Source organism: Vigna umbellata, chromosome 4 (genome assembly GCF_029865625.1).
Source record: "Vigna umbellata cultivar VRB3 chromosome 4, Vumbellata_1.0, whole genome shotgun sequence".
Taxonomy (NCBI): domain Eukaryota; kingdom Viridiplantae; phylum Streptophyta; class Magnoliopsida; order Fabales; family Fabaceae; genus Vigna; species Vigna umbellata.
This window is the reverse complement of record NC_142168.1, coordinates 4,500,549-4,572,637: the sequence shown is the minus strand read 5'-3', so window position 1 is coordinate 4,572,637 and position 72,089 is coordinate 4,500,549. Positions and strand designations below refer to the sequence as shown.

At 31.5% G+C, this 72,089-nt stretch overlaps 6 protein-coding genes across 7 annotated transcripts; 1 reads left to right on the top strand and 5 right to left on the bottom strand.

The window, feature by feature from the left end:
* Positions 1 to 6,985: 6,985 nt before the first annotated feature.
* LOC148199068 (uncharacterized) lies at positions 6,986 to 8,657 on the bottom strand. The gene is made up of 2 exons (XM_088114499.1): positions 7,566 to 8,657; positions 6,986 to 7,464 (listed from the first exon to the last, which is right to left on the bottom strand). The coding sequence occupies exons 1-2, from the start codon at positions 7,854 to 7,856 to the stop codon at positions 7,279 to 7,281; spliced, it is 477 nt and encodes a 158-aa protein (XP_087970625.1). The 5' UTR covers positions 7,857 to 8,657; the 3' UTR covers positions 6,986 to 7,278.
* Positions 8,658 to 8,806: 149 nt separating this feature from the next.
* Positions 8,807 to 10,715, bottom strand: LOC124832182 (polyphenol oxidase I, chloroplastic-like). Its single transcript, XM_047306320.2, has one exon. The coding sequence runs from the start codon at positions 10,636 to 10,638 to the stop codon at positions 8,932 to 8,934; it is 1,707 nt and encodes a 568-aa protein (XP_047162276.1). The 5' UTR covers positions 10,639 to 10,715; the 3' UTR covers positions 8,807 to 8,931.
* Positions 10,716 to 29,851: 19,136 nt separating this feature from the next.
* Positions 29,852 to 30,783, bottom strand: LOC124832176 (uncharacterized). The gene is made up of 2 exons (XM_047306313.2): positions 30,442 to 30,783; positions 29,852 to 30,086 (listed from the first exon to the last, which is right to left on the bottom strand). Exons 1-2 carry the CDS (start codon positions 30,673 to 30,675, stop codon positions 29,958 to 29,960), a joined length of 363 nt encoding a protein of 120 aa, XP_047162269.1. The 5' UTR covers positions 30,676 to 30,783; the 3' UTR covers positions 29,852 to 29,957.
* A 737-nt stretch (positions 30,784 to 31,520) lies between these two features.
* On the bottom strand, positions 31,521 to 34,605 carry LOC148199067 (uncharacterized). Its single transcript, XM_088112569.1, has 4 exons — positions 34,488 to 34,605; positions 34,345 to 34,425; positions 33,870 to 34,238; positions 31,521 to 31,582 (listed from the first exon to the last, which is right to left on the bottom strand). The coding sequence occupies exons 1-4, from the start codon at positions 34,603 to 34,605 to the stop codon at positions 31,521 to 31,523; spliced, it is 630 nt and encodes a 209-aa protein (XP_087968695.1).
* Positions 34,606 to 46,326: 11,721 nt separating this feature from the next.
* LOC124838225 (elicitor-responsive protein 3-like) lies at positions 46,327 to 48,399 on the top strand. The gene is made up of 5 exons (XM_047313770.2): positions 46,327 to 46,411; positions 46,607 to 46,672; positions 46,874 to 47,000; positions 48,168 to 48,282; positions 48,388 to 48,399. Exons 1-5 carry the CDS (start codon positions 46,345 to 46,347, stop codon positions 48,397 to 48,399), a joined length of 387 nt encoding a protein of 128 aa, XP_047169726.1. The 5' UTR covers positions 46,327 to 46,344.
* Positions 48,400 to 65,506: 17,107 nt separating this feature from the next.
* On the bottom strand, positions 65,507 to 68,722 carry LOC124836634 (F-box/LRR-repeat protein At3g48880-like). Of its 2 annotated transcripts, none has more exons than XM_088114726.1 (4): positions 68,626 to 68,722; positions 68,445 to 68,536; positions 66,509 to 66,886; positions 65,507 to 66,332 (listed from the first exon to the last, which is right to left on the bottom strand). In XM_088114726.1, exons 3-4 carry the CDS (start codon positions 66,871 to 66,873, stop codon positions 65,687 to 65,689), a joined length of 1,011 nt encoding a protein of 336 aa, XP_087970852.1. In that variant the 5' UTR covers positions 66,874 to 66,886; positions 68,445 to 68,536; positions 68,626 to 68,722; the 3' UTR covers positions 65,507 to 65,686. The 2 variants fall into 2 exon arrangements, with proteins under 2 accessions (XP_087970852.1, XP_047167763.2); XM_047311807.2 differs by having other exon boundaries at positions 68,630 to 68,722.
* Between the last annotated feature and the right edge of the window lie 3,367 nt (positions 68,723 to 72,089).

Sequence of the window (72,089 nt, the reverse complement as noted above, 5' to 3'; positions counted from 1 at the left end):
TTTCTGTACACTTTGATGTCTAATTGAGTTATAAAAGGAAGAATTGTCATGTGTTGCACAAGTCCCTTGGGAGAACGATACTTTTACTTATTCACTGTATTACTTGGAACGATTTGGTATACTTGCCAAAAAGTTAACAAGTTTTTGGCGCCGTTGCCGGGGACTTGTGTTCCAACACAAGGCAATTTGGGCATTTATGACTCTTTTAGACTTTGTTGTGAATTTTCCTTTTTAATGTTGTTGGGTATGCAGTTGGCTTTAGTATTTTAAGACTTTCCATTGATTTAGTTTGAACTTAATGCCTGTCTCGGGGTACGCTTTAGAGCTTGATGTTGTTATTGAAAGTTCTTAGGAATGAGATTTCAGTAGCGGAACTAACTAAATCAAACCAGATGTGCAAATCACCAGGGATGGGGTTGTGTGTTTGGATTCACTGTTTTGAAACTTAAGGCAAGTTTGATGGACTTCTTACACCAAGTGATTGGGTGAGGGTTTGTCATACTTAGGTAGGCACAACAAGAGGGATCTGAGTGTTCTAACTTCAGAAAACAGGGAAAGTGGAATTCTTTGCCAATTGTATGTCTCTTTTTGTTTGAATTTCTTTATGCAGTTTGCCTACAGATGTTTCTAGTTGTTGGAAGATCCTAGGGATGGGATTCCAACAGCTGAAAGGGGAGTACTAAGTGATCTTGCAACAAGAGGGATCTGAGTGAGGTTATTTAGGAAATCCATTTCAATCATTTTGCATATTGGAATTGTTGTTTGGTTGGTGTGCTCATGTTCTGTAATTTTTTTTTTCTTCTTTTCCTTATTTCTTTGTTTGTGTTTTTATTTTATTTTTCTATTTCACTTCTCTCTATGTTACTTTTGCAAGTGCAGGTGCAGATGAAGTTATCTTCAATGTTTAGTTATGTTATTTATGTTTTGTAATATGTTTTGAACTATGTGTTAGTTGTAAAGACATGTGACTTTGTGATTTAATGGTTATGCATTGTCTTGACTAAGTTGATGTGATTCTTGAAAATGATAACACATATGACTGTGGTTGCAATGTGCTTCATATATTTTTATTTGTGTGTGAGTATGTATGATCAGATCTGTGAGTGTTGAGAGCATATATTGATTGAGAGATATTGAGTTGTCTAGATATGGAATTGGTTTTTGCATGATTTTGATTCTACGTAGATACACACTTTTTGGTTAAGGATGAAAAAGGCCCTGTTTATTATTGATTATATAGCTACTTGGCCAGATAGCCAACCTTTAGACACTGTGATACATTTGTGAACTTTTTGAGCCTTGAAAATTTTTTTTCCTTCCACCTTGAGCCTATTAGATGATATCCTACCTTACACCCTAGAAGAGAACATGTATTATGTTTTAAAAGAGGTTAAGGTGGAATTCAAGTTTGTGGAAAGAAAAGATCAATAAAAAAAAATATGAAAAAAAAAGCTCAAAATGAAAGAAAAGGTTGAGCTGTGAAAGAAAATGGTATGTGATGAATGCTATATTTTGGGATTTGAGTACTGGATTGGGAATTGAAGTTGTTCTCTTCTTAATAGGTGTCTTTGAATCCAAGAAAAACCATTATTCTTTTTCTAGCCAAGCCAAGCTTTAACCTGAAAAGACCTTTGGACTTAACCAATAGTGTGTGGATTGTGTGAATCAAATGAAATGCAAAAGCTAATGAAGTTCTATGTCAATTCTACTGTCATGAGAGGACAAACACTTGAGTGCGAGTAATGATAAATGCTGATCTGGTTGTTCATATTCTATGCACAGATGATTTTATGAGTGATGCATCATGTCATACTTGTTTGAAATCTTTGGGAATGCATATGATTATTCTGATGTGCAGAGTCATTTTATCAAAATGTCAAATGTCTGTTGTGATGATGTTCATTTTCTTATGTGATTTCATGAGGGCATGAAATAGTTCAAGTTTGGGGGAGTTGATAAGTGTGAAAAAGAGTTGTTTTTATACTTATAAATGAACTCAATCTTGTAATTATTCATGTTGTTCCTCATTGAAAAGTTGTAATAGGTAGTAGATTGTTATGTAAAATATTGTACAGGGAATGGTGTATTATTTAGATTCTGTCAGCCAATTTTCGCAAAGCGAAAGCCAAAATTCGCACTGCCAGGAAATGAAAATTCGCATAGCGCACCATTACTTGTGCGCTGTGCGAATAACATCAGTTGAGAGGCAGCGGTTACACAAAATTCGCATAGCGCACCAATACATGTGCGCTAAGCGAATTAATGAATTTAAGTGGCTCTAAAAGACGTGACAGAGCGACAGAAACATTCTCTTCAAAAAGAAGTTCCAAACAAAAGGAAGAAACGAAAACATCTCAGGAACTTCCGGAGACTACTTCAAGGCATCAAGACACCATTTTTTGCAAGGGATTGCTTCAAATGTGTACGTTTAGATGACTAGGAGTAGTTTTTCTTTCGTTGGAATTGGATGTAATGAACTTACTCTGATGTAATTTTCCTGTTCAATATATTGTTCTTCGTTCATATGCTCTTTCTTGAATTTACTATCATTGTATGGAAATATAATGTTATTTGAATGTTTCTGATTACTGGAAAGTAACTTTGAACATGGACGTAGATAGAGCACTTAAGTGATTTGGGATCTAGGAATAGACTCAATAACTTGATCATTCCTAACATTGGACTTAATGCAAATTGTATATTAAATTGACTAAGGGATTAGCATTTTAATATATTAATTTAGAACTAGTTGCTAAGGGATTAGGACTAGTATGCCTTGATGTGAATGTTTGAATGAAGTAATGAAATATTGAACAGAGTTTTATATTCATATGATTCATGAAACCCAATTCCAACGAAGTTTCTTTTAAATATAATTCCTTGCACACTAACTGTTTGATAAAAATACCAAAAAGAGTTTCTTGTGTTTTTCTGTACACTTTGATGTCTAATTGAGTTATAAAAGGAAGAATTGTCATGTGTTGCACAAGTCCCTTGGGAGAACGATACTTTTACTTATTCACTGTATTACTTGGAACGATTTGGTATACTTGCCAAAAAGTTAACATCAATTTATTAAGATTTGTACGTGTAAGGGATAAAAGATTAGATTACTTGAAATCATCCATTTACCAATTGATAACGATGTACAATTTGAACTAAATTATTGTTTGAATTTGATATGTTACAGGAAAATAGGACAAAAACATAAGGGATAAGTACTCAAAATAAAAACCCATACTTATTATCCCATGATGGGTATAGAAAACTTGAAGATAAGATCATGAAGGAAAAGGTAGAAGCTAGGCCGCCACCTTCTGAAGGTGATTGTCCATAACCCCCTTCACCATCATTCTGTCATGAAAAGTGGAAGTTAGCCTATCTACGATCTTAAAACTCCTACACTTCTAACACTGTATGACAAATTACTAGTGCAAAAACAACGTATAACGTCAAGCGTTCAACGTCCAACCACTGAATAGCCAACGTTAAAAATGACTGGTGACATTTTTGTAAATAAATGCAATTGTAGAACGTCGAAGCCCCATTCAATTCGACGTTCTATGATGGTAATTATTTAAACTAGCGTGTCATTTCTTTCTACTCTCATAAAGAATTGTAAGATATACTTTTTCTTTAAATAATAATATGATTTTATACAAATTAGAATGTTAAATTAGAATGCACACACAATGTTGAGTACAAAGAAAGGGTAATATAACAAATCGCTAAGAAGGTCAAAGCGCAACTCTATGATGAAGTCACCAAGCAAATGACTAAAAGGGTTATGCGTTAATTCTAGGAATAGTTTGATAGTTTTGACATCCGTCCACAAGTATCTCGTGCACCAGAACCTTTTTTGTACAAAGTGATTAATTAAATAATTATTCTTTAATAAAATAACATTAACATTGACTTTGATAGGTAGAAGCAGAAAAATGAATTATTCACCTCCACACGTACCATGGGATGACATGGACAACATACGTCCATGTCAACTATATGTTTTACGATACAAGATTACACCAATGGCTCTTGGAAGAGTATTTGAGGTAGCCACAATTCTTCATGGTATCGAGTTATCAGACAATGAAGTTAAGGTCATAGTTCATGTGCCAATATATGAGGTATATACTGACATAGGCATTTCAATCTTTCCTTGTCTAGCCTAGAGATTTAGTTGGTTTTATTTCTTACCTCCTAGTATAGACTCCCAAAAACACTACTCAATTTTTAAGTTTATATGTTATTTATGTTCAGACTTAAATAGTTTTCCACGTGACTACAATCACATTGAGAGAAAAATCCTAAACCCAAGAAGATTCCTCTATGTGTGGATGATCCTCTTGGTACATTACACCAGTTTGCTAACATAGTAAACAATGAGATGATGTGGGTTCTATGAGATTCTGGTGTATTTGGGAGTGACACGGAAATCCCACTATACTTGTATAAGAAAGATGTCTTAGAGCTTGCGCCGGTGAAAGACAAACTGAATATTACCCTTATTCAATTATGGATTATGATTGTCTTTGAACTATTATTTATATTTAATTGATTTATCTAGTTACTTATATCAAATAATTGTTTTTGTGTTTAAGTATATGTTTGGTCTCAGTAACAACATAGGTTAAATGATGTAAATGGGTTCATAGATCCTAACTCACTCATGAAGGCAATAAATTTGATAATATTCAAGCATAAGTCACTAACTGCTTTGAATAGGGGAAACAAATGTATTTTGTCCCTTTTATTGCTACATAAGTGTAGTTTGTTGACTTGTAATTATAATCACTCATTTTAGGGTATAATAATTAAGTTATTTTCAATTCAGACATCAGTGGTAACTACTTATGATTTTCCTGAACGACAACATTGTTGTGTGGTTTTACTCCTTGCACAAGTCTCTCCCTAACCATCTCAAACAAGTAATACATTGGTAAGAACCTCAATATTATGAACTTTATTTGGTATATAAGTGTATCCTAAAACATTCTTTTTTTATAGTTCAACTGCAGGATATAATAGGTTGTTACGAAAATCAACTATTAAGGAAAAAAAAGCTCACATGGTAATCTTTCCATGTTTGATATTTTGGTTCATATATTTATAATTGTTTGATTCCTTGTGTTCATCGATTATTTATAATTATGTTGATATATTGTAGTGTAATAAATAAATCGGCTCATGTGAGTGCAATTACTATGTAATGCAATGGATTACAACAATTATTCATGCTCGTATTACAACTAGTTCGGAAATGGTAATAATTGTATTGAATAAAAACTTTATAACTGTCTTTTTATATACTAATTGAAATTATTGTTTTTTTGTGTAGAAGTTCAAGAGTCTAACACTAATTTCTAATAATTCTATTAAGTATTTAATGATATATTGTGCAAAATACATGATACAAATGTACAATGGTATTTAACACATTTACCTCTTGTAAGGATAACATATTCTTAAGAATTTAGTACAAATGTAACATTTAACACATTTACTTTTATGTGGATTCTAGCTTAATATGGATGTGATAAATAAATTGTGTTGTTTATGTGGATTCTAGCTTAATATGGATGTGATAAATATATTGTGTTGTTTATGTGTTGATAATGTAGTATTTTGTGCAAGTTTAATATGTAACAAAAAACAAAAAATAAAATAAAAAATGTTTGCAATAGACTTTGGTTATAACCAAAACCAAAACATATAGAGATTAGTTGGTCATAATCTAAACGTAACACTTTTTAAGAAAAAAAATATTTAAAAGAAAACATCTACATTTCTTCAATTATAATCATAATTAAAGCATAAAAGGAGTATTGAGCTTAGTTATGATAAGCAAAACCTAATACTCTATCTAATTTAGAAATATTATTTAATTTTAAGATATTTGGTTTCGGTTCTAGTAACAACCAAAATATAATACTTTTACTAATTTAAAATTATTTAATTTTATAAAAACTAAAGTATATTTCATTTTTTTATTTAAAAATATGATTAATTTTAAGAATATATGCTTCAATTCTAATTCTTACCTAGATATATTTTGGTTTCAGAATCAAAACTCAATGTGTCAAAACTTTTTTTTAAATAATTATTCTTATATATATATATATATATATATATATATATATATATATATATATATATATATATTTATTGAGACCAAAATTAAGAGACGAAAGCTCCCTCACATGGCTTAAGATCCGCCACAGCTACGGGCAGCGTGTGATCTTGAATCATTACTCAACTGTGAGGAAATTTTTATTTTGATCCTATTTATTATGCTTGAGGATTTTATATTAAGTAAAAATAAAACAAATTTACAGTTGATATAGACTTTACTTTATATTGGCATTTTAAATTTAAGGTAAATTTAAAATTTTCATAAAAATTATTATTTATTAGAGATTTTAATTGTGTTACTTGTTATTTAACAGTTATTATTATTATTAATTCTAGTTTTATACTTAAAATATATATATTTCAGTTTAAATACATATGTTAAAGATAAAAAATAAAAATATTTATGATTAAATAATAACCTTATCCACAAAATTATTAACAAACCTTTCAATAGGTTGAACATTTTTTCAGAAGGTGATGGGTATAGCTGTGGGTGTGACATGGAGGTTTAATGTCTCAATTGGTCTTTATTTTCGTCCAGAATTTCAAATAGGTCCCTTTATTTTTTATGTCTCAATTGGGTCCTTATTTTTGTTAATTTGATCCAAATAAATCCTTTCCGTCAATTTCATCAAACAACATTAATGAGTGTGTGATGTGGCTTGGTGACAGTGTATTTTTAATACACGTGTCAATAAAAACGTGTGTGAATGCGATTTTTTAAAATTTAGAATTAAAGAATTAAGTAAATATATTATAATTTTTGCTGAAATTAATTAAAGAGAGTGCAAAGATGGAAAATGGTATTGTTCTTTTTTACTGAAACATCCATTGTCACTGCAAGTGGGAAATCAAAATCAAATTGGGGGAATTTTGTATTTTAGGGCTCTTGTACCATAATTTTACGATAGAATCAGAACTATGCTTTCCCGAATCATGAACTAAAACAATTTGTTGGGTATTGATATTTGAATCTTCAACTAATGTCCCTTGCAACTAATGTCTTTTCAAGTGTGAGACTACCTGAATACGAAGTTTTTTTGTTTCCCAGGGACTGCACATCTTGAACATTTCCAAGCACACCATTGTGGAATTTAACCTTGTCAAACTTGTAATTTTCAGCTTCTCTAGAATCACCAAGCAACTTCACGCCGCAAAAGGGAGATTGAGGTCTTCGAGAGGGAGATATACCAGTAGCAGCTGCTGTTGAGCGACGGAAGGGAGAGAGTCTACTTGGAAGTAATTCACCAGAATAGATTTCTTTTTACCCTCTTGCTTGTCAGGTGACGGTGCCCTGGAGCTTGATTTGTTCCTGTGAATTGCATCCCAAGCCTGCAGAAAATATTCATGATTGTAAGTAAATATGTCAAAAAAAACCACTTGAGCTTGCTGATTCAGGGTTGAAGGGTGAAAAATTGGTCCATTTTTCTCACCTTCTTTACAGCTGGAATTGGGCTAAAAGATCTAATATGAGAAGTTTTGTTAGGTTTCACAACCTCACTGGCTGAAGGCAAGGAAGCCTGGTTTTTCATTTTCATCGCAGCCACAGGATTCATTAAGCACAATGAATTCCTCATATGTAATATAGGTAACAACCCACAGCCTTTAGTTGCAATATTAGAAGAGTTGTCATATTCGTTACCATCACCTTCGTCTTCACTTTCTTCCTCTTGATTTCCCAATTGCAGAGAAAATGGATGTTTCAACATAAAGAATAATATCATTTTCCATCTTTGCCCTTTCTTTAATTAATTTCAGCAAAAATTATAATATATTTACTTAATTCTTTAATTCTAAATTTTAAAAAATCGCATTCACACACGTTTTTATTGATACATGTATTAAAAATGCAGTGTCACCAGACCACGTCACACATTCATTAACGTCGTTTGATGAAATTGACGGAAAGGATTTATTTGTATCAAATTAACAAAAATAAGGATCCAATTGAAACGTCAAAAAATAAAGGGACCTATCTGAAATTCTGGACGAAAATAGGGACCTATTGAGATATTAAACCGTGATATGGACAAGTCACGCAGGATGCCGGTTCATTTTAAAAGCTTCCAAATATAATTTGAATGATACTAAATTTTATTATAACTATCCAAAAACATGTTAGAATTTATGATTGAAAGATTAAAGATTAACGATTAACGATTAACTAGTAATAGATTCTTTAATCAAAGCAGTTTCAATACCTTAGAATAATAAAGCGGAAGCATACATGATTAGATATGGGGAACAATGAATAAGTAATCTAAGTTGGTCTCTGATCTTTGCTCTGTAGAGCATCTTTAGTTCTTTTTCCTCTTCAGGGATGAAGAGAAAAAAACAAGAATGATACTGTATGCTCACAGATGGAACCATGACCCTTTAAATAATCTTTGACGGTTAATATTCTTTAGTTTCAATAATTATAATTTGGCCCTTAACAAATTAAAAGTATTGTTGACCTCTACACAATATATTTTTCATGATAAATATAACCTTCACCAAAAATATAAAGTTGGCTAATAAAATATAATGACCCTAACACATTTAATAATAGTTATATATATATATATATATATATATATATATATATATATATATATATATATATATATATATATATATATATAAACAACAACAAGTAAACAAAACAACAAGAAAAAATATTAAGGTCACCCAATTAATAAAAAAATTAAATAATAAAAACTTAATTAACAAGTATAAGAATTTTAAATTTTTAATAAATAAATTTTTTAACACAAATTCACTTAAAAATACCTAAACTTACGAAGATTTGAAATTTAATTAATCCTTTGGCTCTCTTGGAATAAATTCAATTTTGATGTTTCCTAGGGTTACTTCTCCTTTTCCCACCCGAGGTACCAAAGTAACAAGCACATCATCGTCTTCTTCAGCTTCTAAATTCTCCAGAACTTTCGATAACCCTACTTTAAAGCCGGTGCTGATGTTATGGCCATGTCCATGGTACAGATGCACAAAACTTCCCACAAATTCTGTCTCATCTGGACCACTCAACCGCTCTTCATCATCATCAACATGAACATCAAACTTAACGTATTTATCACTTCCAAACTCAATCCCTTCTATCACTAAAACCTCTTCCTCTTCTTCCTTCTCTTCCCTGCTCCTTAATTTCTTCGGCCTCTTAACAATTACACTTGTTATGGAATCCAAAACCAAAGGAAGTTTTCTGGGCTTCCAACTCAAAACTTGAGCCTTCTTTTTTTGTCTCAGTAGCTTACTTTTTCGTGATGTGGGTGGCGTACGCAACCATGCAAGATCGACATCTTGGTACACGTACCCCAAGTTTTTAGTATCAATGCAATCTCTTACCTTAACACGAACAAAATCAGCATTCTCATCGTAGAAGAAAAACTCAGAATCTAACCAATCTTGATCACTATACTCCCTTCTTCCTTCTCCCAGTGTTTTCCATATCGCCCACATTCGATCCAAGTTCGAGTGATGACCATAGAAAATGGGGTCTCTAGCAGCTGTGTAGAACGTTCCCATGTCCTCATGGTGTGGAGTATCAGCTCCACCAACCCATGTATGAACAGTGTTATGTGGAGCAGCCTCCACAGAACCAATACCAGGACGAGGGTTATCCCCTAGTCGAAAAGGGCTTCCCATGAACAATTCTGTGGTGCTTGCCAGCACCATTTGCTTGTACATGGTGGCTAAATTATACAAAACCTGTTGATGAGAAGGGACGTCGACATTGCCAACTGCATAGTTCAGGTCAACCACGTGGGGTGGCAAGTGTTTCTGGTTTCGGAGTTCGTGAAAAAGTGAGGAGTTCGGGTTTGTGAAACAAGACGGCATGTGCATTGCCTCTATAGAATCCCAATTCCAAAATGGTAAAGCAAATTCAGGGTCACCAATTAAGTTCCCTAAAATTCGTTCGAAGAAGTATATGTACCAACGATGGAAGGGAAAGAAAAACCAAGATCTGTGAATGTCGAGTTTGGTGTCTTGAAAAGGGTGATAAAGGTGATAAGCTCCGTTGCAATAAGCGCAATGAACCTTAGCTTGTTGAATAAAGCTACGTGGGTCATCATCAGGGAGGGCTTTCATGAGTGCAATGCCCTTTTCAAATTTGGCTATGTATTCTTCATCCAGCAAGTGAAATGGTCTTCTGACTCGCAGTGTGGCATTGGGAGAAGCAAAATCTTTGAAATCTATCAACTTGGAGAAAGACGGTTTAGAAGGACAACAATCGGTACCTGTTATTGCATTAGAAGGTAATCCAGCAGGAAAGCACTCGCTTATATTAGGGGATATTGCTCTAGAAATGGAAGACGAGTGATCTATATTTCTGTCTCTTTGGTTGGAAGTTGTAGCGAGGCCATGAGAGGTTTTATAGGTTCTTCTGCAAATGATTTTAATGGCGGTGAAGAGAGAGAAGTGAGTGTTGAGAAGGGATATTGAGAGAATGAGGAAGAGAATAAGGGCAAAGAATAAAGGTAGAAGCTTAGAAGGAGTGTTCATTGCTGGTTTTTGTTAACATTTTCATGCTCTCAAAATTGCTCTCTATTAATAACCATGCGTTAACAAAGAAAACTGTTTAAGATTTTGAATGGTAGCCGTCACTCACACGAAACCAAACTCATGGCCATTGATTAAGATAAGCTTTCAGTGGTAGTCATCAATATTAATACATATTATTATTATGGCCTGCATACGTGTACATCAGGGTGCAACGTAGATCCCTTAAAATTATTACTATTATAAGAAAAAAAATAATTAAAAATATATAGTGAGGTTATTAAAACAATTGAATGATGTAATTAAGCTATGAATAATGCATTAGCAATTTTAAATAAAATATTTAAATTATGAAATAATAGATACCGGAGGAATGCATTGTTTTGAGAAGTATGCAATTGGCAATTGATATGCTAGAAAACACGTTGGAGTGGTCCAATTTTACACTTATAATTAGGACCGCGATATTCCAACAACGCATATTTAACATTGTTTTGACAACGTCACGTGTCTTTGTTTGATTGGTTTGTTTTAAAAATAAAATTTTTTTAAAACCTACGAAACGGAAGTCCGTAACCCTTATTTTTACTGAAATTCCGAAAATAGCCCTTTCTCTGTTCCATTGGAAACGAAGGTGCGTTCTCTTGGAAGGTCGAAGGTCGCGTTTCGTGGCGTTTCACTTTGTTCTGTGTGCGTTCGTCTTCGAAGCTTCCATCTTCGCTGTCGTTGTCTCGCTCTCTCGCTCTATCATTTTTACTTTGTGTTAATCTCACTTATAATGACAAAAGCATTATAATAAGAATTTGAAAAGTACGAGACCATTTTCAGTAAAATTAATGGTAATTAATGGGAAGGAGTTGATCAAATTCTGAGTGGGGAGATGGGTGTTGGTCATTGATGTAAACGCAAGAAGTGTGGAGTGACCCATGAGTAGGGGACGAAGTAGTGCAAGGGATGAGTTAGAGTGTTGAAAAAATGGTCTGGTAATCGTTTACAGAATCCTGGTAAACGATTGAGAAAATTGGATTTTGTACATAAAGTCCAACACAGGTAGTCAGCCAGGTGAACAGGGGTCACCATTGGAAAAAAAGCTCAGTTTTAGGCAGTTCTGCACCTGTCTGAGGCTGGTCCAGGTGTTTCAGTGGTGGGAGAGGGTGGTTGGTGATGTGATGTGTGTCCAAGGAGTGTGGGGTGACCCCTCATCAGTTGTCATTATAAGTGAGATTAACACAAAGTAAAAATGATAGAACGAGAGAGCGAGACAACGACAGCGAAGATGGAAGCTTCGAAGACAAACGACAGAGCGAGAGAGCGAGACACAATATGGAAGGGTTGAACGAACTTCTTTCCCACCCGAAACCGCCCAAACCCAATTCTTTAAATTTTAACGAGAGAGCGAGAGAGCGAGAGAGCGACAAGGGTTGAACGAACGTCTTTCCCACCCTAAACCGCGAAACCCAATTCTTCAAATTTTAACCTCGAAATCCCAAAATACCCCTCGTCCCGTAACCCTTTCTCTGTTTTATTTTCAATTTATTTGGCCAATCAAGAGCTGACACGTAGCGTTGTTAAATCTGTGTCAAAATTTTGTTGTCCAAATAAGATTTTCCTTTCTTCTATTTAAAGAACAAGTTGTAATCCATAAATGCCACACTTTTCCTTTTGAGCACTGAATATATCCTCTACCACAAGAACGAGTATCACGAATTAATTCATGTATTGGCCCCACAAATCAAATCTATTAAAATGAATGTATAAATTTTATCCATAAAAGGTAAACAATAAACATCTCTGACCATTCCTACAGGACAAAGACACACCCAATTTAGATGGTAGAAAACTGTGGCACATCCTAAATAAAAAAAAACAAAAAAAAAAACTTGGAAATGGAAGATGATATGATGTCGTCATTGAAAGTTAATCATTCAAATTCTGAGGCCACATTACATTAATAGTTTTCTTTTTAAATAGTTCCATTTTCATTATTTAGTTTGTTGATTAGTAGTTCAACAACTCTAATTTATTGAACGTACGACGAGGTAGTCCCAATACCATAAAAATGGATCCTACTTAAAAGTTTTTTGTATGACGTTCACAGCCTCCTTGTCACATATTCTGGTAAATGAATAATTATCTTCCTCCATCAATTAAATACTACTAACTCTATGTCTGCATGGATGCAACATCTTCTTCTATCATTTTTAGATCGTTTAAATAAATCAGAATTTTAAAAGTAATAAATATTTTAGTTATGTTTTTCTTATAATAAATACCAATTTTAATTATATGAAACTTACGTCTATTTTTGTTTTTTTTTTCTTTTAAAATTCTTTTTCACTTTTTCATTCATCTTATTAGGAATTGAATTTTTTTAGTAGTGTTTAAATTGAGATTAAATATTTTATATTCTAGAAATATTAAGTTTGACGAAAATATGTGCTTGCTTAAATTGAGAAATTTTCTCAATAATTAAAAAAATTTGTAATATTAATATTTATTGAAGTGTAAAATAAACAAATTATATGTGCACAAATAGAGATATAAAGGAGTTACGGGGGGGTCGATTTGTTAAGTTATCATGAGTTAATTTTTTCAACTAATTAACTGATTTTGATCAATTTTGCTTAACTTGTCAAATTAACATATCAAAATCAAAACGAGCTAATATGCTACTTTATTTTTTAAAAAATAAATTAAAAAGAAAAATAAAAAAATTTAAAAAAATCAATTTTTTTATATTATTTATAAATTTAAATATATACTAATATTATAATTTAAATTTTAATGTTTACAAATTAAGTTATTTTTAATTTTTACAAATTAAGTTATAATAAATAATTTAACATAATATTTATTTTAATTAATTTGATAATATTAACTAATCAATTAAATATTATAAAAAATATTAATATTGTAACATCATAGTGTTTAATTACTATAGAATATATTACAATTTTAATAAAAAAAACAATTGGATTGAAGAAAAACATATAAGTTATTATTACAATTATCCCAAAAGTAACATATAATAGCAAAATATACTTATATATATATATATATATATATATATATATATATATATATATTAATTAGCAATGTGTAACGGGTTTTAGTAAATAAAAATATTCTCTTATATTATGGATTCTAAGTTTTAAGGTCAATGGTATTTGAATAATTTTCATTCTCAATACTAAAAAAATTTAGAAACCTCGAAACCCTTACTCACCTCCCTCGTTTCTCTCAACATTTTCTCTTTCATCTCTCTCAATCCAACATTTTCTCTTTCATCTCTCTCAATCCAACATTTTCTCTATCATCCCTACTTAGCCCCAACGGAAAAAATCAGAAACACTCGTCTAGAGGGTTGTGTTATATCTTTTCCCTTCTGATTATTATTATTAAATTTCATTTTTAAATTTTAGAATTAGTAGTTTATCTCGAGGGAGATTTCATATTTTGACTATTAAGTTGTTTGGAAATATTTTCCAAAAGAGAAAAACCGTTGTGTGAAAAGGGGATTTCGGAAGGAGTAAGTCATTGTCCAGAAAATGGAATATACTTTTCACCTTCCTACATATAACCAACGTCAAAACACAGCAAAAAAAAAATGAAGCTCCTACACATTGTACTGAATGATTTAACCGGAACAAATTATTGAAGAGAATTATGAACAGAGAAAATTGTTGTTGACTCTGTCCCCTTATTCAAAAAAGAGATTAGTGCTAGTTTCCTCATGAATGTTTTGTATTGATAAGCATATTTTCATTTCATTTTTGTAAAAGGAATAAAAATATTCTAACAAATTACACATCTTCTAGATTTGAGCAGATTGCAGAATATTGAATAGTTTTCAAGAAGAAATGCATTGATATACCAACTAATTAAAAATCAACCAGAAATTAGTAAACTAGTCATAATGAACTTGTTAGCTCTCAATTGGACCAAAAAACTACATTCCAAAGTAAATCACATCATGTAAGTTTATTTTAAACAATTCACATATCCAACTTGTTTGGTCAATATAAACATGATGTTGTCATTCTGATTTATCATTTGCCGTAGAAGTGAAATTAAGAAAAACAAAACGCACTGAATTTTAAATTGCAATTTAAACTTAATAAATTGTTACCATCACGCCCATAGTTTAACTTCTACTCCTTTCATTTCTATGATTTTATCAAAATAGGTATTAAGAAACTAAATGCTTTGCAACTATTATTGTTGATGCTAACATTTTTTCGTGCGGAGTTCTTGTTTTTTTTTTAGTTTTGAAATTGTTGTAGATTTTAGGTTTTTACAAATTTAATTACAATCAGAAAGGAAAAGATATGACACAACCCTCCAATCAAAAGTCAACATCAACATCAACATCATCAATTAGTTTGTTATTAAATTGAAAAAAAAATGAACAAACAGAGTAAGAGCAACAAATTGCGGTATCGCGGGTTGTTGTGTGTGGATGTGAGAGAGGATGGAGATGAGAGAGAAACAAATTGAATAAGTGAGGAAGGTGAATTAGGGTTAGGTGAGTGTTTCTGATTTTTTTTTCCGTTGGGACTACAGTAGGGATGATAGAGGATAGGTTGAAGTGAGAAAGATGAAAGAGAAAGGGTTGAGAGGAATGAGGAAGGTGAGTAAAGGTTTGAGGGTTTCTTGTTTTTTTTTTTAGTTTTAAGAATGAAAATTATTCAAATACCCTTGACCTTAAAACTTAGAATCCATACTATATGAGGATATTTTTGTCTACTAAAATCCTGTACACAATGTTAAAATGTACCAACTATATATATATATATATATTGTACTACATTACAAGAAAATATATTAGACCGAACCAAAAATGTAATATAGACTTTACAAAACAAAAAGAGAACAACAAAACGTCCTACTCTAAATTTTAACTCCGCCACCAACTAACTCCTGGTCACCAAAGACATCCACTAAGCTCACACCATTAAGGTGATCATTGCAAAAAGAGAAAACAAACACACACACGAATAGGCAAAGACAAAAGGGTAAGTGAAAATACCAAAAGATCATTCATACGTTTTAAAACAATAATATCACATTCATAATATAAATCAAGGAATACAAGAATAATCATATCATTTCTAGACTCGACCATCTGGATACATGTATTGATGTCTGGCTCATGGAGGACTTGTCCCGTGTGTGGTGAAACAACTTGAATTTGGTTGCACCTAAGACCCATCTAAATTACCAAAAGGGTATCCTTGACATTAAAAATGATTTAAGAACATATTTATATCCAAAATTTATTACCATTTTTCTTATTTGGCTATAATTAAGATGCATTATTTCAAATTAACAACTCAAATGCTCACAACTCAAAATATATATGTTACAAACTAGATTTTTGTAATCTAAGCTGTTAAACAACTACAAATAACTCAAAAACAATCCCCAAACATCAGGTTTCTCCTCAATTCAATTCCTCTAGAAATTTACTTGTCAAAACCCCCAATTTAAATATAAAAATCAACCCATTCTAAACCAATTTCTCACCATCATTCTAACCTATTGCCAAAACACAAAAAAAACAACCCAAAAATAGATTTTCTGTCATGTTTAGCTCATCCAAACTAGTTTCAATTCAACAAGCTATCTACATCCAAGATTCATGACATCAAACCATCAATTTGTCATGTCATACAATACACTATCACAAAATTCACATAAATTCAATAATGGTTCCATAAAATTTCACATACGAATTCAGATTATCAAGTGACTAGAAATTTAAAAACAAGTTATTTAGCTCCCCTTAGCTGATAGGAGCTTAAACATCTCGAAAGGAGCTAAAACTGCTTCCTTAGTTCAAAGAGTTCTATCTGCATCTACCAACCTTGAAATCATGATCAAAATATACGGTTAAAACCACTAATCAACAAAGAATATACTAGAAAACTCATAAGACACATGTGACAGACCAAAACTCACATGCATGGAAGATACTTATAACTCAAAAAAGAGTATAAACTAACTTACTCCTTTAAGAAAACTGATGAACTATATTAAAAACATTGCTGCACTAATCACTTTGACACCCTTTGATCCTCAAACAAATAACCTAACAAGTAGAATATCTAGAAAAAAAGGATGAGCTCTAAAAGAACTGTTTTTAAATAAATATGTGACTTGAAATAATGAAACTCCCCTTATAAAATTTCTATTTATACTTTGAACTTTTAACCTTACAATATTTTTAAATCTCATTACTTAAGTTACAGAAATAAAGATTTTATGAAAGAAAATAAGAAGCCATGAAATCTTTCATCTCATATTCTCTTTTACTATAACAATATATTTAAAATATTTAATTATACACTTCAATATTTAATTATAAACGCCATTACAATTGTATTTTCACTATTCACTTTTAAATATTTTACAGTAAAATACCTAAAATTTTATTTTGCACCGTGAGAGAAAACTAAATTAAACTGCCTGTAAAATTGTAAGTTATGGGAATGAAAAGGTGAACCGTTTGGAAAAAAAAGAAGGAAAAACAACAGAAAAACGAAAAAGGAAATTGTGTATTACTAAATCAAAATCAATATCGATCACAGTTGAAACATCCCTTGAATATTTATTTCTTTTCAAGATTTTGATTCATTCAAACAGGTAAGTGGTCTAATCCTATGCACCAAGGCATAATTAATCTATGTAGAAATAATTAATTCATTTTTATTATATACTTTACTGAATATTTTTATATTTCACGAATCTTTTTATAAAATTTGTAAGATTTTTTTTTTCGAAAATTTTAACTTTAAAATAATTTACCTGTGGATACTTAATTCTTTTATAAAATTCGTAAATATTTTCCATAAAATTTATTGTAGAAAACAGGAAAATTTACAGGAAATTTTCATGAGAAAAAATTTCTTAGAAAATTCTCTCGTGTAATAAGGCACTTGAAAATAATAAGTATTTTTAATTGTAGATTTAAATTTTGAAATATTTTTTTTTTCTAATTTGAAATTCACAACTAATTTACTGAAAAAAAATCTCAATTTTTTCTTGCGAAAATGAATTTATAAATATTGCCGGTTATCATTTTACAAAAAGTTGACATTAATTTTCATAAAATAATTTTAAAATATATACAATTTTTATTTTTATATTATTTTAAGATTTGACAAAATAATTTATAAATCATTTAGTTCATGCATAAATATTAATCCTTAAAAAATAAATTATGAAATGAATGCTTAATAAATAAATAAATAAAAGGTAATATCTTGATAAACTGTTTTACTTATTTATTATAATTAATAATTTAAGCAAATAATTGATCAAATATAAAATAATTTAAAAATAATTTTCATAAATTAAGATCACTGCATTTATTTCACTGAAGTAATATTGCATAATTTAAATATTTACATTTACGGATTAACATTAATATTAACAAGTAAATTATATAATAAAGATTAATTGCGTCATTCACTTCACATCAGAAATATAATTATTATTAAATCTTAAATATTATCAGTAAAAGCTTCTTTCATGAATAATACTACTCACGTTATTTTTAAAATAAATTTTACATAATTTAAGTACCTAAAAAATAGAGTAAGATTAGTAATGTTTTAATAATGATATTTAATTATTTTATTCATAACAAGTTTAATTATACATAGATTTTTTATTAATTGAGTTTCATTTTATAACAATTATTATTTCTTTAAATTTTTTCTTAAGTTAACCTTTTTATTTTCTTTGTATCTTTGACTTAATTTTTTATCTGTTTGAAAATTGAAAACTCTTGACATTAAGGTCTATAATTTTATTTAATTATAATTTTGAATAAAGTAATTTCATCTTTCGTCTTTTTTGGGTTTTTCAAGAAAATTGTATACATGGAGTGTTTTGGATTTGCAAGTGAAAATTATGACAATTTTGTAATAAAGAAAAAGACTTTATATGTAGATTATATTTAGAATTGACATAAAAGTGTAAACTAGAGTGATAACAATTTTATAACAAAAAAAAAGTAAGACTTTCTATATCGATTATATTTAGAATTTACATATAATAGAAAAGATGAGTGTATATTATTTTTAATTTAAAGATACTATAAGATAAATTTGTGATTCTGATTATGTATACAAGACTTGATCATTTTGAATACTAAAATAGTGATAAAAGCACAGTACCATGTTGTTGGGAGCATTACTCGTTGGGATGTCATGAGAGAAAACAATATTGAAGGCCAAGTCTCCAATGATCCCAATGAAGCTGATAAACTCCAAGGCACCATCCACCACTTTAATAGCCAAAGAGCATGCCAAACACAATTTCAAACACCTCAACAACCCTTTACCTTCTTGCTTTGTTTCCCTTTCTGCAACGTTCTTTCAAACAACCCTAAGTCACAATAATTTGAGATTCAAACACAAGAATATTCCAATGGATAATGTACTATACCCGGTGATTGATCGGCTAAGGAGAATCCGAAACCAAAACAAGCAACCGACCGACTGTCAGACAAACATTAATCAGAAAAGGTAAATATCATTAATGACCAATTAATACGTTTAATGGTCATATTAAATGCGAATATACGCTATTTATGACTGATTGACAGGTCATATTGCACAAGAATATGATATTAATGGACAGTTAGCAGGTATATTAGCAAGTATTATTGGATTTATTGTCATATCAAATATGCTTAATTGTTGTAAGTCCTATGAATATAGGGTTAATGTACAGGTAAAGACCCTGGCTCTGTAATAATAAAATATAGACCTCTTTATGAAACATATCTAACTTGAGCGTCGGAGTGTCTTTTGCAGGTCAACCACCCACCAGAATGAACCGCGTTCTTTGAGAGGATGGAAGATCAAAGGTGGAGCACACAAGTTGAAGGTTAGTGTCTCGGTCTCACAAATTCAACCGAAATATTTTGGCGCCCACCGTGGGGCCGAGCGACATCCCCATGAAACCACGAGGAACCAAACGTGTAGACGTGCGCTCGGCCTCGACATTTCTATTACCAGGTTTTGCAACAAGAGTACGAAATTCCATAATAATTTCTAAAGGCATTTCTTTTATTTTGAGAACTTTCAGGAAGGTTCAGTCCTACGTTCAACCTTGACAGGTTCCATTTTTTATTATAATTTATAAATTGTAAAACACATAATTCATGTATTGGCCCCACAAATCAAACTCTATTAAAATGAATGTATGACTTTTATCCATCAAGGAAAACAATAAACATCTTTGATCATTCCTAAGGACAAAGACACACGAGAGGGTAGACCCAATTTACATGGTACAAAACTGTGCCACGTCCTAAATAAATAAAAACTTGGAAATAGAAGATGATATAATGTCGTCATTATTGAAAGTTGGTCATTCAAATTCTAGGGCCACATTATATTAATTGTTGTTTAGAAAAACTTAAACTCTTTGGTAGGTTAGAAGGAACCACTAGTTTAGTAAGGAGAAACGACAGTTGTTGTTTTCGTCCTTTGGCAGCAATTCTTGAACCGAGACATATACAGACGAGGCAAAAAGTCTAGACTTTTATGCCTCGGTTATGAACCGAGACAAAAAGATGGACGATTTCGCTTCGGTTCATTTTGAACCGAGGCAATATGTCAACCTCTACTGCCTTGCTTGGAACCTGAACCGAGGCAGTAGGGTCTTCTTTTTTTCTTTCGTCAGCCTTTATTGACAAGGTTAAACAGGTCTCGAACAGGGAAGAGGTCTTCAATAGAGAGGGAAGAGGTCTCTAAAAGGGAAGAAATAATTTAGAGTTAATCAACCTCAAGAAAACAGTTGCACTGATAGCTGAGTTGCTTGTCAGTATGCTTAGTTTGCTCCTATGCTAGAAAATGTACTCAAATTCTTGAAATGATTGCACAAGAAAATCCACTCAAATTCTCTTTCACAGAAATATCCAATAGCAAGAAATACCTTCATTGTTCTTGTCATCTTCATTTGTGATGAATGTTTTTGAATCACCAATAGATGAAAACTTTGTTTGATTAAAATGGTTAGGCAATGTTGAAAATTCCATTCATTTATGTTACCATTCAAATAGGTCAATGCAACAATGCATAGAAGGTTGAAAAGAAGAATAAACCCCATTCAAATTCCTAACCCCCAAATTGAATGACCAACAACCCCAAACCTGCATCAACACTCGCGAAGTCCCCAAACCTGCACCAACAGCGACTAAGTCATTGAAGAATGAAACTCCCTTGCGCCGCGGAGACGCTTTGTCGTGACCACGGTGCCTCCAAATCGCTTCCCCTCCATGCGTGAACGAACCAGGAACAAGGAAGGAAAGGACGCCTCCTTGCTCGACGACGAGCCTCCACCCGAAATGTCGTTGTCGCCTCCTCGTGCCACCAGCATTCGTGGATTCAAACCAGGATGAAGGAGAAGAAGAAGAAAACCCATAAGCGAGAAAGGCCTCATCCTCACAATAGCCTGCAAAAAAGGCAAGAAGCGAGAAAAGGAAGTCAGATAAAAAAGAGTAATAGGTGAAAGCAACCTTGACGCTGGAATCGGAGGATGCGGGGAGGGAATTGTCGGTTAGGGCATCGGCAGCCACGGCGAGCTTTCGCTTGAGAGGGTTGGAAGCGGGGGGTCTCGGAGGCAAGGGACTCTTGAACTTAGCAGGGGAAGGAACGACGAGATTGGGATCGGAGCGAGGGTCATTCTCTTTGGAGTGTTTGTGCTTGCGAGAGGGGCGGGTTTTGGCAGAGTTAGGAGAGGCGGCTGTTGTGGTCGAAGTAGCGAGTGGAAGAAGCGTGAAGTGCTTCATTTTGGGGCAGAGAGGAGAACAAAATGGGGAAAGAAGCGTGTGGAAGAAGAGTTCATTTTGGGGCAGAGAACGAAATGGAGGAAGTGCACAACCCTTAGCTCGAGAGAAGTGGAGGCACCATCGACTCCTTGGAGAAATCACCGGAGGCAGCGACGGCGATATCAGGGAGCACTAGCGGAGATGAAGAAAGTGCGAGAGAGAAAAGAAGAAACGAGGGCAAGGAAGATAAATAGTGAAATTTGAATTTGAACCTACAAAAGAGCTACCGCTTCGGTTATACGGAAAAACAGGTGCCTATACCGTACGACATCATGTGGGCGCCAAACCGAGGCAATATAGTTGGATTTTGGCAGAGGGTATATGCCTCAGGTCTGTGGAAAACCGAAGCAAGAAAGTATATGCCTCGGATAAGGTGAACCGAAGCAGAAAAAGCATTCTATAAAGTTGTCAGAAGGAAGTTTGATTGTTGATGGATGTGACAGTAGACTTTATAGACATCGATTGCTCCATTTAACTGAAGCAATATAGCTAATATGCATCGGTTGGTATTTAACCGAGGCGTATAAGGTTTCTATATTTACAGTAATGCCACCGTGTACTTATACGCTTTGGTTTCGCAGTAATAGAAGCATATATGGCGCGTCAGTAAACGCTTTTTTTACTAATGAACGACTCCATCAAGAAAATATTAACCATTTAACATTTATTTATAAAAAAATTGTTATTATTATGGTCATAGCGATTAAGATAAACAATAATAATATTAATACATATTATTATTATTATGGTCGTATATTATAAGGGTTCAATCCCTTACAATTATTACTAAATATCTGAAAAACAATTATTATAATAGACATATGTGTAATTAAAAATGTATAAATACACGACTTAATCTGTATTATTGAAATGTTTTCCTTTAGAAAATTCCAACCTCATTTTCCATAACGTAAATCATGGGTGAAGTCCAATTTTACACTTATAATTAACTTCTATTTAAAGAACAAGTTGTAATCCATAAATACCACACTTTTCCTTTTGAGCTCTGAATATATTTTCCACCACAAAAGCTGAGTATCACGAATTAATTGTACAACACATAATTCATGTATTGGCCACACAAATCAAACTCTATTAGGTGATCAGTCCAAAATAAATGGGCCATTCCTAGGACAAAGACACAAGGGTTGGTACCCAATTTACAAGGTAGAAAATTGTGCCACATCCTTAAAAAAAACTTGGAAATGGAAGAAGATGATAATGTGTCATTGAAAGTTGATCATTCAAATTCTGGGGCCACATTACACTAATTGCTGTTTAGGAAAACTTAAACTCTTTGGTTAGAAGGAACGAGTTCATCAAAAATTCAAAATATTTTGTTATATGAAAACTTAGTCAAACACAACTTGTTATTAACATTGAATATCAGTTTATAAAAATAATATTAAACTAAATTCTTCATACATATTCTTCTTAGAAAAGATTCCATTGGATAGGGTTGTTCATAGTTTCATTAGAAAAAAAAACTAAACCAAATTAATCTTAACCGTGTTAAGAAGTGAATTAAGTCTAACTCTACTTACAAAACGGTTTTAAATTTGTAAGATAAGGTTTACATTCATTTATATATTATAAATTAATTTTATTTTTAATTGATGTAAGACTTCCAACAAACTGTAAAAATAGTTTCATATCATTTATACTAGATAATTTTAACTTCAGCTAAATTAGTTTGAAATAATCATTGACACACTTTCTTAATATTTTTAAGAAACAAATTTTACAACTTGTACTTTATTTTACACATAAAAAAATCATCTATAAGAATAGATGAGATGGTTTCAAGAATGCTCACAGTAGTGCACTAAATTATTCTATATTAATAGTTTAGTTTTATTGTTTTTAAATTGAGTTAAATAATATTTTCTCTAAACTAGTAATTTGATTCGATTCATTACGGAATTGATCATTTAATTCTAATGAGGCTTATTTATTAATAAATTCAAAAACTTTGAATTCGATTTGATCTATCATGATGGGTTAAATGAGTTTTTTTTATTCAATTCCAAAACAATTACAAACTTTTTTAATTAACATTTAAATAAAGTTTAATCTAAATACAATTTAAAATTATGTTAAATTCCAAATACAGTTTAAAATTACAAAAATGCATTACAATCCAAATACATTTAAAGATAAAAAAATATTTAAGATTTTTGTTATTTTAATATAATTTAATATTTAGAATTTATGAATGTGTTTATGAGTCAATCCAACCCACTAATAGATCAATCTTAAATTTTAGTAGACTAGGTTCTTTTTCGACTGTTCTAAAATTTGTAATTTTTTTACCTATCAAAGTTTGAACTTGTGATGAATTGAGTTGACTCGCGAATTTTAATCTATTTTGACAATTCCATTAAAAATAAATTTTTGTTTAGTTTTTCTTTTAAATAGTTCCATTTTCATTATTTAGTTCAATATAGTTAATTGTTTGTTGATTAATTAGTAGTTCAACAACTCTAATTTATTGAACGTACGACGAGGTAGTCCCAATACCATAAAAATGGATCCTACTTAAAAGTTTTTTGTATGACGTTCACAGCCTCCTTGTCACATATTCTGGTAAATGAATAATTATCTTCCTCCATCAATTAAATACTACTAACTCTATGTCTGCATGGATGCAACATCTTCTTCTATCATTTTTAGATCGTTTAAATAAATCAGAATTTTAAAAGTAATAAATATTTTAGTTATGTTTTTCTTATAATAAATACCAATTTTAATTATATGAAACTTACGTCTATTTTTGTTTTTTTTTCTTTTAAAATTCTTTTTCACTTTTTCATTCATCTTATTAGGAATTGAATTTTTTTAGTAGTGTTTAAATTGAGATTAAATATTTTATATTCTAGAAATATTAAGTTTGACGAAAATATGTGCTTGCTTAAATTGAGAAATTTTCTCAATAATTAAAAAAATTTGTAATATTAATATTTATTGAAGTGTAAAATAAACAAATTATATGTGCACAAATAGAGATATAAAGGAGTTACGGGGGGGTCGATTTGTTAAGTTATCATGAGTTAATTTTTTCAACTAATTAACTGATTTTGATCAATTTTGCTTAACTTGTCAAATTAATATATCAAAATCAAAACGAGCTAATATGCTACTTTATTTTTTAAAAAATAAATTAAAAAGAAAAATAAAAAAATTTAAAAAAATCAATTTTTTTATATTATTTATAAATTTAAATATATACTAATATTATAATTTAAATTTTAATGTTTACAAATTAAGTTATTTTTAATTTTTACAAATTAAGTTATAATAAATAATTTAACATAATATTTATTTTAATTAATTTGATAATATTAACTAATCAATTAAATATTATAAAAATATTAATATTGTAACATCATAGTGTTTAATTACTATAGAATATATTACAATTTTAATAAAAAAAAAATTGGATTGAAGAAAAACATATAAGTTATTATTACAATTATCCAAAAAGTAACATATAATAGCAAAATATACTTTTATATATATATATATATATATATATATATATATATATATATATATATATATATATATATATTGTCCTATACTACAAGAAATATACTAAGCCAAAGCAAAAGCGTAATACAATCTTTACAAAATAGAAAGAAAACAACAAAATCTCTTACTCTAAACTTCAGTTTCGACACCAACTAGTTCATGCTCATCAAAGACACCCCTAAATTCACACCATTAAGTTGATCATTGCAAAAGAAAAAACAAAAACCTCACAAACAGACAAAGACAAAACGGTAAGCTAAAGTACCAAAAGATCATTCAGACGTCTTAAAACAATAATATTACATTTGATAATATAAATCAAGCAATACATGAATAATCATATCATTTCTAAACTCGACCATCCGGATACATGTATTGATGTCGGACTCATGGAAGACCTGTCCCGTGTGTGGTGAAACAACTCTTCCATATCATAATACTACCACTTCATCAAACTACCAAACACCAAAGTTAGTCCATCAAACATTTATGGTCAATACATGACCATCCTACTAAGGACCTCTTACTACTCTCCACGACATAATCACTCAGCTCTACTTGAGATTGGGTGTTATTGAGAGTGTCAGAATCATCCCTCAATTCCAGAACCCCTATTTCAATATATAACACAACGTAACAACCATAAGAATTTCCTCATGGAATCCTTTTCACATCATACTTAATCTATACACACATCCATGTTTACCATTCATAAAGCATTCATACGTATTAAAACCATACATATCATCATAACCACCATATCATATGTGAACAACTACCATACATGTTAATATTCAAATTGCATTTCACGAAGCATCATGCATACCATCAAATTCACCCACCATAAACATATACATAAATATGTTCACAAATCATAAACATCAATTTTCTTATGAGATAATCGATTATTAGGCCTGATAATCGATTATTCCATAGAGTTTTAAGGAAATACCACCATACCTACTGAAATAATCAATTATCAGACATGATAATCTATTATCTCAAAAAACCTACTACAATAATCGATTATCAGATCTGATAATCAATTATTCTAAAGAGTTCTTCAACAAAGACATAATTCTGACTAAAATAATTGATTATCATGTTTGATAATCGATTATTCCTATCAATTTTTTTACAGCAACATGATTTTTGAATTTGGTTGCACCTAAGACCCATCCAAATAAACAAAAATGTTAATATTTATTTTAATTAATTTGATTATATTAATCAATTAAAAATTATAAAAAATATTAATATTATACTATCTTAATTTTCATAGTGTTCAATTACTATAGAATATATTACATTTTTAATAAAACAAAGCAATTGGCTTGAGAAAGAATATATAAGTTATTATTACAATTATCAAAAAATAACATATAATATATATATATATATATATATATATATATATATATATATATTTTGTACTACATTACAAGAAAATATATTAGATCGAACCAAAAACGTAATATAAACTTTACAAAATAAAAAGAGAACAACAAAACGTCATACTCTAAACTTTAACTCTGCCACCAACTAGCTCCCGGTCACCAAAGGCACCCACTAAGCTCACACCATTAAGGTGATCATTGCAAAAAGAGAAAACAAATACACATACGAACAGACAAAGACAAACGGGTAAGCTAAAATACCAAAAGATCATTCATATATTTTAAAACAATAGTATCACATTCATAATATAAATCAAGCAACAAAGGAATAATCATATCATTTCTAAACTCGACCATCTAGATACATGTATTGACGTCAGACTCATGGGGGACCTACCCCTTGTGTGGTGAAACAACTTGAATTTGGTTGCACCTAAGACCCATCTAAATTACTAAAATGATATTCTTGACATTAGAAATGATTTCAAAACATCTTTATATCCAAAATTTATTACCATTTTGCTTATTTGGCTATAATTAAGATGCATTATTTCAAACTAAGAACTCAAAAGTTCACAACTCAAAATATATATGTTACAAACTAGATTTTTGTAATCTAAGCGGTTAAACAAGTCACAAATAACTCAAAAACAATCCTCAAACATCAAGTTTCTCCTTAATTCAACTACTCTAGAAATTCACTTGTCAAAACCCCTAATTTAAATCCAAAAATCAGCCCATTCTAAACCAATTTCTCACCATCATAACCTATTGCCAAAACACAAAAAAACCAACCCAAAAATAGATTTTCTATCATGCTTAGGTCTTCCAAACTAGTTTCAATTCAACAAGCTATCTACATCCAAGATTCATCACATCAAACCATCAATTTGTCATGTTATACAGTACACTATCACAAAACTCACATAAATTCAATAATGGTTCCATACAATTTCACATATCAATTCAGATTATAAGTGACTACAAATTTAAAAACAAGTTATTTAGCTCCCCTTAGCTGATAGGAGCTTAAATACCTCGAAAGGACCTAAAATCGCTTCCATAGTTCAAAGAGCTCTATCTACATCTATCAACCTTGAAATCATGATCAGAGTACATAGTTAGAACCACTGATTAACAAAGAACATACTAGAAAACTAAGAAGGCACATGCAACAAACCAAACATCACATGCATGAAAGATACTTATAACTAAAAAAAAGAGTAAAAACTAACTTACTCCTTTAAGAAAACTGATCGACTATATTAAAAGACATTGCCGTAGTGATCACTTTAGCACCCTCCGATCTTCAAACAAATGACCTAGCAAGTAGAATATCTAGAATGAAGGAAGAGCTCTAAGTGACCTGTTTTTAAATAAATGATGTGACTTGAAATAATGAAACTCATGTTATAAAATTTTTAGGTTTAATAGCCTTTTTTTTGTCCCTAGTTTTGCTGAATAATGTCAATTCAGTCCCTCATTTTAAAAGTGTGTGAAATTGGTTCTCACCTAGTAAATTTTGCGTCAACGTTGTCCCTTCCGTTAAATACGCACAAACGGCGTTAACTTTTTTTCTCCCTCCTCTACTCTTTTGCAACGCAGCAAACCTTTTTCTTCTTTTTGTCAGTGTTATGCTTTCAAATTCAAATTTTTGATGGGATAATTGTGCTTAAATGGTTGATTTTAAGTGAATTTGTGATGATTGGAATTGTTGGGTTTGGGAAATAAAGAGACGTAAAAAGTGAGTTTTAGCGCATAAATTATTCTTAGATGTTCTAATGTTTATTTGTGCAGCTGAGAATAAAAGTTTTATTGGTCCAAATGGCAATTTAAGGCCCAAAATTCGATTTTATTTGGAAAATAATATACAAATGGTCCAAACAAACAGGCTACCCTTGCACCTGCTAAAATCCCTACATACACTCCTATTTCTGAAACAGGCCAACAACCAAGCCCAAACCTAAGCCTTTTCTACAACACCTCCTAAATTTCTCTACCCATACCCCTCCTAGGCCAAATCGCGCCACCGCTTCTCGCGATCCCTTTTATCGCGCCTCTGCGAGTTCGCGTCTCGACCACCATCGCACGACCATCTTCATCTTCTCATCCACGTTTCTCGCGCACCATTGACGCAACCATCAACACCAACACAACGCTTCCATCGTCCGCGAGCACCTTCTCCAAGCCAACATCCAAAACGGCCACCACCTGCACTCAGGAAAACCAAAAACAGTAGCATCATCCTTCCCATCGCTGGAGCACCGCAAGCAGCCTCTCCATCGCATCCAATCTTGTCGTTATTAACGCACCTGCAAAACTCCACCACCAGAGCTTCTTCTCCACAGCGGCGGAAGTGGGAACGTAGGGGGAGGCCTTTCCTAGCAAACCCTAATTGGGAAGGAAGAGGGCAGCCATGTGGCGAGCTCCCATTGGGCACGACCTCTCTGGTCAAAGCTGGTCAACAAGGGTTTCTGGTGCAATTTTGAAGAATTCTGAAGGGGCTAAAGTGCAGATAGAGGAAATTTCAGTGCATTTGTGTAATTTTGGAAAGTCAGAAAAGATAAAAGATAAAATTCAGTTGTTGAATTAATTTAATTTGGGAATATCAACAGAAAATATCTTCCAAATAATGTTATAATTATCTAAATCTTTTAGTTATTTGGAAGATATAAGATAAAAGATTCTTTCAACTGAATATTCAGAGTCCAAGCCCAATCAAACCCTATATAAAGAGACCCAGGGGGACGTCAATTCATTCATTCTCTCATACTCCTCTCACTTTTCTTTCATCTTTTATTCAACTCCATTCATGGAGAGCTAAACATCTAGGGTTATTCTGCTGTAATTCCATGATGGATTCTGAGGTTACGTTCAATTAATGCAATTGTTTACTTTGATTATTGATTTAAGTTGTTCTCTCTATGTCTTTAATCTCTCTATCTTGTTAAAAGTAAAGATTTTTGCATCATAATGTGTTTGAATCTACATGCATATTGATTATGAGTTCTAGGGTTTCTAGGTTTAATTGAGAATTTACTTTGATTTAATTTAGGAACTTTCATATGATTAAATGATTTTTACTATCAATTGAGAATGTACTTTGGTTGATAGTAATAATTTCAACTATAATCAATTGAGAATTTACTTTGATTGATTAACTTTTAACTTGGTTAGGAGATTTAAGAATAGACATGATTAAACACAATAGAATTTGATTGAGAATGTACTTTGGTTGAATTTATTGTAAATAATCTAGAAAGCTTTTGCATTTGATTGAGAATTTACTTTGGTTAAATGCATAATCGCCTTCAAATTAATTAAGAATGTACTTTAATTAATTTGAAACTTAAACAATAATCAATTGAACAATTATCCGTGAATAACCAATGATAAATCTATCTTGGAAAAACAGTGAAATTAGCCTATTTAATCATAACTGTTTTTAAGCTTCTTATTTATTCTTTAAACATTCTTCAACCATTACTTTTATTCATAAGCATTGCATAACATTCATAAGAGTTAAATATTCGAAAGTAGTATGCGTATCAATAAGACACATTCATTTCCCCAAGAAAAAGTTCCTTGTCCTCAGCAATAACAGTTCTAGCACAAGCAGGAGACAGCGACTCAACAAAAGATGCAACAGATCCTCCATGCAGTGTTCCATAAAAATTCTGCAAGTTCAATATAGAAAATGAAAATATCTACCTATATTCATATAACATTATTTAATCCCTCTCCTTAACATAAATTTGTTACATATCTTGCAAATGATCAGTAATTTCGACAGACCGATTTCACAAAACATGAAAAAACCTAATCTCGAGACCTTCTGTTCCAATTTTCTCAGCTGTCAACACAAAACCAATGCTACAATTCAACAATATAAAGCATTTTGTGCAGAACCTAATTCTACAATTGAATAATTAACAGTTTACAAGCACGAGCCTTTTTCTTCCCAATTTGTTTGGTAGCAGCAAACAGAGCATAACAAGAAAGAACGAACGAAGAAGGGAAAAAAGGGTTTACTGCGATTGGTGACTTGATAGCAATAGTGCAAGAGATTCGTCCCCTTTTGATGTCGTCGACTTTGGGGAAGCTTCGAAATAAGTTGGAGTAGATGCCTCTGGTGTCGAAAATCTGTGGAACATGTCTGTCCATGCCCAATGCTTTAAGAAAAGCTAGAGTTAGAGAAACACGTTGGTCGGATGTTGAAGACAGTGTTTGGGTTTGCGAAGCCGAGGAAGAAGCTTTCGACGCCATTAGCGTCTCTTACACAAACACCAATTTACTCTTTTTCCAAGCGGTTTAGTTTTCAGTTCTCACGCTGTTCAAAGATTCTTCACTCTTCATCCCCAAAAGAATTTTACATTCACAAATTATTCTTTTAAATCATGTTATTCAATCGTATTATAATATATTTCTAAATTTTTCATAAAATTATTTATTTAAAAAGAAAACTGAATAATCCTTCCTTATTACTTACATATTTTTAAGTTTTAAAATAAATCTTTATTTTTATATAAAATGATAATCGCATTTTTTACCATTTATAAATAAATATTTTACTTTTATATGTTTTTAATAAATAACACTATTTTTCATACTTTTACAAAACGATATTTATATTCTTTATTCTATTTAAAATTTAATAGATATATTGCTTTATATATATATATATATATATATATATATATATATATATATATTTATATTTGTATACCATACCGTTTATATTAAATTGTAACTATTTTTCAATATGAGAAAATTAATTTATAATTATTTCAAAAACGGTTTTTGATGGGTCTTTAGAGAATGAGTTTCTAGGAAGAAACAAAAATATGAGTTATAAATTCAATTTAGACGAGAGATTAATGTGACATCCCAAATATATAACACATATATATGCAAAGACATCACCAATTTATAATATTAGAAAGCAGTTAATAGATGTACTTAAAGTATTATAGGATTACAGTCTTCCAGAATTTACTAATAAATTAAAACTTCAAGCACTAGAGTATTCTAAAATATGTCCAGAATTTGAAACTTAAAACATAACAAGGTTCTTCAAAATGACATAAGAGAACTAAGAATTCCTAGTGAGTCTAAGCTGCAGCATCATCTTCATTTCTCTCCAATGTTGCCTCCAAAGAAACCTCATCTTCCTCTGCTCACATCCAAGTGGATGATCATTGCAAAAGAAAACACATACAACAAGCACACAAACAAGCAAGGGTGAGCTAATTATATAAAAGCATGCATCATATCAAGCACATAACATACAAGAGTTAACTTAAATCAAAGCAGTTTAAGGCATACAACCTAGCACGTTATCTTCTAGACTTGACTCGTCCGGACTTTAGAATGATAGTCGAGCTATGGCGGGTCCTGCACTCGTGGTGACTTATGAAACTTGGGTTCCCCATCCTGCCACACTCACGAGGTTAGCCTGTTCCGGGTCTTGAGGCATACTAGAAGCCCCCAAGACTAAGACCTCCTGCTACTCCTCACCACATGGATTAATCCCTCTACTTGAGTATGATTAGCCATTGGAGTTTCAAAATGACCCCCAAGACTGAGCTCCTACTTTCATTCTAAAACACTAAGGATCTCACCAAGAGATCCTACACAGGTGGAACTTGATTTACAACTTGCATCATACTTTCATCACTTTGTAATCATATACTTTCTGCCACAATCAACATATGCACAATCTCCACAATATACATTACTCACCACTCATAAATTATAAAAATAACATCTCCACAATTGAATCTAAGTTAATCAATACCAAGAACCAAACAGCTCAACTAACCCATAACAGCTCATAAAATGCATCAATTTATACATACCTACAAGTAATATAATTATTGATTAACACTCACGTTTCAATTTAAGAAACAACTATCCTTACTTTATTATATATATATATATATATATATATATATATATATATATATATGATACGTATAGTATCTTGTAAATATACATATTTATATTATATTAGAAGCATATCAAACTCTTTTTTCACGCACCTGTTTTGCTGCAATCAAGGCTACTATGGATTCTAAATTAATCATAACTAACTGCCCACCCTATAAATCATAAAGTGCAAAATGGATATTGGAGTTATTGTTTGGAAATACCAACGCACCATTAAACTAATATATATATATATATATATATATATATATATATTTATATATTTATATATATATATATATATTTATATATTTATATATTTATATATTTATATATGGATCCTTACTTTAAATTCCAAACACACAGTGACTGATTTTCTAAAATTATAATTGACTAGAAATTAACACATGATAACTTTATGCATCTACAATCAACTTGTTTTATTTTATTTTCATCCTAGTAGATATCTTTCTTTACCCAATTGGTCACCGGAGAGGACCCAGATGTCTGAACGCATCAAACTCACCTTCGACGCCAGCACATATGACTAGTCACAACTCACTGGACCAGGCCAGGGTTGCTCTATGATCAGGGATATGCCAACTTAGGTTTTTAAGGTTCCTATATCCTACCAACAAAGAAAGGCTCTCAAGAATTAACAATTAATTTATTTAAACTACCTACCATGTTCTCTTATGCTCTAAATATGAAATGCCTAATTTTAATATTTTCATTTCCTCTCACAGAAACGTGTACCTATATATCTATTTAATACCCATATACATGCTATTACAGAACCCTTACTCCAGACCTTCCAACAAGATCAATTTCATCCAACAAACTCATTCAAAACAGATTAAATTCATCAGATCACAACATCCACAATTTCACAGTTTCAGTTATAACACCCAATATAATAAAAGTCATAAAATAGTTTCACAAGAGCACACCAATTCAACATTCATATGCATATATTTTTATAAAATAAATTCATACAAAAATAATTAGCTTACCTTGACGTTGAGCAGTGTAGTCAACTAGAGTGTCCTAACCGTGCCTTCACAGCGAAAACCCAAACAGTGTCCTACAACCACCTAAATGGTGATGGAAACAGCTCTTAGAGCTAGAATAGACAGAGAATCAAAAGGAGCACCATGCAACCAGTAAAGTTGCATGCCCTAAGTTCAAGAAAAGTGGAGAAACTGACTTACCCGTCCAAATGGAAATCTAATCGGATAGAAGGGAAGCTCTCAACTCCGTGAGCGAAAGAACACCACCTATTTGAAATTTCAACGATTCAAATGAGTGTAAGGGTAGAGAGAAGGCAGAGCAAGAAGGAGAAAAATGGAGATAAGTTTATAGAGAGAAAGGGGAACTGGAAAAAGAACTCAAAACTGGAAAATGAGGCCTCTTCTGAGGTCCTAGTGCCCTTAGCTTCTTGGGCCAGGCTGCAGGGTCCAGTAGCCTTACATTTTCGGGCTCTTACATTCTCCCACACTTCAAAAAATTTCGACCTCGAAAATTAGACTTACCAATGAATAGTTGAGGATATGACTCTCGCATTTCTTCCTCAAGCTCCCAGGTAGAGTCACCAGTTCGACCATCCCACATGACTTTGACCAAACTGACAGTTTTGCCTCTAAGCCACTTGTTCTGGCTGCCCTCAATTTTGACTGGTTGTACCTCCATGGATAGATCTTCTCTAACACTGACATCTTCAGCTTCTAGTACATGAGACGGATTCGGTACATATTTCCTAAGCTGTGAGACATGAAAAACTGGATGAAGGTTAGCCAGCCGGGGTGGCATGGCTATCTCATAAGCTACCGGTCCTATGCGCCGTAAAATCTGGTAAGGACCAAGATACCTAGGAGATAGTTTCCTAGCACGAATGGCTCTTCCTACACCAGTTTTAGGAGTCACTCGGAGGAACACATGATCCCCAACTGCAAACTCCAACGGCCTGCGCCTCCGATAAGCATAGGACTTCTGCCTATTCTAAGATGCCCGCATCCTTTCCTGTATAAGCTTCAGCTTTTCTGTAGTCTGCTGAACTAGCTCTGGTCCAATCAACACTGCTTCTCCATCCTGAAAGCAACAAAGAGGTGTTCTACAACGTCTTCCATACAGGGCTTCAAACGGAGCCATACTGATACTGGCCTGGTAGCTGTTGTTGTAAGTGAGCTCAACCAGTGGCAATATCTCATCCCATACCCCTAGGTGATCCAGAATACAAGTCCTCAACAAATCTTCAAGCGATTGGAACATCCTTTCAGACTGTCCATCCGTTTGGGATGATAAGCCGAGTTCATCTGTAGTCTGCTTCCCATCTCACTCTGAAGGGTTTGCCAAAACCTGGATGTGAACCTCGGATCTCTATCTGATACAATACTCGAAGGCACCCCATGTAACCTCACTATCTCCTTAACATATAGTTACGCCAGCTTCGCCATAGACATCCTTAAATCGATTGCCAAGAAGTGGGCACTCTTGGTCAATCGATCCACTATTACCCATATTGCGTCGTGTCTTCGAACAGTGCATGGCAAATGGGTAACAAAGTCCATAGCGATGCTATCCCATTTCCACTCAGGAATTTCCAACTGTTGCAATAGACCTCCAGGTCTCTGATGCTCTATCTTAGCCTTCTGACATGTTAAACAAGAGGCAACAAACTGAGCTACTTCTCTCTTCATACCGGACCACCAAAAAGACTCCTTGAGGTCTTGATACATTTTAGTCATACCAAGATGCATGCTATCCATGATTAGCTTCTTCAATCCCAAATTGTTAGGGATACAGACTCTGCCTTTGAATCTCAAAATACCATCAGCCCCCAAGGCAAAATCTTTACCTTGTTCAGTCTCAATCATAGTGGCTGACGTTTGGAGCTCAACATCTTTCAACTGCTCTTCTTTGACATTCCTCAACAAATCATTGGACACCACCAAATTACTGCATCTGATGTTGTCAGCTTCAAATTCTATCTACAACCTCAAATCTCTGAAGCTTTCCACCAGCTCTAACTCTCTGACCATCAAGGCTGAAATATGCACTGACTTCCTGCTCAATGCATTCGCCACCACATTAGCCTTCCCAGGGTGATAGAGGAGATCAAAATCAAAATCTTTAAGAAACTTCATCCATCTTCTTTGCCTCATATTAAGCTCCTTCTGATCAAAGAGGTATTTCAAGCTCTTATGATCACTAAAAACCTGAAATTATGCACCATACAGGTAGTGCCTCCAAATCTTCAAAGCAAATACCACATGCGCTAACTCCAAGTCATGAGTGGGGTAATTCTTCTCATGAACCTTGAGTTGTCTTGATGCATACGCCACTACCTTCTTCTCCTGCATCAGTACACACCCTAATCCCTAATGAGAGGCATCATAGAAAACCTCAAAAGGTTTACTTGTGTTAGGGATAACCAAAACTGGTGCACTAGTCAACCTTTTCTTTAGCTCTTGGAAGCTAGTCTCTCAACGGTCTGTCCAAACAAAAGGTTGATCCTTCCTAGTCAGTTGCGTTAACGGTGCCACATTCCGGGAAAAGCTCTCAATAAAACGGTGTTAGTAGCCCGCTAAGCCCACAAAGCTTTTGACCTCTGTAACAGTGTTAGGTCTCTCCCACTGAAGCACTGCTTGCACCTTAATGGGATCAACAGAAATTCCTCCGGCTAAAATCACGTGCCCAAGAAAAGGAACTTCTTCCATCCAAAACTCACACTTAGACAGCTTGGCATGCAATCTTCTTTCTCTCAGCACTCCCAGCACTACCCTAAGGTGACCTTTATGTTCTTCCCGAGTCTTAGAATAAACAAGTATGTCATCTATAAATACAACCACGAACTTGTCCAAGAAGGGTCTGAAAATTCGATTCATATAGTCCATGAAAATGGTTGGAGCATTAGTCACACCAAAAGGCATAACCACATACTCATAGTGGTCATATCTAGACCTAAACGCCGTCTTCTGCACATCGTCCGCTTTCACCAAGATTTGGTGATAACCCGACCTCAAATCAATCTTAGAGAACACTGTAGCTCCGTATAGTTGATCCATCAAGTCATCTATTCTCGGCAATGAATACTTATTCTTGATCGTCAACTTATTCAGCTGTCGATAGTCAACGCACAACCTCGACCTACCATCCTTCTTCTTTACCAATAACACTGGCACACCCCACGGCAAAGCACTCGGCCGGATAAACTGTTTCTCCAACAACTCTTTAATCTGCTTTTTCAACTCAGTCAACTCGGCCGGAGCCATCCGATAAGGGGCTATAAATATTGGCCTTGCTCCTGAGACCAGATCAATAGAGAACTCCACTTCCCGCGGAGGAGCTAAACCAGGAACTTCTCCAGGAAAGACATCCATGAAGTCATTCACAACCATAAGGTCTACACTCTGGTTCCCATGCGTTGGAGAGTTTAAATCAAAAGTCCCGTCCATATGAAACATGATTAGGAAGCAGTTGGCACCCTCAAAGATATCTTGCCTCAATACACCGAGTGATAACGACAGGTCTTCATCTCCTTTGGGAAATATTAGCTTCTTACCACCGCAGTCTAAAAGAATACGATTGGCTGCCCCAATCCATTCCCAGAATTATCTCTAGCTCCTACAGAGGTAAGCAAATAAGGTTCACTCTGAACATGCGCCCCTCTACCTTGATAGGACATCTAGAGCACACATTAGATGTCCTGATTAACCCCGCTGCTAGTGTAGACACCACCAGATCACACAGAAGCTCTTTGACAACTAGACCAACCCTCTCCACATAAGCCTTAGACACAATAGAATGTATCGCCCCTGAATCAAACAACGTCACACACAAAGCTCCAAGTAACAAGCAACTGTTGACAATTAAATTACCTGCATTGGCTGCCTCCGCTCCAGTAAATGCATAGACTCTCCCGGTTGCTTGGGGTTTGTGCCCACCCCTCTGAATAGATCTGCCAGCCTAGCGTGGTTGGGGTCCTGCCCTCCAAACAGTACGACAGTCTCTGACATAGTGTCCCTCTTGCCTGCAGATATTACACCTCCTATACCCTGCTAGCCGAGGGCAAGCAATTTGGAGGTGTGGTCCACCACACCTGAAGCATCTCACTGGGCTGGCAAAGCTGGACTGCCCCGATGATTGAGAGGAAGATCCCCTGGACCCGGAGGAAGTGGGTCTAGAGAAAGGGGTACCCCTAGAACTGGAGCCTCCCCTAGATATCATAGGTCCACCAACCCTCAATGGTTGGCTCTGCTGTCTCTGAGGCCCATCAGATTCCTTCTTAGTCTTCTCTATGTCACGAGCCATCTCCACCAGAGCAGGAAACTCTCTGATGCGTAACCCCTTCACAAGTAGCTTGATATCACCTCTCAAGCTGTTTTCAAATTTCCTGCATTGTCACTCTTCATCTACCGCCATAGTGTTGAAGCGGAGCATATGCTTGAAACGATCAGCATATTCTGATACTGTCTTGTTGCCCTGTACCAGCTCCAGGAATTCCACTTCTTTGGCAAATCTGACACTGTCAGGGAAGTATTCGGTGTAGAACTTGACCCTAAACAGCTCCCAGGTAATAGGACTCTCACTCCTCTCTAGTATCATCCTCATGCTGCTCCACCAGTGGCCAGCTTCCCCGGTCAATAGATATTGGGTGTAAGCCAATTTCCTCTCATCAGGACACCCCTTAGCCTCATAGATTCTTTCCATGTCCCTAAACCAATGATCAGCTTCGTTAGGGCTACATTTTCCAGTGAATCGGACTGGATGATGTGGAGAAAGCTCTCCAGACTCCACTCTTGGACAAGAGTAGCGAAGGAAGAAGCACCTGGAGTGGCCCTGCCACTAGTCAGCACTTGCTTGAGTTGCCTTTGAGTGTTCTCAGATGACACTCTTGCATTCTCTGCAGCTACCCTCGCGGCTTCCAGATTTTGTAAAGCTATGGTGTTTTGCTGAACCAATGCAGCATTTTGCTGTTGCAACGCCTAAAGCACAGTACTTAACATCTGATTAGAGTTCGACGGATCAACCTGTGGGGGAGGAGGAGGAAGCCTAGATGCCATCTTCTGTTCACACAGAGCGGGTAAAATCAACCCATCTCAAATAAATAAGGACAACAATTTAGACATTTCTCAGAGTACACAAGTATAAGAAAGGCACACACATACCCTACAGGATTTTCTAAAGACAGAAACTGTTCTGATACCATAAATATGACATCCCAAATATATAGCATATATATATGCAAAGACATCACCAATTTATAATATTAGAAAGCAGTTAAGAGATGTACTTAAAGTATTATAGGATTACAGTCTTCCAGAATTTACTAAGAAATTAAAACTTCAAGCACTAAAGTATTCCAAAATATGTCCAGAATTTGAAACTTAAAACATATCAAGGTTCTTCAAAATGACATAAGAGAACTAAGAATTCCTAGTGAGTCTAAGCTGCAACATCATCTTCATTTCTCTCCAATGTTGCCTCCAAAGAAACCTCATCTTCCTCTGCTCACATCCAAGTGGATGATCATTGCAAAAGAAAACACATACAACAAGCACACAAACAAGCAAGGGTGAGCTAATTATATAAAAGCATGCATCATATCAAGCACATAACATACAAGAGTTAACTTAAATCAAAGCAGTTTAAGGCATACATCCTAGCACGTTATCTTCTAGACTTGACTCGTCTGGACTTTAGAATGATAGTCGAGCTATGGCGGGTCCTGCACTCGTGGTGACTTATGAAACGTGGGTTCCCCACCCTGCCACACTCACGAGATTAGCCTGTTCCGGGCCTTGAGGCATACTAAAAGCCCCCAAGACTAAGACCTCCTGCTACTCCTCACCACATGGATTAATCCCTCTACTTGAGTATGATTAGCCATTAGAGTTTCAGAATGACCCCCAAGACTGAGTTCCTACTTTCATTCTAAAACACTAAGGATATCACCAAGAGATCCTACAGAGGTGGAACTTGATTTACAACTTGGATCATACTTTCATCACTTTGTAATCATATACTTTCTGCCACAGTCAACATATACACAATCTCCACAATATACATTACTCACCACTCATAAATTATAAAAATAACATCTCCACAATTGAATATAAGTTAATCAATACCAAGAACTAAACAGCTCCAACTAACCCATAACAGCTCATAAAATGCATCAATTTATACATACCTACAAGTAATATAATTATTGATTAACACTCACGTTTCAATTTAAGAAACAACTATCCTTACTTTATTATATATATATATATATATATATATATATATATATATATATATGATACGTACAGTATCTTGTAAATATACATATTTATATTATATTAGAAGCATATCAAACTCTCTTTTTAGGCACCTGTTTTGCTGCAATCAAGGCTACTCTGGATTCTAAATTAATCATAACTAACTGCCCACCCTATAAATCATAAAGTACAAAATGGATATTGGAGTTATTGTTTGGAAATACCAACGCACCATTAAACTAATATATATATATATATATATATATATATATATATATATATATATATATATATATATATATGTATATACATACATATATATATATATATATATATATATATATATATGTATGTATATATATATATATGTATGTATATATATATATATATATGTATGTATATATATATATATATGTATATATATGTATGTATATATATATATATATATGTATATGTATATATATATGTATGTGTACACATATATGTGTACACATATACATGTATATACATATACATATACATGTATATACATATACATATACATGTATATACATATACATATACATGTATATATATGTATATACATATACATATATATATGGATCCTTACTTTAAATTCCAAGCACACAGTGACTGATTTCCTAAAATTATAATTGACTAGAAATTAACACATTATAACTTTATGCATTTACAATCAACTTGTTTTATTTTATTTTCATCCTAGTAGAGATCTTTTTTTACCCGAATTGGTCACAGGAGAGGACCCAAATGTCTGAACGCATCAAACTCACCTTCGACGCCAGCACATATGACTAGTCACAACTGACTGGACCAGGCCAGGGCTGCTCTATGATCAGGGATGTGTTAACTCAGGTTTTTAAGGTTCCTCTATCCTACCAACAAAGAAAGGCTCTCAAGAATTAACAATTAATTTATTTAAATTATCTACCATGTTCTCTTATGCTCTAAATATGAAATACCTAATTTTAATATTTTCATTTCCTCTCACAGAAACGTGTACCTGTACATCTATTTAATACCCATATACATGCTATTACAGAACCCTTACTCCAGACCTTCCAACAAGATCAATTTCATCCAACAAACTCATTCAAAACATATTAAATTCATCAGATCACAACATGCACAATTTCACAGTTTCAGTTATAACACCCAATATAATAAATGTCATAAAACAGTTTCACAAGAGCACACCAGTTCAACATTCATATGCATATATTTTTATAAAATAAATTCATACAAAAATAATTAGCTTACCTTGAAGTTGAGCAGTGTAGTCAACTAGAGTGTCCTAACCGTGCCTTCACAGCGAAAACCCAAACAGTGTCCTACAACCACCTAAATGGTGATGGAAACAGCTCTTAGAGCTAGAATAGACAGAGAATCAAAAGGAGCACCATGCAACCAGTAAAGTTGCATGCCCTAAGTTCAAGAAAAGTGGAGAAACTGACTTACCCGTCCAAATGGAAATCTAATCGGATAGAAGGGAAGCTCTCAACTCCGTGAGTGAAAGAACACCACCTATTTGAAATTTCAACAGTTCAAATGAGTGTAAGGGTAGAGAGAAGGCAGAGCAAGAAGGAGAAAAATGGAGATGAGTTTAGAGAGAGAAAGGGGAACTGGAAAAAGAACTCAGCTGGAAAATGAGGCCTCTTCTGAGGTCCTAGTGCCCTTAGCTTCTTGGGCCAGGCTGCAGGGTCCAGTAGCCTTACATTTTCGGGCTCTTACAATTAACACTTATCTCTAAAAAATATAACTTTAAAATAATAAATTTATAAATTTTTTATAAAGTATGTAATTTTCTTGATAAAATTTATATTTGGATTTTCAACCGTGTTTCTAATAATTTTATATTTAAAACATTAAAAATATATTTAAGAGATATATGAAAATTACTTTATATATATATATATATATATATATATATATATATGAATTAAAACAGTATAAAGTATTAAATATATTTTAATTTATTATGTTTTGTTCCTATTAAATTAAATTTAAAATGATAGAGGAGTATTACATATTAATTTATTGTAGCAGTGGGAAATAAGTCTTTCACGTTTTAAGTTCAACGGTAAAAATCAATGTTAAAAATTATCAACAATTTAAACATTGGAATTTTTACTTTTTCCATGTCATATGTTCATTATATGTCAAAATTATCAATTTCTGATATTACATTGGATAAATTTCATAAAATGTTTGGCGCGAAAGTAAAAATTCTCACGTAAGATGTTGAAATTTGGAGTTTTCAAAAGTCATATATATTGTAATTATGTTTTAAAAGCAGTGTTACCATACGGTTTCTTCGCGTTTTCTCTTCTATTTGAACTAGGGTTTTTGTTCACGAGTGCGAGAAAGAACAATAAGTTTTGTGTATTTTTCCTTAACGTAAAGGACTTTCGTGGTCTTTGTTTGAATATTTCTTTAATTTTTTTCAATTGATATTTCTTTTCTGTTTAACATTAAGGTCTTGAATGTAAGTTCAAATTTCACCTTCGTTCATGAGTGCAAGAAAGAATAAATGTTAGTTTTGTGTCATTTACCTTAAGTGTATGTGTTTCTGCTACCTTGATTGTCATTTTGCTTATGTTTTGATGAATTTATTTTGTGTTTTTGTGCTCTATTAAAGCTCCACCACAGCTAACAACATTGAAAAGTTCTCCACCCTCCATTTCTGTTAACGACTCTCCTCTATCCAAGTTAGTTTATTGGTTTTGATATACATTAATTATAATATAATGAATGATTATTTTATTAATGACTTTAGTTTTACTTATTGTACTTTGATATTGTTTCTTGTAAGTGTCATTCATTTATGTGTTAGTATCACCAATGTCATTCTTTTCTCGCTCTCCAAAAATCCCTTGGGACTCCTCCATGAATACCTAAAGATGGAGACAATTTGAATATATTCAAACAACTCCCTGCATAATATTATGATCACCTTCACATTTAGGTCATTTATTATAAGGTGCTATAAAAATTAAACTAAATTTCCTCACCTATCAAGACTTGTTTATTATTGAAGCGTAAGTGTCCTACTCTCTTGTAAGCTAAATTTGTACACTTAATATTTTTATTAATTATTTGAACATATCTTTATATTCTTAGACTAACCAATATTCATCTCTCCTATGTGCCAAACTCCTATTTTCTATGCATGTAAAACTTTTCCAAAACCGTTTCCAAAATATGATTAAGGAGAAACTTACTTAAACAAAATCTGATTTCACATTTCTTTATTTCATCAAGATTACTAAGGCGAATTCTTATCTACAGTAAATTCTTTATAAATCTATAAGGAAAACAAAGAAAGTAAAAAGGAAGAGTTTTTAAAGAAATGATGATTTTTATAAAATAAAATTTTAATAATTATTTTTGTCTTTTTAAAAGTTTTTATAATTATATAATAAGATGTGTTCATACCTCATTTCAATTGTCCCATTTCAACTTTGAATAATAATTATATCCTTTTTCTTATTCCATTTTGAAATATTTAATACATGATAAAATAGAAATACAAATCATAGATAAATCTATAAAAAAGATATTGGTAAATTTTATATATAAAGAAAACATTTAATCACTTTATGTATAAATATAAATCAATAAATAATTACCTACTTTTCATGTTTTGATCAAATAACATAAATATGTTGTGTTATATTTTATGTAAAGAAAAATAATTAATTTATATATAATTATAATTCGAAGAACAAGGCAATGAATATTATAATAATTTATCGTATTTTATGTTTATTCAATTCAATAAAGAATGTTCTGTATTATATAAGGAAAACATGTAATTAATTTCTATACAAGTATAATTTGTGCACAATAAAAGACACTTTTAATATATTACTAAGCTTAGTTACATTTTTATTTATTAAATACAGTTATTAATATTATAGAAGAAAAATAATTAATTTATATATAAGTATTATCAATGCAAAACAAATAACAATAAACTCGACATCAGCGTTTTACTCAAACATGCATTGCAAATATGCATTACTTTCTTTTGTATTTAAATATAAATAAAATACTTAATCGCATTCTGGAGGTTAATTCATTGGGTTTTTTTAATTTTATTTTATGCAACTATATTTCCTAAATTAATTGGTAATATTCAATAGAAATTATGCTCATTTTAAATAAATTTGAGGATGTTTTCATAATCATGAAATTAAATATGTTGAAATTCGTTTATATTTCTATTCTCTTAATTTTTTAGCTAAGATAAAGTATACATTTTTCATATTCTTTTTGCTATTTTGTTGTATCATGTGCTGTAATCCAATCTCCCGTGAATTTGTTTTCTTTCTCCTTTATTATTTTCTACATGCTTTTACGAAATCTTAGAAAATATATGTATTTTTTTTTAAGGAATTCGAGTTCTAAACAGAAGGCTATTAAACCAATATATTAATGATTATATATTTTTGATTGGATAGTGAAAATTAAAATTAGTTTTCTTTCAAAATTTTGGACTAACTTAAATGCATTAATTTAGTTTTTTTAATCAAATTTTATTAAGTTTATTTGAAATTTCAAATGCATCTAACATCGCAACAAAAATGTGTTAAATGTTATAAACAACTCAAATATTATCATTAAACACATTTGAAACCACTATAATAGCGAAGGATTACGACAATGGTTGTTTTCGACATTTGACAGCGATTTTCGAACCGAGGTATATTCAGACAAGATAAAAAATGAAGATTTTTTGGCCTCAGTTAACAACCGAAGCAAAAAAGAGTCATGATTTTGCCTCGGTTCAAAAGAATTGAAGCAGTAAACCCAAAAAAAAACAAAAATTGGACTTTTGGCAGCGGTTCTCTTAGGAATTGCTCTCATAGACCCTTAAATGAAAAAAAAAAATCGCAGATCTTTAAACGACTATAACATTTGTTCCTATTGTCTGATTTTGGCCATATTATGTATCAATGTGGGATACAAAAAAAAAAATTCAACACCGTTGTAGCCCGCTACGCCCGTTGTTCCTTCTATCTTTTTTTAAAAAGAGTTGCTTTCTATTTTTCGTCAATTTATTTTGTTTTTTTTATTTTGTAAAAATATTTCATATACTTACGCTTTGAATTTTAATCCAAAATTTTTTGTGTAAGTTTTTCATGGTATTTTGGTGCTTTGAATAAATTTTCAGGTCATTTGGAGTTCTTTTGAATATATTCTTAGTTTTACCCTATGATGTATGAACAACTAATGAGCTCAAAAAAACGAAAACGAAAATTCATCAAAACTCAAAACGAAACTAACCATGAAGGTGGCTTCAGTGCTGAAATAAATTGTTGCGTTAGTGAGGGAAAAAGGTAATTAGTCAAAACGAAAGAATACATGTACATGAATCCAATCGGTCAAAACGAAAGAAAATCATCACTAAAATAGTTAATCAATGATATACAAATGAAAGAAAAATTATCAGTGTTGGTCGCTAAAACTTTGTCGTATAAGGGCTTGAGGAGAGAAGAAGAAGAAGCAAAGAGAAAGTGAAGAAGAAATGTGCAAGGGAAAACTCTGTTATTTCACGAAATATAACCCTAGTAACACATATTACCTATGTTATTCTATTAAGCGAAGCAATAAGAGCTCTATCGCCTCAGTTATACTAAGAATAACTGCCTAAAGCCTTTCAAAAATAATAAAAATAATATTTTGAGTGAAAATTTTGAATTTTTTTTCAAACTTTATGTCTCAGTTTGCAGTACAATTGAAGCATAAATAGTCTATGGCACCAGTTTTCAAAACAATTGAGGCCATAGAGTTGTCCATAAGACTGCCAATTGAAAAGACAATATGCAACATCATGATCCTACGACAGTGGTTTTGCAGAGAACTGAAGCCATTGTAATTTTCATAAAGCTTGTTAGTTCAAAAGTTAGCTTGCAATGGGAATGTTAGGACCCTATGGTAGCAGTTTTGTAGATAACTGAGGCCAAAAGTCCTATCCAGAAAGCTTGTCAGTTGAAAAGTCTCAAATTTTCAGTTTTGTAGAATCCTATGATAATAGTTTTGTAGAGAACTGAGACTATAAGTCCTGTACATAAAGCTTGTCAATTGAAAGTCTTCAATTGTTAGTTTCGCAAGATCTGTGACAATGGGTGTAAAAACAACTATGGTTTCAGGTATTTTAACTAAGACCTATATGTTCACAAAATTTGTAAAAATGTCACTTTACCTTTTTATGTTTCAGTTTCGTGAAAACTGAAATTATAATGCTTTTTTTTATTAATGAACGTCAAATAAATTTAATAAAATTTTGTTTAAAAAAGTAAATTTGCATATTTTATATGTTGAGAGATTAAATTGAATCAAAATTTTAAAAAGGGACTAATTTCAATTTCTATAAAAAAATATATTTAATTCAAAAATTTAAAAAATAAACAGTCATTTATTTCATAATTAAATGTTGTATATGTCTATTAATTGTAGTCTAAAACCTTGTTGTCATTTTGCTCCTTTATGTGCATGCAAAGTTAATCCTTTCTCTTTTTACACTTTTCTCTATATTTATTTATTTTATTTTTTATTTATGGTAAATTTTGATAAAGTTAATCACAGAGATTATGTTTCAACTTAATTAATTTTTTTATTAAATTATATATATATATATATATATATATATATATATATATATATATTCTTCCTTCAAATATATGTTAGTTTCTATAAACTTTTAAAAGGTTTTGAGGGAAAGATGGCTCTTGGGACTCTTGAAGTTATTCTAATAAGTGCAAAAGGCCTTCACAACAGTGATTTTTTCGGTAAGTAATGCAAATTCAAACCCTACTTTTGGTCTAGAAATTTTTATTTCTTATAAATTTGTTGTCTAAAAGTATTTCTTGAATTCAGTGTGGGTCTTTTCTTAATTTTTTATTTTATTTCTGCAGTTAAACTTTTATTTTAAGAATTCAATATAGCCAAAGATTATCAGTTCTATGTATATTTTTTATGAGCAGGGAAAATGGATCCTTATGTGATTCTCACTTATCGCAATCAGGAGCACCGAAGCACTGTGGCTAAAGGTGTACATTATTTTGCTTTCTTCAATGTTATTTTCTCAGTTTTGGCTTTGATGTATATTTTTGAACAATTGTGTAAAACTAACACCAATCATAAATAAGATGAAAAAAATATAGGATGATAGAAGATGAGTTGAAATGGTTGATTATTAGATTTTTTTAACAGATTAATTAGAAACGGATTAATTAATGTATGCGTTATAGGTGCAGGATCTAACCCCCATTGGAATGAAAGCTTTCTTTTCACTGTTTGTGACAGTGTCTCTGAACTTAATCTGAGGCTAATGGACAAGGATACGTTAACTAGTGATGATTTCCTTGGTGAGACAAGGTTAGTAAAAATTCTTCTTACCATAGTAACAAGTTATAATATTTATTTCTGATTGGAATATGGAATGTACAACGAGAGTAAAAATGTTTGTAATATATTCATTGGATTAAGTATATTTTACAAATTCTAATTGATTTTCTCATTTTTTTTATTGTTCTTTGATAATATATGGAATACATATTTTTGTTATTAAACTATATTAAATTTTCTCTGAGCTGTGTAATCATAATGCAAAGTGAATCAAAGAAATCTGCAAATATAACTATCACTTTAAAAGAATTAAAGCTCATGGTCATGGTAACTATGGTAGAGAGGTCTGACGGCATTGCTAGATGTCAACTACCCCTCCTAAGGGGAAGACCCCGTTCCACATTGCGGTGGAGATGGTGTTGTCGGACATGGTGGCTGTGCTGCTGTGAAAACTGATGATGATGGGGTCACACCTTTGGACATCCTAAGAACCGTAAGCTAGGATTTTCTCTTTAAGGATGCTGTCCTAGGATTGACCCACATCAAATCCAACAAACTGGGCTGTATTTGGAGCTTGTTCAATCCGTATCTGTCTTGGCTCTCTGCTATTTTGTTGAGTTTTTTTCTCTTTATTTTTCTTTATTTTTGTTTTATTTTTCTTGAAACCAAAGGGTGCATGAGGAGATGCAGGTCTATCTTTTCAAATCCTCCTTCACCTGCATTTCTCCACTCCAAAAAGAAAAAAAAAGAAACAAAATATAAAAGAAAATAAAAAATAAAAAAATTATTATGTTTAAATATTAGTCAGTGTGTACTTTTTAATTCGAGTGAACATTATTATTACATATCTATAAAAACTTAACATCATTTAATAAAAAGATCTGTTTAATGTGTTATTAAAGTATAAAATATTTTTTTATGAACGTTTTAGAACAGATAAATTATAAATCTGTATATAAATTCAGAAAAATATATTTAATTTTATATTTATTTTATTATTCAATATAGTTTTATTTCAATAAAATAAAATCTTAAAGTATATTGTATAACATCTTGTTTGTTCTATTATTTTTATTTTGAAACAAGACTATAAACCCTCAGATACTACTTTTTATAGAAGAGATAGTGAGTTTTGAACACAGAAATAGATATTTCTAGATATAGGGACTAAAAGTGCAGTGACATATATGTATGCAGAATTAATCTGGAAGGTGTCTTTAATGTGGGGAACATTCCAGAAACTACTTACAATGTTGTGAAGGACCAAAACTATTGTGGGGAGCTCAAAGTGGCACTCACCTTTAATCCTGAGGTAAATTTATCGTTTATTTTAAGAGCTTCTTTACCTGCACTCTTCACAAAAATGGTTAAATTAATGGTTTTTCCAATTTATTCATTTTGTAATTTCTGGTTGCAGAGATGCTACTGAGAAGAATTAAGTGCATGAAGGATTCAGGAAATTACTACCATATGCTGAAGTAACATCTTTTCTTTTCCCATAATAAAGTTGTTCAAATTTACATTTATAATTGGCTTTCTGTTATGTTTTGTATTTTCAACTCAAATTCACCTCCCTTTAATTCAAATTAAACTTTGTTAGAAATCATAGCAATATTAAAATAATAAAGATTTCACCTAAAAACACATTCATAGATAAAAATATAATCAAATTTCGTCGTAATAAATGCTAGATGAAGGATAATTAACAACCTCTGAGAAGTTGATGAGATGATCAACCTCAACTTATAATGTTGGTTGGTGCTTCTCACCAACAAACAATCAATACTAATAAATAATATGATTAAGATGTGTATTATCTTTAAGATGTATTGCATCTACAAACATAAAAAAAAGTGTAAGTAATATTAATTCAAACTCTTTTAAAAAGACTATAATACATGTATTAAATTTTATTTATAATTACAAATATTTAAAGATTAAATCAATCAAAACTAAATTTGAATATATACTGTATGTTTACGTGATCATATTCACATGATAAAATATATAGTCGTGGTCGAAATGTTAAGTTATTACAATATTAACATTAATATTAATTAACTTAAAATAATCAATATGATTACCATTAATATGATCATAATTAAGTTACTATTAATAAAAAATTTATTCAAAAAAAATTATAAATACAAATTTGAATCATAATTAAGCTATAATTAATCAAAAGTTTCTCTGAAAATTTAAGATAAAAACACATGTGATTATATTTATTATACATTAAAATATTGTAACGGATTATATCGGAATACTTTTTACAGCAGTTAATCTACAATTTAACTGATCGGAGATTCAAGACGAATAATAACAAAGACTCGGACCTAGACGGAAAGATACACATAATATAGTTACATATCATTATTTTCTTTTATATATGTTTTAATTTAAAGTCTTACGTTAAGTATTTAATTTAAGTGTGGTCCTAAAAATAGTTTTTCCCTACAAAAAAAAATTGTAAGGTCTACTGAAACAAATATTAAGTTAGGTGATTGAACAACAGCGTGTCGGGGTAAAAATTTGTCAAAGGTCAACGGACTAACACTGACTTCTAACAACAATGAGGGACAAGGTTCAATGATCCAAAAATAATATTAATAATTGCTAAATATTCTCTGAGGATCAAAATAAAATAATCATGACTCATTAAAACCCAATAATTGGATTAAAATTAAGTTTCAAATGTAACAATTATAATTGTAAGAGCCCACACTAACTATAAATGGGACATTGCATTTCTTCTTTACCTTCTTTTGGCATCACTGTGAAAGAATTTAAAATGTTTGAGTGGAACCTTTCAAATTACATAATACAAAAAATTATTTGGATAGCAAGATTTAGAATTTAAAAAACATTTTTCAAATTACATAATACAAAAAATTATTTGGATAGCAAGATTTAGAATTTAAAAAACATTTTTCAAATTACATAATACAAAAATATATTCTGTAAAATTCGAAATATATTTTTTAATTTAAAAAAGTATTTTGGATAATTTACATTAAAATGTATTTTCAAATTACATAGTCTAAAAATAGATTTTCAATTATACAATTTAAAATATATATTTTTCATTTTTTAATTGTATAATTTAAAATATATATTTTTCAAATTGTAAAAGTCTAAAAATGAATTTTTCAGGTGAAAACACATTCATAAATAAAAGTATAATCCAATTTGGTTAATGCTCGTAATAAATGCTAGATGAAGGATAATTAAAAACTTCTAAGAAGTTAACATCAACTTATAATGTTGGTGCTTCTCAACAATAAACAATCAATCCTAACAAATATTATGATTAAGATGTGTACCATCTTTAAGATGTATTGCATGTATAAATATAAAAAAAAATGTGTAAGTAATATTAATTCAAACTCTTTTAGGAAGACTGTAATACTTGCGTTAAATTTCATTTATAATTATAAACAATCTGAAGACTAAATCAGTTATAATTAAATTTGTATTGCATAGCTATATGATCATATATTTATAGAATGGATCTATATTTATCGTATGACTGGCCGAGTGTAACATCCCAAAATCTCACACTTGATAATTCATAATTTATATATTGTAGCACTATATTTAAGGTAATATCACATAATCTCACATTTGAAAATTCATAGTTGATATATATCTATATGTTTTAAACTCAGATTTTAACTACAAATTCATAAATATAACTCGAATTCTTCTACTTTATTCTTCTATGTCTCCTTTCATTGGCACTGAATCAGACGACGTTCCTTCATATGCTCCCGTATAACGAATTATAAGATCATCGCACATACCCAAACACAAACACAAACAAGTAGGGTGAGCTAACATGCAACCAATCATTTATAAAACATGCATAATTACTTTGATGCACTCAACAAACCTCATATAATAATTATGTCAGACACCCTCATACCATCATACAATCGCATCATAGATACTCATACCATCATACAACAATCTCATCATAGATACTCATACCACAATACCACAATTACTAATAGACACTCATCCCACAATACCCAATAGACACTCATTTCCACAATACTCAATAGACACTTATTCCAATGATATGTTGATGGGCGGTCACGGGAGGTTATGCACTTGTGATGACTTCTACTTCTTCTTACAAATACACTTCCAAAATACTCCATATCATCCACAAGGTTAGTCCTCAACACTATGTCCAAAACCAGCACATAGACCAGGACCTCCTGCCCTCTATACCATCACAAGGTTAGTCCTCAACACTATGTCCAAAACCGGCACATAGACCAGGACCTCCTGCCCTCCATACCATCCACAAGGTTAGTCCTCAACACTATGTCCAAAACCGGCACATAGACCAGGACCTCCTGCCCCTCTCACCACATAATTCATCATTCTCTACTTGAGACTGGATGATTATTAGAGTATCAAGATAACCTCCAACATCAGGACCCTCAACATCAACATATACACACATACCATGGCATTACAGAATCTCTCCGCGAGACTCATACCATGCTCACATTCCTCAACTCATATTATACCCTTACGAAATCTTCCCATAATACTCATACCATGTTTAGATACATAAATTTAAATCCAATATAATAAATTACAATCATCACAGAAATCATACAAAATGAATATATCACAAAATAAATTAACAATACTAAAATATCACCATAAATGGTCACCGAAGAAGAATCAAATGTTTGACGAATCAAACTCACCATAAACGCCAGTACATATGACTAGTCACAGCTTACTGGATTTGACCAGGGCTGCTCTATGATCAGGGATGTACCAACTCCGGTTTTTAAGATTCCTCTATCCTACCATCACAATTATAATTCATAATTCCATATTTACCGCAATAACATGAATTCATCAGACATTTTCATTCCAACGAGATATATTGCACAATAATTTAACAGTACATAATCTGTTCAACAAAATTTAAGTTAAAAACTTATCGAGTAGACTTCCAGGAAAGAGAGGTGCGTCACAATGGACAACTTAAGTACCAAGTCTTTCCTTAGCCAAAGTGTTCCTCAACTAGTTTTAACAAATTTCTTATTTATAGATTCAAAACAACATTATATAATATTAGCACAGAAATTCACTATAGATAGATATACAGTAAACACCTATGTTTTTCATTAACAGTATTCACATAGAATTTCAAGACATGAATAGTAATAAAACAATACTAAATCATAATATAAAAGCTTAGAAAGGTTAGCTCCCCTACCTCTATTCCGAATTTGTTTCTCCGAAAACCCTCTAGAACCTCTACTCTTCTTGCAACTAAAAATTTCTTCCTAACTCTTTCTTCTCTATTTCTCAAGCTCTCACTTGATTCTTCCTCTCTTTGTGCAAAATAGTCTCCCCTCTCATGCTATTTATAATCCAAAAATTTTACTATTCACAATTTTTTTAATATTATTTATTATTTTAATATTATTTTATTATATTAATATCTTAATCACCACTTACATAATGGATCCCTCAATAATGCCTTAAAATCTGAAGTGTTTTATCCACTATCAATATTTTAATTTTTTTTTTAATTTTAGTTTTTTTTTTTTACAAAAAGGTAGAAAAGAGCTTGAACTGTTGTTCTTGAAATCACCACAATTTTCCACCATTTAAGCTACCAAAATTTCTATATTTAACTTATTAATTATATTTTCCATTCACAAAGAAATTTATTACTGATAGTAATAAAATTGTTACAATTAAGGTAAATATTTTCATGATCTTACATTTCATGTGACACCGGGCACTGGCGAGGCGGGGAGTGGTCACCGGTGCAAGAGGCACGAAGTGCAAGGGGAACAAACAAGGAACGACTCCTAGCAGGTTTCCAGTGGAAGAGACACATGAATGAATCGAACATACACCGGAAAGAGAGGGATCTAGAGACTGTATAGGTATGAGACTATACAATTGAAGGATAGCTTAAAGGGATTGATTAGACTGCTTATATCACCAAATGCATTTGTTTTTCGGTAGCCTAACTCATAAGAACTCCATAAGTTGTCGGGACGGACTTTTATTAGTAATTAGGATACAATTAGACCATCATTAATAAAAATTTATTTTAAAAATTATGAATACAATTTTTGGGTAAAAATATAGATAATTCTAATTATTACAATTAACTATTGTAATTGTCCAATAATCATTTACTTTGGTATCAAAATACCTTTATGTAAATAAACTTCAATCTAACTGAAAAATTGAAGACGAACAATAATGGAAACTCGGACTTTAGATGGAAAAACACACATAATACACATAACGTCAATTTCATAAACAAAAATTAATTTCTTGTATATATTTTAATTTAAAATTTTACTTTAATTATATGATTTAAGTTTTATTGTAAAAATAGTTTTTCCCTAAAAAAATTGTAAAGGTCTCTGAAAGCAAATATTAAGTTAGGTGATTGAAGTAAGATCGAGTCGAAAATTGTCAAAGGTCTAAATGTAACACTGACTTCTAACAGCAATGAACGAGAAGGTTCAATGATCCAAAAAATAATATTAATAATTGATAATAAACATTCTCCGAGGACCAAAATAAGAGGGTCACTCCCTATACCACCACACATTCCTTCCTGCACCACCACACTTTTTTTAAATTCCAAAACTATCCTTTATATTTTAAAATATCATACACCTCTTCTTTTTTCTTGAACGGATGTCGACATCCGTTGAAGAAAAAATTCTTCAACGGATGTGTCACATCCGTTAACGGATTCCCACATCCATTTAATTTTTATTTTTAAGTTTTTAGTTTTTTTAAGTTTTTAAATTAATATATAAATATTATTTAACTTTTTTTAAAATTATTATTTAATTATTTATAAATTAATTTTATTTTATTTAATAAAATAATTATTATTAATTTAATTTACATATTATTATTTTAAATAATAATTAAAATATTTTTGAAAAATTTATTAAAAAAGGATACGGATGTTGTAATCCGTGAGTTTTTTTCTTTTCAAAGTTTTTAGTTTTTTATTTTATTATATTTTAAATTAATATATAAATATTATTTAAATTTTTTAAATTATTATTTAATTAATTATAAATTTATTTTATTTTATTTTATTTAATAAAATAATTATTATTAATTTAATTTATGTATTATTATTTAAATAATAAAATAGTTTTTAAAAATAAAGGGTTAAATATGTTTTTAGTCCCTAAACTATTGACAATTTCTGGTTTTCGTCCCTCTTCCAAAGTAAGGTACAATTTGGTCCTCATTCTTTAGAAAAACGTTCGTTTTAGTCCTCAAAATTTTGTTTTTAGTCCTCGTTTTAGTCCTCAAAACGTTCGTTTTTTCGACTAAAACGAACGTTTTTTAAAGATTGAGGACTAAATTGTACCTTACTTTGGAAGAGGGACGAAAACCAGAAACGGTCAATAGTTTAGGGACTAAAAACATATTTAACCCAAAAATTTATTAAAACAGGATGTGGTAAATGAAGTTTTTTCTTTTTAAATTTTTAGTTTTTAATTTATTATATTTAAAATTAATATATAAATATTATTTAATTAATTTAAAATTATTAATTAATTATTTATGAATTAATTTTATTTTATTTAATAAAATAATTATTATTAATTTATTTTATATATTATTATTTAAATAATAATAAATAATAATAAAAATAGTTTTAAAATTTTTATTTAAACGGATGTGGCGACATCCGTTGAAGATTTTTTTTTTTAAATAAAATAAATAAATTAAAATATAAAATATATAAACGGACGGATGTCAACATCCGTTGAAGGTGAAACGGATGTTGAGATCCGTTTTAGAGAAGGGCAAAATTGGTAGGGTGTTGCTCCCTCCACCACCATAGCCTTCTCCCTCCACCTCCCTTTTACTATTTTGCCCCTCAGTAAAATTTTATTTTTAGAATTATTGTTTTTTAATTTTACTCATTTATAACATATTTCACTGATAACCTACGTAGTTCCTTGTATGAGTAAAATATTTTTCTGCAAAGCTCAGTGATCGTGAAAAGAATTATCAAGCAATCTTCCTCTTGCTTTCGGTGCAGTACGTGGTGCAGTGCGTTTGTGGTGTAATGTGCTTGTCGTGGTTCCTCTCCAGGTACGTAGTCATCATCCTTCCAATAATCCTAAACCCTAAACCCTAAACCCTTCCAATAATCCTTCCAATAATCTTTCCAATAATCCTTTAACCCTAAAACGTAAAATGAAAACGAAGCCTAAACGGATGACATCCTTCAACGGATGTCAACATCCGTTTAAGGCAAAACGGATGTCGACATCCGTTTCGCCTTAAACGGATGTTGACATCCGTTGAAGGATGTCATCCGTTTAAACTTTGTTTTAATTTTATGTTTCTGTTATTATTTTATTAGATATTTTAATATTTTGATTTATTATTTTTGAATATCTTTTTAATGTATTTTAATAATGTATATTTATATTAGTTTATATTTAAATATTAAAATATTAAAATATTAAAATATTAAAATAATAAAATAATAAAAATAAAAAATTTTAACTTTAAGGATATAATTGGAATTAAAGATAATTGGGGAGGTGGAGGAAGAAGGCTGTGGAGGTGGAGGGAGCAACACCCAAATTGGTATGAGGTGGTGCAGGGAGTATTCGGTGGTGGTGGAGGGAGCAACTGCCCCAAAATAAAATAATCATGATTCATTAAAACCCAATAATTGGATTGAAATCAAGTTTCAAATGTGACAATTGTAATTGTAAGAGGCCCACACTAACTATAAATGTGAGATTGCAATTTCTTCTCTACCTTCTTTTTGCATCACTATGAAACAATTTAAAATGATTGAGTGGAACCTTTCAAATTAAATAATACAAAACATTTGGATAGTAAGATTTAGAATTTAAAAATATAATTCAAATTACATAATACACAAATATATTCTGTAAAATTCGAAATACATTTTTTAATTTAAAAATGTATTTTGGATAATTTACTCTAAAATGTATTTTCAAATTACATAGTCTAAAAATAGATTTTCAATCATACAAATTTAAAATGTATATTTTTCAGTTTTTTAATTGTATAATTTAGAATATATATTTTTGAAATTGTAAAAATCTAAAAATGAATTTCAAGTCTAAAAATACATTTTAGATTATTCAACTCAAAATACACTTTTAAATTACGTAGTTTAAAAATCTAAAAATATATTATAAAATATATTTCTAAATTACTCCTTTTAAACTATATTTCCATTAAACTATATTTTTAATCTTCACAATTTAATATGTTACCCGTACCATGTGGAAGTAGCGACGTAATTTAATAGAGTCATTCAGTCTGAATGCTACATGAAGAACATAAGCCAGATGAAGGAACGGGAAGACCTAGGATGTAGAAGATCATAACATGAGCGGCAGATTTGGATTCCTATATACCCACTCGTGCGGTACTTCATTGTGCGATATATATAAGATCCATCTGTATAGATATCATCATCTACATCCAGAAAGCCGTATGCTTTGTAAGAAGCTTGTACAGTTTGGGAAGAGGTTTTGATTGATCAAAAAGAAGAATCTACTTCAACCGATATGCCCTTAGGCATGACCATGTTAGAATCGCTGCAGCGGAATTGTTAGCGTGGAATAACAAACCAAGAGGGTTTTTAATACGAACGTGTGCCTTTTAATTTCTACTCAATTAAACTTACCAAGCAAATAATAAAGACAAATAAAGAGAGTAAGGTTGAGAGAAATTTGCACAGATGATTTTATCCTGGTTCAGATCACTAGGATCCTACGTCCAGTCGCTTATCTCAAACAAGATAAACCTTTTTCACTAACACAAAACACTTACAAATATTAGTCACAAAGAAAAACAATTTGTAAGAGTTTAGAAATACCACCTCTCTTGAAACCACAAGAGATGAACTTACACTTCCTTTGAATCTTCACAAAGGATGATACCACCTCTCTTGAAACCACAAGAGACGAACTTACACTTCCTTTGAATCTTCACAAAGGATGACCACCTCCTTCGAATGCTTCACGAAGGATGATTCTCTTCCACGCACTTCCTCGGACACACCAAGGATGAACAAGCTATTCCTCTGTCACCGCAATAGCACTTCAGGACTTTGCAGACAAGAGTTTCCTTAGCTTCAACAATCTCACAGAGTTCTCAAAGAGTTCAGAGATCTTTTGCACAAGGGAAGAGTTATTTTTGAGATAAAGAGTGAGCCATTTTATAGACTCAGCCTAATCCCCTTCCATTCTTCGAAAACGGGCCATCTAACGCATTTAATCGATTAACATAAATATTAATCGATTAATAATGAGTACAACGGCTAGTTTTTCAAATCTGAAACCCCCAACGGCTAGTTTTTCAAATCTGAAACCCCCAACGGCTAGTGTTAATTGATTATTCTCAGGAATAATCGATTAACTAAATAAATCAAATATAAATTACAAGAATCAACCCTAATACATATTTGAGCACTATTAGATCAACTTTGATTATTATAAAAGCTTTATAAAATACAGAGATCTTCAATTTGTCTTTATGGATCTTGACTTGTGCAAGTCTGTTCATCATCAAAACTTCATCTTTGATTTTTGCTAACATTCTCCCCCTTTTTGATGATGATCAAAAATTCTTCTGATTTAAAGCTTTTAGTAATAATCTGGATAAAACACAACTTATGGAAGAAAAAATGCATTAGTGAATAAACAGAAATAAGCAAATAAGCTTAAATAAGCTTTAAACACTTTCTCCCCCTTTTTGATCATAATTAAAAAGGTGTGTTTGATGTTCTCCCCCTAAGATAATACTCCCCCTTAATAAAAGCATGTATGCATATGAGCTAAAAATATTTCAAATTTAAAGATTCATTCAAACATACACAATAGGATATTTAAAGTAAATAATTTTAGGATGAAGAACTTATAAAACATTGTTTAAACATACATTGAACTATATAAGATAGGAATTTTAAAGCATACAAAAATATGGCTAGTTTTTCAAAATTGCAAAACTGGAAGGCATTTAAAAATTCAATCCTAAGATATTTCTAAAGATTCTTAGATCTCTTCTAATGTTTACCCCTTTAGATATGCCTCCAACTTCGTAATGATAATCCTCTAGGTTGTTTCCACATTTTGTTTAGATCTTCATCTTGAGGATTGTCATCATTCTTCGCTTCATTTGTTGTCTTCTACAAATCTTCATCATTGCCTGCATCTAATTCAACTGACTCAAGAGGTTTTGCCTCAAGGTCTACAATTTCATCAAAGACAACATGCACACATTCTTCTATTTCAAATGTTTTCTGATTGAAAACTATATATGCTTTGTATATTAGAAGATATCCAAAAAAAAATAGTTTCATCGGCCTTGGAATAAAATTTTCTTAAATTTTGTTTTAAAGAAATTCTAAAAATTAAACAATAGGTACCCAACTACTTGTATGGGTCCTTTGGGTTAGATTTAGAAAAAAGAAATCATTTTACAACCCAAACATATCTACCACTTGGAACACCATAATGCTTAATTTTACATTTATTTGAAGTATGACCCTTTTTCATACAATAAAAGCATGATACAAAGTTTGTGTTCCTATAAGTTGTTCCTTTTTCTACCCATGTTCTACGGGTTCTATTATTATGTTTATTTTTAATTTTAGGAACATACTTATTTTTAACAACCTTATTTTCGTTATTTTTACTACATTCTCCTAAGGTTGTGTGTTCTAGTAGTTTCTTAAAATTTTCACAAGAAGCACATTCATCACTACTAGTAAATTTACCCTTTTTAAAAAATAAAACTTTATTTTTCAAATCTTTATTTTCTTCACAAATATTTTCAAAATTTAATTTTAAATTTTTATTTTCTTCAAGAATATTTTCAAAGTCTGATTTCAAATTTTTATTTTCTTCAGAAATATTTTCAAAATTTAATTTTAAATTTTTGAAATCCTTTTTCAATTTCTTATGAGCTTTATCTAATTTTTCAGATTCTACTATTAAAGCAGCATAAGTTTCATGCAATTCATCTTCACTAATTTGACTATAATTATCAGAATCGCTAGATGTACTTACTTGGCTTCCAGCGTCGTCGTTCACCACTAAACAGATGTTTGCTTCTTCATCAGATTCGCTCAAATCGGAAATTGTTTCGTTGTCATCGTCCCATGCGATGTAGGCTTTCTTTTTCTTGAAGTTCCTTTTCTCCTTTTTGTCTTCACTCTTCTTTTGATTTGGGCAGTCTGCTTTTAGGTGCCCCCTTTCTCCGCAACCATAACATTTATAGTGTGAGGAAGATCCTTGATTTTCTTTCTTTTCGAATTTTAATCTTCCTTTGTCTTTTGATTTCATGAACCTGTTGAGCCTTTTTATCATGAGTCTCAAATTTTCTTCTTCGTCTGAGTCTTCATCTTCCGATTTAGCTTTGCTTCTTTCAACCTCTAATTTTAATGCCAAACTCTTCTTGTTGGTTTTGGCTTTTGCTTCTTCTTCATCAAGTCTTCCAAGATCTAATTCATGTTCCCTCAACTTTCCAAATAGTGCCGCCATAGTCATGGTGTTGAGGTTTTGTGACTCCGAGATTGCAGTCACCTTAGGTTGCCACGACCTGTCTAAAGACTTCAAGATTTTAATGTTTAATTCATCAGTATCAAATGACTTACCTAGTCCAATGAGATGATTGACAATGTTGGTGAAGCGTTTTTGAACGTCGGAAATTGTTTCTCCTTGCTTCATCCGGAACATTTCATACTCTTGAATTAGGGAGTTCTTTCTTGCCCTCTTTACGTCATCCGTTCCTTCATGTGTCACTCTGAGCACGTCCCACATTTCTTGAGCAGTTTTGCAGACAGAAACCCTGTAGAACTCATCAACAGTCAATGCTGATGCAATAATATTCCGAGCTTTTACATCATTCTGAATTCTTTTCTTTTCTTCAATGGTCCGTTGACCACGGGGCTTTGTTTCCTGTATATTGTTAGTAGGAACAGAAGAACCAGATGCAATAACATCCCAAATTTCACAATCAATAGATTCAATAAATATTTGCATTCTTACCTTCCAGAATGCATAGTTCTCACCTGTGAATAGTGGGGGTCTATTGATTGATGCACCCTCTGCAAAGGTTTGATGTGATCCTGCCATTTGAATGACTATCAAAGCAAGCTCTGATACCAATTGTTAGAATCGCTGCAGCGGAATTGTTAGCGTGGAATAACAAACCAAGAGGGTTTTTAATACGAACGTGTGCCTTTTAATTTCTACTCAATTAAACTTACCAAGCAAATAATAAAGACAAATAAAGAGAGTAAGGTTGAGAGAAATTTGCACAGATGATTTTATCCTGGTTCAGATCACTAGGATCCTACGTCCAGTCGCTTATCTCAAACAAGATAAACCTTTTTCACTAACACAAAACACTTACAAATATTAGTCACAAAGAAAAACAATTTGTAAGAGTTTAGAAATACCACCTCTCTTGAAACCACAAGAGATGAACTTACACTTCCTTTGAATCTTCACAAAGGATGATACCACCTCTCTTGAAACCACAAGAGACGAACTTACACTTCCTTTGAATCTTCACAAAGGATGACCACCTCCTTCGAATGCTTCACGAAGGATGATTCTCTTCCACGCACTTCCTCGGACACACCAAGGATGAACAAGCTATTCCTCTGTCACCGCAATAGCACTTCAGGACTTTGCAGACAAGAGTTTCCTTAGCTTCAACAATCTCACAGAGTTCTCAAAGAGTTCAGAGATCTTTTGCACAAGGGAAGAGTTATTTTTGAGATAAAGAGTGAGCCATTTTATAGACTCAGCCTAATCCCCTTCCATTCTTCGAAAACGGGCCATCTAACGCATTTAATCGATTAACATAAATATTAATCGATTAATAATGAGTACAACGGCTAGTTTTTCAAATCTGAAACCCCCAACGGCTAGTTTTTCAAATCTGAAACCCCCAACGGCTAGTGTTAATTGATTATTCTCAGGAATAATCGATTAACTAAATAAATCAAATATAAATTACAAGAATCAACCCTAATACATATTTGAGCACTATTAGATCAACTTTGATTATTATAAAAGCTTTATAAAATACAGAGATCTTCAATTTGTCTTTATGGATCTTGACTTGTGCAAGTCTGTTCATCATCAAAACTTCATCTTTGATTTTTGCTAACAGACCATACATAACATAGAAATCACACTCGGAAAGGGTGGACAATTAGCTAGAGCAGCTGGTGCTGTAGCGAAACTAATTGCAAAAGAGGGGAAATCGGCCACATTAAAATTACCTTCTGGGGAGGTCCGTTTGATATCCAAAAACTGCTCGGCAACAGTTGGACAAGTGGGAAATGTTGGGGTAAACCAGAAAAATTTAGGTAGAGCCGGATCTAAATGTTGGAGTGAAACATGAATATTTTAAATTTTTCATAAAGGCGCAGAGAGAAATCACTATGTACGAATAAATAATTGCATGTGTTACACTGCAACTTTAGTGGCTGACCAAGTATACTAAGATAATGTATCATTAATAATGAAAGACCCAGAAAAGAAAATTGATGCTCGACTTTAATGTCTAAGTGTAACATAATAATGATGGCTCACTAAAGACTAATTGCAATAGGAAATTAGTTTTAAATCCTTAGATACCCACGTATTGATGTTTCTTGTCTATTTTTTATATTAATAAATATATGCACTAGTATACTAAAAGGAAAACGACAGCGGTTATTTTCGCTTATATGCAGCGGTTCTGCAACTTAGGCATATACAGGCGAGACAAAAAGGGTAGGCTTTTTGCCTCGGTTCTGAACCGAAGCAAAAAGGTGTGTGATTTTGCCTCGGTTCAAATCCAACCGAGGCAGTAGAGGTTTTTTTTTTTCGTTTTCACCATTCGCCATATGAGTTGTTAGCCCTTGGCCACAATCCATCAATGCCTACCACTCCATCTCACACCACCATCATCAAAGCTTCCACTACGAAGAACAAATAACGAGAACGACGCGCTCCCACCACCACCTGCAGAGAATCAAACTCCACCACTCCTGCATAGCATCAATTAAACATAAAACAACCCAAACAAAATCAGAAAAAGGAGACGGAAGGAAGTTTCCTCCTTCGCTGCGAATCAGAACAAAGAGAAGAAGAAGAACGAGAATGACCGCCCTTGCGCCCCCGCCGCATCTTCGTTGCGCCTGAATCACGCCATTGAAGATCCCTTCGTCGCGCCTCCATCAGAACAGAGAAGAGGAAGGAAGCGTCCCCCTCGCAAACGAAAATGGGAGAAAAGAGAGGAGCGGCGCTACTTCTATCTCTGTTTGTGAAATTTAACCCTAAACACATGTTATTACCTCGGTTATTTTTTTAACCGAGACAATAAGGGTCTACGGCCTCGGTTCTATAAAGAACCGATGCCTAAACGTTCTTAAAAAAATAAAAAATAATTACAAAAATGTCGCCGCGCCAGTTTTAGGCATCGGTTCCTTTTGAACCGAGGCATATACCTTTGCGCGATAATTACAAAAATGTCACTGCACCAGTTTTAGGCATCGGTTCTTTTTGAACGGAGGCATATACCTTTGCGCGATAATTACAAAAATGCCACCGCACCAGTTTTAGGCATCGGTTCTTCTTGAACCGAGGCATATACCTTTGCGCAATAATTACAAAAATGTCACCGCACCAATTTTAGGCATCGGTTCTTTTTGAACCGAGGCATATACTTTGCGCGATAATTACAAAAATGTCACCGCACCAGTTTTAGGCATCGGTTCTTTTTTAACCGAAGCATATTCATTTGTGATAAGTACAAAAATGCCACCGCGCCATTTTTTGCTTCAGTTACAACTTAACCGATGTCAATTGCGCGAGTTAAAATCTTGTTTTTTTACTAGTCATGTAATGTTAAAAGATATTTAGATATCTATTATATTAAAAGATATTTAGAGATTGAAAAAAAAATTGAAGTTTACAACTAAATTTTGAATAAAATTAGTATAAAAATTATTCATAAATTTAATATATATATATATATATATATATATATATATAAAGAGTAAATTTTATAAAATTACAAAGCATATACCATTTAAAAAAATTTAGAGTAAACTCTCTAAATATATAAAAAAATTAAACTATACAAAAATATGTTGAGTTATATGTTATAAATACTATGAACATATTAATATAATGTGTATTGATAGACTCGTATAATCAATGCATCGATATATATTTGTCTAATATCTAATGTTAAACTTGTTTAATCAGTATATAGACACACTAATGTATATGAACAGACTCGTCTAATGTGTATTGAAAAACATCTCTAATAAAAAATGAATAAACTTTTTTTAGTGTGTATTAATAAACTTGTATAAAATGTATATAAATATATTTGTCTGTTTATTGCTAGACGCATTTAACCAGTGTATGGACAAACACATGTAAAGTGTGTTGCAAGACTCTTAGTCAGACTTACCTAATGTTTAAACTCGTCTAATTAATGCATAAAATGACTTATTTTATGTTTTATGCACAAAGTACTTGTCTAATTAGTGCATGGATAGAATCACCTAATGTGTGCTAAACTTGTTTAATTAATATATGAACAGACTCGTCTAATGTATTGAAAAATTCATCTAATTAATGAATAAACATACTGGTTTAATGTGTATTAATAGACCCATCTAATACGTGTATGAAAAAGCTTGTTCAATATATATTGTTAGACTCATCTAATCAATATATGAATTACTTATCTAATGTGTATTGCTAAACTATAGTTAACCTTTTAGCCGAGTTGTAGTCATCTTATGCTTGTAGGTGGATTAAGTTATTATAGCTATAGGTGGTCATCTTTGACTATGATGTAGTCGGCTTATTGACATAGGTTTTTTCTTAAACATTTTGAACTTAGGCAAGTTTTGTGCTGCTTTGCATGTGTTGCCTTCTTCGAAAAACTTTATATGTGTTGTCGTCTTAGATAGACTTTGTATGTGCTGTCAAAGCATACTTTAGCTCGTGCTACTGTCTTAGGTACTGATCATGTGTTGTCGAGGCAGGCTTTAAATCGTGCTGCCAACTTAGGTAGGTTGATGTATTGTCGGAACAGGCTTTAAGTCATATTATCGACTTAGGTAGGCTCTTGTGCTATAAGAACAATCTTTAACTCGAGCTACCAACTTAGTAAGTTTATATGTTACCAAGGCGTGCTTTAACTCGGGTTACCAACATACGTAGGCTCATGTGCTATTGGACAAATTTTAACTTGTGCTACCAACTTAAGTAGGCTTATGTGTTGTAGAGACACACTTTACCTGTGTTACCGACTTTGATAAGCATTTGTATGCACTGCTATGAAACAAGCTTTATGATAGTGGATGCTTGTGCGAATAGATTTTGACTAGCTACGCATCATCTTTCAATACATGTATTTGAAAGCTCTTTTTTAAATAGATTGAGACCATATGCAATTGATTAGATAAATACACCAATCCGAATATGTAAATGATGACTTTGGAAACCTCTTTCATAACCATGTTCAAACTTTTAGTTGTCATACTAAAAATCTCTCGAGCATCTATCTTTCATTTGTTAAAGATCATCCTTCTATGCTTCCATATGTTCAAAATTATAGTTATCTATATACACTTGCAAGTCTTGTTACCTTTGTCACTTACTTCTAATAAACTAAATTGTTGGTAATTCCATTTTGGTTGGTTATGAATTACCGAATTTATGTGCCCACCCATTTTTAGCACATGTTCCATTCATTACTTTTTACAACAACAAAAGATAAGTGATTTGCATTTTCTTTCTCAGTCCCGCACTGCATTGTTTACTTCAATTCTCCTTTTTATTAAGTTGTCATTTATTATTACCCGATTGATATTTTGATTTCATTTATATAACTAGTTTGGTTGATTTTTATTACATTCTTATTAACTAGTTTAATTGATTATATATTTAAATAAGTTAATTGTCCAAATTTACATCTAAATTTTTTCAGAACTGTGATAAGAAAAATTTATTGATTCTTAAATGTGAGTTGACGTTTGACCTTCTTTCTTGATTTTCGTTTTTCACCCATTTCATTTTCTTTATCCTTCAATCTCTAAATTTTCAAAGATAATTTGTACAAAAAATTATAAGAATTAAATCATATGTATTATATGAAAATCAACTTAGACTATTTCAATTTTTTTTAAAAAAAAAACTCAGTCTTTAATATAAGAATGACATAAAATATGAACTAATCCTAAAAGTTAATCTTAAAAATTGACTGTTTCAACATTTAAAACATGTTTAAAACTTGAGTTTAGACATCCACAAAAGTTTAACGCTTGATGTAATTTTATTTTATGAACTCTAGATAAAGTTAAGTACCCGAATCATATTCTTTTTTTGGTATAAGATCCTATTTTGAGCTTAAAGACGATGACATAAAAAAAGATACAAAACAATTTAAGATCAACATGAAAGTACTAAATCAAAATCTAGACAAGTAAAATCCCACGAATATTAGAATTATGACATAAGTAAATATTGTTCAAACAAGCAAGATCGAAAACACTGAAATATGTCCACACATGCAATGCAAAAACACTTAAATATAGAAAAATGTCTTTGTTTACTAGTAACTTAGATAATTAACTATGATGATGTAGCTACTCTTCATCAATAATTTGAGTTGTACATCATTCTTTTCATGAACGGTAGCACTCTCACATGTCTGGTAGCAAACCTTTCAGCCTCAGAAGGTTGAGGCAAATGCACAAGAGATGCTATCTCATCCTCTCCCCATATATCTTCAAGGGGTCCATCTGGTTGTCTGCTTCGAGTAGTGTCTCTACCATTCATGCACCTCAAGCACGTTCCTCTTTCACAGTATATAAGCTTTTCCATACTCGATGAGGGCAAAATGTTCTCTAGATCACTATCCTCTACAAATGCTATGTGAGGATATGATGTGTCCATAATCAAACAGTTGCATATGTTCAACTTTTCCAAATCTTTCAAGAAATTCAGCACACACAACAATGCCTTCAAGCTCGTTGGTAAATTCCGAATGCTCAATATCTTCAACTTCGGGGTGTATTTAGTCAAGGCCACAGCATGCTTTTCTTCAAAGTTGCCCTCAGAAAATTTCATCTCAGTGATGTTGTTGCAGTGTCTTCCAAGAGCTAGGATCATGTAATAACTCGACACAGCGGAAGTAATGGTAATTGATTCAAGACCTCTCCATAAGCTCAGTACGGTATCCAATCCTGCTTTTGAGAAATCACCCGTCTCTGGTAGAACAACTCGTTTCAGGTTTGGGGTCCTACGAAACAAAAACATGCATACACCATGTAATACCAAATAGATTTCCAAATTCAAAATGATTTTTTTATCAAATATAGCATTAAACTCATAGTTGTAAAAGAAGAATGGATATTTTCCAAGATTACCAAGCATTAGTAGAATGGTTTTTTTCAAGATTTTTGAGGGAAACTTTACCTTTGTGCCACCATGATGAACTGTTCATTGGTTAAGTAAACATAAAAATTGAATATAATGTAGGTGGTATTTCCATTACTCAGATCAAGAAGATGTTTCAAGAATTGAGTCATCTTCAAACTTGAGTATCTGTAAGCTCCAACTTTATTGAATGGTATGTTGAAGCAGTAAGAACGGAGTCTTGAGAGATCAATCTTGTTCCAGAGAGATGGGTCACGACAAGCATTATTCCAAGATTTGCAAACTAGGGAGGCAACTGCAACATCCACGACGTTGAGGCATAAAAAGATTTTTACAAGAATATCATGTATCAGACCGTTATTCATTTTCTGCTCATTTCCAACACTTGATTCCGTATTCTCCATTTCTTCACGTTTCCTGCAAATAAGGAATTCCAAATCAAATAAGAAAAATCCTGCAAATATATATATTTTTTGGGTGGTGGAAATTGGAAAAAACAAGGTCATGTTTAAAGAGAGAGACAATCCAGATTTTTTTTTATATTTTTCTCTGCTGATAATTAAAAATATACTGATATTAGTGTATTAGATTTTTTTAATATATTTTAAAATATTAAAATTAGTGTTTTTGAATGTATTTTAAAGATACAACAGATTAAAAAAAACAAATATAGTAGAAAATCAAAATTTTAGAGACTATATACTAAGCAAGGAGATTGGTGTTTCTTTAGCTTATGTCTCGAATATAGAGTTGTTCTTGAAATGGTAGAAATTATAATGAACTAACAGTGTGAAAGATTCTAACAATTTTTTTAATGAAAGCTTTATTCAATGGTCTGTTTGGACTCAATCTAACAAGTGTATATTTCATATAACTTTAGCAAATTTCTGTAACAATATATATATATATATATATATATATATATATATATATATATATATATATATATATATATATATATATAAAGAGAGTCTACAAATCTAGGAAAAATACTTCGATAAATATTAACAAGAATTAATGAATCGCATTAATACATAGAAAGAAAATTCTTCATTAGAAAGGCAGAAGAACTTGAGCTTCATATTCCTGTGAAAAATGTATGTAATTGTTGATGCAACAACAAAAAGATATTGGCAGATTTACTTGAATTAGAGAAGTTGACATGATATTTGAATTGTTATCCTTTACAATTTTCATTAACTTGATAGGGCTTCTGAAAACTAAGATATCCCCAACAATAATATATATTTGATAGAAAAAAAAATATTATGATAAACTCATGGTTGAAAATATCATACGTTGTCTTCACCTTAAACACTTTTTTTTCACAAAAAAAGGGTAAGGATCAAAGTTATAGACAAAACAAAACTATTAAAATATTATATACTTATATGAGTAGATAACACTAATCACCCATTTAGTATAATGAAATTTACGCCAATATTCTATATTCTTTTGTCATGTTATTTAAAACTCTACGTATCTTAGCATATAGATAGAAAAATCAAAGGAGTTTATGCTATTATTCAAAACATTAAGAGTTTATATAAACGAGGACCAAGATGTTTAAGATTATTGACAAAACTTAAATGTTTTTGTTGATACAATATTGTAATAAATTAGGTATACTATACATAAATCGTGTGCATTTTGCATAATTTTATGTACATAATGACTTTGAGATGTTCCTAAAACAACATTTGATTTGAACTCGACTTCATGCAATTGGTTTAATTTGGGTTAAACTAGGCCAGTTCTAGGGTTATTAAGCAAAGAGTGAACAAAATTGGAAAATGGAAGTAAATTGGGTGCAAAAAGAGTTAAAAATCAGAAAATTGAAAAAATAAATCGTTTGATTAAGGTTAGGATTAGTAATTCACCCAAACTTAAGCAAATTTTGACTAAATAACATTTAAATTATAAAGCAGTAATTGAATAAGAAAAGAAGAGAGAGAGAGAGAGAGAGAATGCAAACCTCTAAAGCTTTGAATGGTTGTGAAGAGATAACTAATTGCAAATGGTGATGAGAACAAACTAGATTTGGAAGAAGAAGAAAGATGTTTGAAGCTTGAAAGTGAAACAAATTAATGAATTAGGAATTGAATTGAAGAATAATAGAGAAAAAGATGAGAGAAAGAAGGAAAAAAAGAACTCACATACAATTTGTTGACAATATCGACTTAGAAGATTCTGGGATAAAATTCTAAAATCTCAACTCATTTTTTCTCTTAGAACTTGGTTCACTCTAAAAACATAAAACTATGTTAATTTGGCAAACTATACAATAGTCTTAGGTTTATAAAGGTAAACTCGACTTCACATTATTAAGTTGTTTATTTTTTTATCTGACTTAATTTATTCATAAAATTTATTAGAATAAGTTGACTTTTGTAGGGTTTGAGGTTTTTTTTTTCTGGATTTGTGGTGTTATACATGTGTTGTACTTTTAAAATGACGTACTAATTTTGATATTTTAAAATATATCAAAAATCATTTTTAATATATCAAAATTAATATGTTTTTGAAGACACAAAAAGAAAACATTAAAATTCAAGTGGAAAATTTTATTTTATTTTCATATCAATAAGGCATGTTTAATTCCTTTTTGAAAAATATCTTATAATCAAATGCTTTAAAAAGAATTTTATTTGGGGATATTTAATATATTCAATTAGATATTATTATGTTTTTTCAAATTATTAGATTATTTACTATTTTTATTTAATAAATACTTATAATAAATATTTATTCCATAAAAATATTAATTAATGTAACAATTCACTTTTTAAAATAATTAATAATTTTAAAAAGTATTAATTAAAATGTTTATTATTATATTATTCATATAGATGGTTTTAAGAAACTGTTAATTCATTTAATATTTTTAACATAATAACTACAAGCAATAAATATTTTTTATGCATATAATAAATGCAAGTCATGAATGCAATATTAATTGAAGGGTTCTATTTAATAAATATAATAAATGAAATTTAAGATTTTCACATAACAAAATAAGAGTGTGATAAATAAAAGCAATAAGTATTTTATTTTGTATTTTTTTTTATAAAATGTATGTAATAAATTAATAGTGGTAGGGTTATATTTAACAGATGTAGTAAATATAATTTTAACTTTATTGGTTATATGTTAACACATAATTCGTTTAAAGTCAATTTATGTGTTTTTTTAATCGTCAACAACTATCAATAACATTAAAGAATTAAATATTAGAGATGTCTTAATCCATATATACATAATGTTAGAAGAAAAATATTTAATCTTTGACCTCCATTTCTAAACTCTAATAATACAAAAATAAACTGTGCCCACATTACAAAATTTTGTATTGTAATAATTTCTTCAAACCTAAAATATTACAAAATATTATTGGAAAATACATTGTTCCTCTTTAGTCTTCAGATCACACGGAAAAAAATTGTCAGATATCATTTCCTTAAATTTTTTAAAAAGATGATATTTTTCTTTGCAAAAGCCTAGATAACTTAACATTATAACAAGAGAAATGAGAGGTTCTAGCAGCGGGAGTTTAAAAAGGAAAGATAGAAAAAACAATATGACATAACAAACCATTGTTTTTACCTCCGTATATAAAATAAAAAAGGTTTTAACTTAATATATACATAAAATATATATATATATATATATATATATATATATATATATATATATATATATATATTTAATTCTTAAAAAATTTTGTCCTTTACTTTAAATTTTGTTACAATTTGATCTCAAATTTTAAAAATAAATAAATGTAATATTCATCACTTAACAACATTCAAACTTTTTCACATCATAAACAACGTTTTATACTACATATTTTACTTGCATTGGAATTTTGTTTACGTAGCTTACAATTGGTGGATATGGAACAAAGAAATTCTCACACAATTTAGAAAAAAAGAGAAAGAACAATTGGTGGTATCGGTAATGCGGCATGGTGAGCGTTGGGGGCCGGACGTCTATAATATTATAGACGTCGGTGCCCCTCTAACGGACGTTTAAAACCCCCCGCGAATATCAATATTTAAAACCAAAACACGTCATATTAGTTACTGCTCCGACGTCTATAACATTATAGACGTCGGGGCCTTCCAGTAACGAACGTCTAGTGGCATTTATACTTTGCGCATTGCATTTCCAGGTTGGTTTTTTTCTGTTTTAGACCATTTAAATTTACTTTTAATCCGATTAAATTGTTCTGTGATGAAATATCTTCCATTTGGACCGATTAAAAATCATTTTCGGTGCGTTTTTGTACAGTTTCTTGCGTGTTCTTGGGCGGCGTTTTTTACTGTTTTTGGCCTACGTTGTAGGTCGTGCACTCCTCCATTTCCCTCCATTTTCATTTGGAATCTGCTCTTCAGGTTAGCTTCTTCGTTAATAATTTTTTTATACGCATGTTATTGGGTTTTGTGTATGAATGTTTTTGACTTTAAGGTCTGCATGTGTTATTGGCTTTTGAATATTCATGTATTAGTTGTGTTATTATAATTTTCATGTTAGATTATAAGTATCAAATCATTGAGTGACCCTTAGTTCCCGTTTGAAATTTAACACAAACGATTAATCTTTTAATCGTTTGTGTTAAATTTTGAATTGTCTGATTGGATAGTTTGAGAAAAATAATTTTCATAATTTGCAATAACATGTAAGTTGGAGTCTATGGATAAGATTGATAAACTTTCGGTTCAGTATTTGTGTTGTTCTCCGGATGCATATTTGATTGTGATCATCGTTGACTACTCTCATTTCGTGTATTTCGGAGACAAATGCGAAATGCTGCAAAATTTTTATCAAATTTATGATGTAGACTTCTTTGCACGTGTCTTAGCAAATTATGAAAATTAATTTTTTTGAATGGGTAGGGCCTAACCTTGTGAGAGTTAAAAACTTAAACTGATGATTTGACGAACATAGAATGGATCGAAGCTAGATGAATGAACGTCGCATCAGTGAAGAATATGATAAGGGTGTTTCGGAGTTCTTGCAATACGTTCAACAAAATCCTAAGTCTGTGAACGGGACATATTTTTGTCCTTGTGTGCGTTGTCTTAATCAAATACGGCAAGACTTAGGCAATGTCCGTGACCATCTATTCATGTTCGGCATCATGAGGACTTATACCGTTTGGACTTGGCATGGAGAAGTATTGGACCAGCCTACCACGTCACGAGGAACGAATTATGTGGAAGAATGGATGAGTGATCATTTAGAGGACATGATACATGATGTCGGTGAAGATAATTTTGGAAGAGCTAATTTGTATGATTCTCTTATAAATGATTCAGAGCAACTGTTGTTCCCCGGATGCTCGAACTTTACACGTTTGTCTGCAACTTTAAAGTTGTTTAGTTTAAAAGCAAGGAATGGATGGACCGATAAAAGTTTCACCGAGTTGTTGGAGTTTTTGAAGGAGATGCTTCCAGAAAATAATACTCTACCTATTCGTAATTACGAGGCAAAAATTTTTTTATGTCCAATGGGTCTTGAATATCAAAAGAAACATGCTTGTCATAATGATTGTGTTTTGTACATAAAGGAGTTTGCTTCGCTAAAGTATTGTCCAACATGTGGTTTATCCCCGTTTTGAAAA

Excerpts from the sequence above, each read along its gene's own strand:
- LOC148199068 (XM_088114499.1), bottom strand. The coding sequence starts at position 7,856 with ATGATATTATTCTTTATGTTGAAACATCCATTTTCTCTGCAATTGGGA. Across the intron at positions 7,465-7,565 it reads CAATTCCAGCTGTAAAGAAG|GCTTGGGATGCAATTCACAG; the intron begins GTGAGAAAAATG and ends TATTTTCTGCAG.
- LOC124832182 (XM_047306320.2), bottom strand. The coding sequence starts at position 10,638 with ATGAACACTCCTTCTAAGCTTCTACCTTTATTCTTTGCCCTTATTCTC.
- LOC124832176 (XM_047306313.2), bottom strand. The coding sequence starts at position 30,675 with ATGGCGTCGAAAGCTTCTTCCTCGGCTTCGCAAACCCAAACACTGTCT. Across the intron at positions 30,087-30,441 it reads CTATCAAGTCACCAATCGCA|AATTTTTATGGAACACTGCA; the intron begins GTAAACCCTTTT and ends TTGAACTTGCAG.
- LOC148199067 (XM_088112569.1), bottom strand. The coding sequence starts at position 34,605 with ATGTTCCAATCGCTTGAAGATTTGTTGAGGACTTGTATTCTGGATCAC. Across the intron at positions 34,239-34,344 it reads TTATACAGGAAAGGATGCGG|GAAGAGCCATTCGTGCTAGG; the intron begins GCATCTTAGAAT and ends AAACTGGTGTAG. Across the intron at positions 31,583-33,869 it reads ATATCCTCAACTATTCATTG|AGGAAGATGAGGTTTCTTTG; the intron begins GTAAGTCTAATT and ends GGATGTGAGCAG.
- LOC124838225 (XM_047313770.2), top strand. The coding sequence starts at position 46,345 with ATGGCTCTTGGGACTCTTGAAGTTATTCTAATAAGTGCAAAAGGCCTT. Across the intron at positions 46,673-46,873 it reads CCGAAGCACTGTGGCTAAAG|GTGCAGGATCTAACCCCCAT; the intron begins GTGTACATTATT and ends TATGCGTTATAG. Across the intron at positions 47,001-48,167 it reads GATTTCCTTGGTGAGACAAG|AATTAATCTGGAAGGTGTCT; the intron begins GTTAGTAAAAAT and ends ATATGTATGCAG.
- LOC124836634 (XM_088114726.1), bottom strand. The coding sequence starts at position 66,873 with ATGGAGAATACGGAATCAAGTGTTGGAAATGAGCAGAAAATGAATAAC. Across the intron at positions 66,333-66,508 it reads TTCATCATGGTGGCACAAAG|GACCCCAAACCTGAAACGAG; the intron begins GTAAAGTTTCCC and ends TTTGTTTCGTAG.